The sequence below is a fragment of the Mercurialis annua genome, linkage group LG6, assembly GCF_937616625.2.
Source record: "Mercurialis annua linkage group LG6, ddMerAnnu1.2, whole genome shotgun sequence".
NCBI lineage: Eukaryota > Viridiplantae > Streptophyta > Magnoliopsida > Malpighiales > Euphorbiaceae > Mercurialis > Mercurialis annua.
The window spans coordinates 8,707,019-8,778,792 of NC_065575.1; the positions used below are offsets into that span (position 1 = coordinate 8,707,019).

A 71,774-nucleotide genomic window follows, 5' to 3' on the forward strand; every position below is an offset into this window, starting at 1 on the left:
CAAATGAACAAGAGGGGTCATGTTAATTGATCTACACTGTCATTACAGAAGGAATAGTGTAAATTAATTTAACTAAAATATCACTTTTTTGATCTACAAAATGAAAAATGAATGGTGTAAATTCAATGAACATGAGGAGTTTTAAGATGATTTGAGTTGAAATGAGTTTCAATGAAGAAAATCATAAATGCCAATAGAAATATAAACCAGAAGTGCAAAATAATCAAAAGAATAGGATCACCGGAGCAGTGAAAGCATTCATTCTTTCACAAGACAAGACAACATTCCCAACCTTATCTTAATCACATTCTCGAGTCTATATTGCAACCACAATTCAAAAAAAAAAAAAATACAATATTGAAGTAAATAATCGGTAGAAAAGAAAAGAAACAAACAAATATCTTAAATTTTCTACTCAACAAGTAACTATCTTAGCTGCATAACTTATATTTTAGTATGTTGCAATAGTTATTCCATACAATGGTTGTGTTATGTCATATTTACAACAAGCCGATGAGTATTTGTAATAACTTTACTATTATTATTATTATTATTATTATTATTATCATTAATTTTTCTAAATGCCTAATATTGGATTGTCGCACGAATGACATGGCCGCAACAGTTATATTCTATAATTTTTCTGCATGATAACACTACACCAAATTCTCTCTCAGAAGTCAGCTCTGTAACAGCCATTATCTCCAACTAGGGTGGGATCAAGACATAAAAGGGAACCACTATCACTTTCAATTATTAAATCAAGTCCTAAACTCAGAATGTTAGATTGTTGAATGGAGACAAACCTAATTTGGTGCCGTAGCAACGTGAAAAACTAAGAAAAATATACCTATAAAATTATTACACATTCATTCATGAATGTAAACTGTGGACCTAATACAAGTGCAAATCAGTTTAACACTTGCATATACACCAAACATATACCAGTTGACAAATCTATCCGGTAATTGATCATGAACTATCATTTTCTTTCTTGTAACTGAAACGTTATTCGGTGCGAATTGATGTGGCATACATAATCATTTTTAAGAGTGCATCAGCAGCAACATGTTAATTTGGCAAGCTATTTAACCAAATTGACCAACAGCCAAAAAATCCCAGCTCAGGAAAAAAAAGCCATGCTGTATACAGACAAATTACTTGTGTTTGATATGTTCAATTTCAAAGTTCCTTTGGCTTCACTATTACATGAACTACAAGATTACATTAGCAGGCATATTGGATCTTCACTTCACAAATGGAACCCCAGAAGGAATCTGCTGCGCATATTCCACGTACTGCGAACCAAAAAACTGTCTCAAGAGATACTCTTCATATGGGATCCTATCTGCAAAGAAGCGCCAGACAACAGCTGCAAAAGCAATTGTCGATATGGGATTGCATAGCATTATTTGTGTGCCTACTGACCAGATAAAGAAACCCCAATATCCCGGATGACGAACATATCTGTAGACTCCATGTGTGATCAACTTGTGATGCTCCTCATGATGAATCTTGATAAGATGTGTGAAGGCTCGCCCAGCTGTTATAATTGCCATCTTGCGAATAAGTTCACCAGTTACCACCATTGCAACGCCTAAGTTACTAATCCACCAATGTTCCTTTAAGCCAGGAAATAAATAAAATTCAACAAAGTATTCAAGCAATGAGAAGACCATTGCTAGAAGATAATTCTTGCTGACAAGAAGTGACTTGAGCGTAACATTTGTTTTGCTAGAACGTATTCGGAACTATGAAAGAAGATAATTGCCAAAAACATCTGAGATAGCTGTGTCAAAGCAGTAGTGCAACCAAAGATCTCTGACATATCTGTCAAATTAAGTTAGTCAGTTTCCGTCTCTTATCTATTAACTACAGCTTACCAAATGTGGGAGGAGGATGAAGACACTTTGTAAATAACTTTGAACCAGAAAAAGAATCAGATGCGTACACCATCAAAATTGAAACTTCAGTTTTGATATCAGTAAAGAGGAGCTCCAAAATTGACATCTTCTGCAAAAGAGGAAAAAAATATCGTCGTCGTCATGTATTTTATTCGTCTCATTTATTTATTTATTTCCATGTTATTTACAATATTTTGATAAAAAAAATCCTTCATTAACTTGATTGATACGATATATGGACTTTAATTTATAGAGTTCTAACAAGTAACATCTATGTTAGTTTTACATTTTAATCACCACAACATTGATACAAGAAACAATTATCTTCAATTTACTTATAAGTGCTCATAATTTTCTTGTTTCCTCGTTTAATAACAGACTTTTATAATGAATGAATATTCTGAAAATTAAAAATGAGCAAGTTGAAAGAAATTAAAACATAGTAATTATCTCACTATTTTTAGGTAATTACATTTTTTAGTTTTGTATTAAATTACTTAATTAACATTTTTCATATTTTAGCCAACATTCAATCATAATAAATTTGATAATATATAGTTTAAATTATGAATAAGAAATTAAAAATTAATTTCATTCTTATTTATTCTTACTCCCAATTCTACAGAAATAATGGCATATGTATAACAATTTCGTTAAGTTTTCCTAAAATTAGATACAAATCTCTACTTATTCAAAGAATGTTATGCATTGAAAAGGCCATAAATATAATCAATCAGATCCAATCCACCGTTAAAAAACCAAAACCAGCAAACTGTAAACCGTAAAATGAAACTATATAAAATCAGACAACGAGTGAACAGAAATAGTAACAAGTAAAATGAAAACTGATCGGACCTGAGCGGAGAGCGGAGAGAGGAGCCGCGTGCTTTTTGGAAGCGAGAAGACGAAGTGAAACTAGGGTTTTAAAATGAATACTAATCGGAGGTTTTTGGTGTAAGGGGTAATAATTAAATTCATGGCCGGGCAGACAGGGGTGTCAAAATTAGTTATGAGATTTCCGATTCATCGTAAAATGTGTCAACTACTACTCCCTAGGGTGAGCACCGTTCACAGGAATCTTTCCAGAACCAAATTAAAAATTGGTGATATTAAAAATTAGATTTCCAAAACCATATCAATAATCGGTTCGGTTTAGTTCGGAAATTTTATTTTTTGGTAACAAAAACCAGCAATAGGTTGATGAATCATTACCTTGATGATATAAGAAAAAAAATGAAAGATCAGTGCGGGATTTGATTCTGATTCAGTACGGATATCACTAAAACTACGGATATTATTTTATTTATAATATGGCTTTTTGACTCTCCAAATGAATTAGCTACTAATTTATTGTAGTGCTTTTATATTTTCGACGATAACAAATAAATAACCGTCAATAGAATAAAAAAGCAAAATATACTCTCTCTGTCCCATTTAAGAAGAGACATAGCCCTTATGCACATAGATTAGGAAAATAATAATTACTCTTGGCTTTTCTTATTTTACCCTTATTAATTATTGTCTTATAATTTGTGTGTATTAGCTTTAATTATAGAAAGAGAAAATGAGGCTATAAGAGAGAATTCCTTATAAAATGGCACAAAAATCATGAATTGGCCTTCTTAAGTGGGACAAAAAAAATTGAGATATGTCCATTCTTAAACGGGACGGAGGGAGTATATGTTATCGTTCGATTTAGTATTAAATTTTTGGTTATTTGATTGGATTACTTTTATCTATTCTCAAAGTTAAAATTATACTATTTTTGTTAAAACTATGTAATTTTAGCCAATAATAAAAAAAATTATGAATATATAAATTGTTGATACTAATTTTTTTAAAAAAAAATTAATAATTATTAAATTTTTGATAAATTCAAGTAATTTTTATTGAAATAAATAAATAATTATAATTTTTGTATAAATTTATAATTTATATATATTTAGACTACTACTTTTGATAAGTACTATTTAATTTTATAAAACTATTTTAAAGTTTAATAATTCAAAGATAATACGAATATAATTATCAAATTAAAAATAGAATAATATATATATATATAATTTTGATACTTCGGTTCGGCACGGTTAGGTATGGTTCTCGGTACGGTTATTTACTTAAAATTCAGAACCGTATCAATAAATTTTTTGGTACGGTTCGCTTCGAGAAAAGTCGATGGTTAATGGGTATTTTCCGATCCTGGGTATTTTCGATTTGATTTTTCGTTCGGTTTTGAAAATATTTAGGATCGGTGTACACCCCTACTCCCTCCGTCCCTAGGAAGTCTCTTTTTCATTTTTTTTGTGCCCCAGTTAAGAAGTACTACTTTTGATACATAACATTTATCGCATTTGTCTTTAACACAAGAACTAAGAAAATAATCAATATGTCTTAATTTTTAAACACTTTTATTAAGTTAATCCTATTTTAAAACTTGTTTACATTTGTAACTACTATTTTTATTTGGTTATTTCTATTCATAAATTAATGAAGGGCAAATATAAAAAAATAGCAATCATAATGCCCTCTTAATATTGTAAAGTGACAAATATTATAAATAAAAAAAAAATTCAAATGCGACAAATATTATGAACCAGAGCGAATACTATCATATCTTTTTAGCATAATTTCTCTTTTTATTCTTATTTTATCTTAATAGTAGAGCACATATACAAAACAATTAATGATATTTATAATTCCAAAAACAATTAATAAGGATGAAATAAGAAAGACAAGTATATTTTATTCTCTTAATATGTGTGAAAAACGACAAAAAGACTTATTAAATGAAACAAAGAAAGTAGATTATTTTACGAATAGACTCGTGAATCCGTCTAATCTATTTATGAAATATACTAATATTAATAAAAAAATAAAAAAATTATAATGTAGTAAAATTTTAAAAAAGATTATATAAATATATAAAATAATTTAATTATATTAAAATTATATAATTTAAGTATGTATAATATTTTATCTGTTTTAAATATTTTAACAGGTTAAATGGATCATATTATTATGCCGTGTTAATCGTGCTATTCGTTTATTTTAATGTGTTAATTATGCCGTGATGTGTTGTCCATTTCAAATTGTGGCATGTCAGGGGTGAGAATTTCGATGCAATTAGTTATATGAATCGTTTTTATGTTGACCTTATAGAAAATTATTCAATACAACCGTTGTGCTATGTCATTCGCGCAACAAACCAATTATGTGTTAGCCACGTGTAATTTTTAATAATTAAAAAAATAAGTTATAATTAAAAAATTCCTGGTAAATGCTTATTAACTTTTTGTAAACATGACATGACACAATCATTGTATGAGTAAACACTCTTGCCCCTAATAGTATAAACAAAGTGGATCGACTCGACACGAATACGATCTGTCAATCAATTTTAACACCCATAATTTTAAGGTTACAATTTTTTGTAATTAAGTTAAATGATAGTTAAAATTAGGATAAGTTCATTTAAGTACTTTATTGTTTGGACTTTTCTTATATAAAGTTATCATATCTACTTTTAACACTAAATGTTGTGAAATTTATTACATTATAAAGGATTTTGTTGAATGAATTTTTCGCAAAGAATATCTGATTTTGTTAGTAAAATCAGTTGAGAGACTTAATTGACATAAATAAAGTACAATCTAACTGGTCTAAATATAAATAAGTATATTATTAAATTAGATTATTTTTAATGATACAAAAACTAATATTTCATTAAAATAAATTTGTTCATGTATTTTTTTTATAGTTTTCTTTATACTTAGACTAATTTAGACTACAATAAATTAATTGATTGACATTAACTTTAATTGAATTCCAACATTAACTTTATATGTATCAATTAATTGTATTTTATTAAAAGATATATTTTTTATTATTAAAATTAGACATTTTTTGCCAAAATTTCATTACATTGGACCTTTTTCTGATGTAAAAGATTTTACAGAATTGTTTGTGTTAAAAGTCGATATCACAGAATTGAAAAATGAATTTAACTAAAAAAAGTTGCCGCTATATAGCGACAGAATTAGCAGCAGATTTTCAATCGTCGCTACATTTATCGCTGATCAGTCCTAAAATCGTCACTAATTACAAATATATTTTTAATTCTTTTCATATAAATTCCTCCTTAATTCGTTTCTAATATCGTCCCTAATATTACAAACTAAAGACGGATTATAGTCTGTCATTAAAATTTGTCACTGATTTTACTAATCTCTAGTAGCGTCAGATAAAAGGGTGGAGCTCATCATCCTAATAGATTGTTTAATGGCTTTAGATTTGTTGTTGAAGAGTGTGAATTTAACATATTCAGAGCTGCATGACTATCCATTTACGTGGAGTCGAAGTTAGGGTACTGAATGCGTTGTTGACCAGGAGAGGCTTGATGAAGCTCTCATTGCACATAAATGGCTTACCTGTTATCATGATGTTCATCATGTTTAAAGGCCTCGATGACGAGAAATTCTTGTGTGAACCAAGTTCGCCATGTAGGATTATGAACGACTCATATGTGTTTTAAGGCGTGGATGAACATGTAATACATTTTGACTTTAGATAGATTTCTTCACAAAAACAAGATGGTTTTGCCTACTAAAATCAAATATGCTCATATTAATATATATCAAATAATAACAAAAAGAGAAACCATAATGTACATTTAGTTTTTCTCTATATTCCATTTGTAGAAAATAACTTAAAGATTTGAAAAATTCAGTAATTTTGGTGCAATCTGCAACAAAGGTCCCAAAGTATTCCATAAAAACTTCCTAGCAAACAGAAAGCAAACTGAGCTAGAATTTTCATTATTATAGCTACAAGTATTATTACCAAACCTGATTCCATCCAGAAACTCAACAGAAATAGTTTCCTTCCCAAATCTTCCGGGATGCGGACCGTTCTTCGACCAATCAACCCAAGTAATGGTTCTATTTGAATTCTCTTCAGGACAAATTATATTAACAAGCGTAGGAATGTAATGCTCATCCATATAACAGGGAGGGCTACAATATTCTTTAAAGACAGGGTAATACTTTGTGTCGGACACAATATCAAAGGCGACATTTCGAGTAATTGCAAACCACTGTGATCCTTTTCGCCAATCGGATATGGTGATTGTAGGCGACATTTTGGGATTATATCGGCCACGGCCTATTTTTCTTGGATCATCAACTGAATCTATAAAGCTTTGATTTGTGTTCAGTAGGTATGTATAGATTTTTGTGAAGTTGAATAGGGGAATGCAACTTTCTGAAAGTAGTATAAATCTTTCGTTGGAGTTGTCGAGAAGACCATTGGCTAAAAGTCGCCTCTCCGCGTCGATCATTGACGGTTTTCCCCATTCTACAGGCTGTGTTTAATAAGGCAAAAAAAAAAAATTAAGTTATGCAAAAAAAAATAGTTTCTTTACCTAGACCAAATCTTCATACCCTATACTCATATAAGAAATTAATTAAAATTACATTTTACTCAATAAATACTCAAATGGTCAATCTCAGGAGATTATAAATAAATTAAAATTACATGAAAAAATTAAGGGATTAGAAAAATTATCTTAAAATGAGAGTATTTTTAAAAGATTAACATTTTTTTTGTTACTCTTTACCCCTAAGACTGACCTTGCTTGGAATTCTTCTACCAAAGAAAACAGAATCCTGAGGCACTGAATCATTGAATAAAGGGTGAGTATGAACATATATAGTATACAGCCCTTCATGTCCTTCAAAGAATTTCTCCCATAGATCAGCCAAAGGTAATGACCCCTTTGTCAAGAACATGAAAGCAACTTTCTTTACATTATTATTTGCAGACTTTTCAACCTTCAATGCTCGCTTAAACATCTCATCGTCCTCCATGCTAAGTGGTGGCATATATGTATGTGTTGCAGGCGGCGGCGGTAGTTGTGGTGGTGGCGTATATGTATGTATAGCAGGCAGCGGTGATAGTTGTGGTGGTGGCGTATATGTATGTATAGCAGGTGGCGGTGGTATTTGTGGTAGCGGTGGTGGTGGCGAATATTCCCTAAAAGTACGTATAGTAGGAGGAGGTGGTAGTCGCGGTGGCAATGGTTTGCGTTGTTCTATCACAATAGGAGGCGGTGGAGGCGAGGGCTGTAGTAGCAACCTTGACGAGACTTCCGGAGAAGAAAAGATAGTTTCAAAAGTGAACGAGAAGCTTTTCGAATATATGTTAACAGTGATTCCGAGAGAAAAGCCAACAACAAAGAAAAGGAAAAAAGAGATGCATCTAAAAGAAGTTGTAAGCTTGGAATTTGATGATGAATGTTGTTTTACATTTCCCATTTCCTCTACTAACAAAGAGAGGGAAAGAGAAATTTAGAGAGAGAGAGAATTAGGCACAAAAATGGAGAAGTTTAGGCTGAAGCTCAACTTAAGATAGGGATGCATGTACCTTTTTGAAAGTTCTACTCAAAGACACTTCAATACGCAAAATAGTGCATTTGACAATTATTAGTTACATAAACAATAAAGAAAATTCAGATTGCTGAATTCTATAGTCAACTTCCAACAAGTAAAACTCAAGCCAAATCACTAAAGATCCATCCATCTTGGGCAGAAAAGTATAAGTTGATCCTTAAAATGTACATTTCCTGTGATTCCTCTAATCACCCCTTTTAATGATGATTTAAGCAATTACTTTGATTACTTAGAGAAATTTGGTTAGAGATCAATTCTATAATGATTTCATTAGAACTAAAAAAAAAAAATATGCAAAGAATGTTTTTATGCTATGCTACCGATATAATAACTATCTTCTGATTGACCGGGCATTCTTGAGAAGGTACTTTCCTTTTTTCTGTTTTCTATTAATTTGGAAGACTTGAAATCATAAAACATGAACACAGCCTTGGAATCTTTTCTTGTTCCTCAAGAAAGGGGTAGAAATATTAAATTTCTTTTGTTTTCTTCCTCTTCCTTCCTCAGTTTTTCCCTCTTAATTATTGCTTTAATTGCAAGATTAGTCAACTCCTGCACATGCTTCTAAAAACTAGTAAACAACAACTTGAAATTAGAAAGAAAAGAATCACACTTCTTAATGAAGGGAAGGAACAGTGTAGAAACTATGTTATAAAATTGACGTGGTGCAACGGTTGTGTTGTAGAATTATCCTATAGAATTAGCCTAGTTATAAAAACATTATATTAAAACTGCAACACATTGCAAGCTTTAATAGGCACCTTCTTCGACAGAGAATCGGAGAATGTTTAATTTGTTTAAAAGGGATTAATTTATGAATCAAATAAAGAAAATTGTATTTCACAAAGATATGCAATGACATGAATTCTAGTTTTATCAACACTCAGCAAGCATCACTATTTCCTATTTGATTTTTTTTCTCTTCACAAATGTCCTAAATCTATTTCACAATGTGTAACACTATAAACAAACCGCTGAGTTAAAATTTTAACACAAGGAAGCAAAAAAATGAGACCCAAAATTAATGTACCCAATAAAGGAAAATGGGCTAACCTCGGTAATCAAGGTGGTAGAATACATGAATGAAATCAATCAAGTTCTCAGCAGCAGCCATAAATAGAAGCATTGCTCCGGATTTTAATGCTATAATAGGAAATCAGGAATAACTGGTGTTTGTGCAACCAGATTCGAGGATACTTCAGCTCTTTGTCGAGTTTTATGTCTACCATGACGATGCTTACTCTTCTGCTTTCCTTTCTTCTCATGGTCGTCTCTTTCATCAACATTCTCGTCCTCTGCCTTTTTCTTGCCTCTCTCTTTACCATGGCTCCTGTGTTTGCTTCTTGAACTTGGATTACCAAGGTTAGCCTTCTCTCCACCTATAATTTCTCCCGATTCAGGAAGATCCGCATTCTGTTTCTCTTTCCCTTTACTCTTACTAGATAATTTAGATGGACTGCTTTGTGATGAAGCAGGTATACCTGCATTACCTAAAAGAATATCTCGAACTGCATCAGAAAGCTGAGCATCTTTCATTTCTGGTTTCCTGAGAGTTATTGGGGCAACATCACCATCCAACTTAACCACCACAGGCCTAGCCTTTGCATTGTTTGGTTTTCGTTTTGAGCCAAGTGATTGGTCGGCAAGCTTGGCCAGATCTTTAGCATCATCATTGGTGTTTATGCCGGAAATGGGGTCATTTGCAGGTGGATAGTCATTTGCTATAGTTTCATTCTTCTCTGAAGAGAGATAATACAAGTCGTAGCGCTTACGGTGTTCTACAAGTAATGAAGTGGACTCACTCGATTGTTCCAACTCTTCATTGAATTGAGGGATAGAGCCAGAAGCACCAAAACTCTCTCCATAAGAACTTCCCAAGGAAAACAAACTAGATGATGATAATTGTATGTCACCACAAATTTCATCCAAATCAGCAAGATTTTCCTTAAGCACTAAACCATCCGGTATTGGAACTCTCTCTTGAGCATTTACTGCGACTGGACCAAGCTCCTCAGAAAAAGCATCATGCACCAAGTGAACAACTATGGATGCTTTCATATCTCCATTTTTTGTTTCTTTTGATGAGAATATTTCTTTCTTTACCAACTCCAGAAATCCAAGTACATTCCTTGCCCGTTCCTGTACTTCAACATCACTACTTCCGCTTAGCGGGCCAAAGGCCAATTCAATTAAGCTTAAAAGCTTAACAATAGAATCATACGTAAAACCTTTTTTCTCCAACAAAGTATATGTATGATCATCCCCTACATCCATGACAGAAAGATCTTCATATGAATTATTTGAATCTCTAGGATTGAAACCTTCGTCTTGTTCATAACTACTAGCACGTGCTTTGTGTGTGGCCAAACTGGAACTTCCTGCACATTCCCCATTGGATGGCAGTTCTGTAATTTCTGATGTCACATCGTCAGAACAATTTTCCTTATGTAAGAAGTATGAGTGTAAACAAAATACTAAAATCTTAAAAGCAGACTGCATGTAAATAGTTCTGACTGATGGGGGCAAGAGACTAGTACGAGGCTGTAGCAACGCCTCCACGAGTTCAATCGTATTCCTTGAAAATTCTACATACTCTCCACAGACCCAAGCAGCAGCAGACAATATACCGTGCAAGAAAAAATTCCCAAGTAATGCAGGATCAATCAGCAAATCTCGACCAACCCGAACAAGCTCTGGTCTAACATCCTTGACCCTCATACCTATATCAATGAGCTGCTTCTCAATTTCTTCTGCCTTTTGACAATGTGGAATCCTTGACATTTCCCCAAGAAGTGACACATACCAATCAAAGTCGACTACAATCTCATAGACATTCTGGCAACACTTTGACAAAATTGAACCAAGAATCTCATTGCAGAAATCAGGATCAGATTTGAGTGCATAGTTGAGCAAAACCCTACATATTTCCACCACATTGCTCTCAGAAACCATGGCCATCACTAGACGCAAAGACTCATGCTTTACATTAGGATCGGAATCGCTGAGAGATTGAATCACGACCTCCTTATTCTCTAACGCTGCCCACAAATGCTTTGGTGCTACAATTGCCAACGCATGCAATCCAAGGTACTTAAGATTCTGATCATCATCCACCAAAAACTCATGAATTTTCTCAACCGCGAGCTTCACCGCAGATTCATAGTCACTAAAACTAGTCACCACAGTCCTAACACACTCAAACATCAACGATTTAGCCCCAGTTCTCCTCATATGATCACAAATCGGTTCAATAACCCTTTTAGCTAACCTAGGCTCCAAAGGAGCCAACTTTGCAAAAATCTTCAACACTTTAATCAAAACCCAATTATTCCTCGAATCAGTCAAAATCTTATAAAACTCGGGTGCTAAAGGAAGATAAGATTTCGGGTCTTTCTTCGCAAGCTCACAGAAAACCCCGACAACAGCCGACACAATCTGCGAATCATTCCCATCTAAACATTCAACAAGCCGCTTAAAACAAACCCTAACAGCATCTGGGTACTTCTCAAAAACCCTCAAAACAACACCAACAGCTTTCTTCCTAACAAAAAGCTTAGAACTTGACATCAAAACAAAAACTTCACTGGTAAGATCTCTACACAAATCAAGAGTACCAATCTTAGACAAACATTCAAGAGCTAAACTAACTTCAAACTCATTAGCACTCTTGAGATCTTTCCTCAACTGGTTAGTGATCAGTAACATAACAGAGGTGGATTCATTAAAAGACTGTGAAATTGCAAGGTAGCCCAGTTTTTTATGGGAGAAAACCGGTGAAGAAATGCATTCAACAGCATGAAAAGCAGCCCATGACATGTCTATAAAATGAAGTGAATTTAAATATGTGAGTTTTTGTAAAGCTACCGATTTGGTGTGCAAGTCTGTTGATTTGATCTCTCTGCGGATTTCTTCAATAACTTTTGAGATAAACGATGACTCGGACTCTCCGGTTTGCTGGTGGCGAAGACCCTTTATGATGTCCTCGGATGTGCGTTGGAAAAGAGTTTCCATCAGTGAAGCTGATGATGATGATGCCATTCTGAAATAAATGGGTACTTTCAAGAAATTAATTAGTTAAAGACTCCATAGATGATTGAGAGAGGATTTTTGGGTGATTTTATGAGAGGAATAGGATGTTGTTTGGTTTTGATTGTTTATTTGTGTCTCTGGTAATTATTTTGGGTTTGGAGTTTTTAGTTTGCTGGGTGAGACTTGAGATCATCTCCCGATCGATAACATTTTAGAGTTAATTAAACAAACAATGTGATTTACCCAATATATTTCCATTAATGATTGAAGTTTTTCTTTTTTTTCGAAGAATACAATTTCTATTTTTTATTTTGATTTTTAGGTTTTTTATTTTTAATATTTGCATTTTTTTTATTATTGTTATATTCCTCAATCAATCAATTTCTAACTCTAATCTCCTATCTCAATTTTTTTATCTTCAATCAAAATTTCAGCCACTTCAAACATAGAGATCTCCTCTTCTCTATTCAATTGTCACCAAAATCATAAAAGTTTCCAATCCCCGAGTCATCGGTGCCATTATAAGTCTGCCGCCATCGCTCGCCATCGCCACTACCTATTCATAACATCATCTCCTTCTCCAGTCTTTCTTTCGGTCTCTGTCAAACGTCGTTGCCGCTTTCCGTTCTGTTTTTGCTTCCGCTGCATTAATTCCACCGCTCTGCCGCTTCTACCGCGTTATGTTGTAGAAGCTGTCGCCGTCCGTGAAGAGATTGCCTCCGTTTTCAAAAATAAAATCGGAGAACACCACAACCGCGGTCCTCATTTTTTTTTGAGTGGATCAAGAAGCAACATTAATTTTTAATTTTCCCTGCACTTTAAGTGTTTGGAGAAATACGTATGAGAATAGTAATATTTTTGGTGTTGGGTAACCAATGGTTAACATCGGGTAAACCGCTGGGTAATTTTGTAATAAATTTTATTTTGAATATATTATTAATAAAATCGTTAGTTAACTGTTGTTGAATTTATTTTGTTGTATTTAATGGTACACCAACGACAAATGGTTAACTAATGGTTAATCAATAACTTTAGATTTTAAAAAGGACGATTTAGGTTTTATTTCACGGTTGCTCTTGCGGTGATGAAGGCGGATGAGTTTGTGATAGAATTTTCAACTAGTTTAATAGAAATAGAGGTTTAAATTTGTAATAGTTTTGTTGTTAGTTAACCAATGGTGTTAGAATACCGCTGGGTAACCAAAATAGTATTTATGATATTAAAAAAATATTTTTGAGAATAATAAAAAATATTTTTGCAAAAAAAAACAAATTGCATTTTTTAAAATCAAACTTTAAAAATACTTTATCTTTTTTGGTATTTATCTAAATAGGTTAACATTTTATATATATATTAGTAATTTGTTGTTTAGGTGTGCTGCACGTGATTTATATTTTATTTATTTATTATGGTTTATATATAAAATTATCGAATTAATTTGATCTGATAATTATATATGTAACATAATTTATATTTAAAATTGTTATCTGTAATTTTTTTTATATTTTTTAATATTTATATTTAATTTTAGTTAAATATAAAATAGAAAAGTTAAAAATTAAACTTTAATAAAAATAAGCTAATGCGTATGACTATGCAAAAAAAAAATATAAATGCTTAATTGCATGTGATTTTTTTAAATTTACTTCTTACAATTGTTAAAAATTAAATTATACATATTTCTGAATCTATTTATTAGACATGGTTAATTAATATAGCGATTGATATTGTAATCCATTAATGTATAATTTATTATAATAAATATAAAGAAATTTAAATACATATTTTATATAATAAATCATATATAAAAACAATTTCATTAATATTTATCATGGTTTATATTTGAAATATTCTTTATTATTTATCATGGTTTATATTTAATATTAAATAAATATTAAAATAAAAATAAAAATTAAATTAATAGGCTTTCGAACATTCCCATTTATTGGTTTCAGTTACGGATTGACTAGTTCTATTTAGATTTAGCCTAGCACTCCAACATTATTGACTTCTATAAATACCCTAATGCATATAGAAAAACTCTATATATTGAGAGATTACAACATTAGGGTATTTGATTCTGTAGGTCACTCAACTTTCATTTTGTAACAAAATGATCACTGAACTTAAAAACGATCACCGAACTTTGTTTTTTATAACACAGGAAAGTCACCCACTGTATTCAGGCTTATTTTTTCTTAGGTGGACAACTGAATTTTCAAACCCCTTCTCTCTCCTCCATCATGCTCCCATCCATTAGCCATGTCATGCGCTTAGTCATTTTTTCCATTTAAAATCAAAACTCATCGTTTTGATCAAACTTCCCATTTTAATTAAACTTCCATATATCCTAATATATATTTTAAAACCACCATCCAACATGACCATTACTATCACTAATCAACCTGCTTCACATTCCAAATTCAAAAAAAATAAACATTAATATTTTATATTTTAAAATAATTAATTTAAATATTAAAAAGTTACAATTCATAAAATAAACTAGGGGTGTAACTGAGTCAACCTCGCTCGCGAGCTACTCGAAACCCGACTCGATAAAGCTTACTCGAACTCGAATTTTTAAGGCTCGTTTAATAAACGAGTCAATCTCAATCTCAGTGATACTCGACTCGAAAGCTCGCGAGTAAGCTTGTTTATATATTTTTATGCTAATTTGACATGATGTTATTTTAATTTTGAATCTTAAATAACTAATTCATATATCTTTCGTTAAGAAATATGCATAAAATAGGCAATATAAATTTATTTATATATTTAAATTTTTATTAAATTTTTATTTTTTATTGAAATTTATTAAATTTTTATTGAAATTTATTAAATAATAATAAGACTCGATTAAACTCATTAAGCTCGCGAGCTTTCGATAAACTCGATAAATACTCGATAAATTAACTCGAAATTAAACGAGTTAATCTCAATCTTCTCAGTACTCGACTCAGCTCGACTCGGTTACACCCTTAAAATAAACTATATTTTACAAGCCTCCTACTACTATCCACATTACCAGTCACCGTCGTCCGCCGCAACAAACTCTACAATTTATATATCTCACAGATCTATGATATAACAACAAATCTAACACTGAAAGTAGCCTTAATTTAAAGCAAATTTAACCTAAAAATAAATCTTGCATTATCACATATTTAAATATCTTAATTAAATTTTAACTTATGAGGTTGGTGGTTTAAGGCGAGGATGGCGGCTTGGACAAAATCTTGCGACGGTCGAAAGAGCAAAATTGGCGGCGGTAGATGGCTGAAGGAGTGAAGAAGACTAGCGGCAGTGACATATTAAAAGGGTGGAGGAGACTCTGGCGCGAAGGGTCTCATCGGAGTTAGGGAGCTCGCGGCGGTGCGGAGAATAAGTGGTGGTATGCGTTGTGAAGACTGCTAACGCGAAAGATCTCGTCGGAGTTCAGGAGCTCGCGGCGGTGCGGAGAATGAATGGTGGTTGGTTGGCTAACAGTGAGAAAAAAAGTGGTGAAGATAAATTATGAAAGATAAGAGAGAGGATGAATTAGGGTTTTGAAGGGAAAGAGAAGAAAAAAAGGAGAGAGAAAATTACATTTTATTTGTTACATTTTATTTTTGATCATATGTGATTTTAAAGGCAAAACCCATGTGGAAACTCTTGTACTATACCACTTTTGTTTGAGAAGCCCCTATCCCAAAATTTGTCACGTCTGGATCCATGTACTTGTCATAATCCTTATTTTAAGGCCCTTTTATCGACAAAATTTGACAAGTGTATTAAACTCTCCCTTTCCGTTAATTAACGGCGTTAAGTTACTGTTTTAATAATCCACGTCATTAAAATAATCCTTTTTCTTATTTGACATGTTAAATAAGTGGACCCATTTACTTTTGATTCCAAACCATCTTCTTCTTTGACAACAACTATAGTACCATCGATTGGTAAAACGTAAAACTAATGAAATTTCTTACAGTACCATCACTTCGCCAAAACCTCCACTTCCAAAAATTTCATCTTCACAAAAAGCTTGAAACAAAAACAAACTAAAACCATAACCATAATCTTAATCTCTTAACAACAAAACAACTGTCACCGTCGGCCATAGTCATCATCTCGGTCGCTGTCGTCGTTACTGCCGAGTCTTAAATCGCAACTTAAGGAGGAGCTTTTACAGAGATAAAACAAACAGTAGAAAAAGAAGCGAAAATGGAAAACTTACAAATCTGATTGGAACGCGTTCTTTCTTTTTCTCGCCGGAGGTTGAATCGTCATTTGTAACTTTGTTTACTTGGAGGGAGTTTGTGTTCGTGTATTTAATTAGTGGTTAGGTATGGGAAGTTCTGGATCATGTGCGGTTGATTATTGTATAGGACCGATCGTGTGGGTAAAGAGAATCAACAGTTCATGGTGGCCGGGAAAAATAATTTGTCGGAGTGTAATGACTTCTCTCAGAACAGGGACTCCGGTCAACTCCTTGGTAGAGAAGATGCTAGTGTGAAGAGTTCAATCAGAGAGAACGGTGGTGTGGGTGGTGGAGATAAGCGGCGGCTGAGGATTTTTCAAGTTTGAATTTGTCGGGAGTGGATGGTGGGGTGGTGTCCAGTAGTGAGTATATAATGGATACTGGAACAATTGCAGAAACCCACCACCTTTGATCTGGGTTTTGATGTTCTTGTGGCTCCGGTGGCCGTAGGTGGTGGAGGTTTGAATTGAGGATTTAGTAAGACTGTAAGAGAGTAATGAAAGAAGAAGATGCCTACCCATCTTGTAAAATTGTCATGTCATTATTTCTATGAAAAAATTAATTACCATGTCACTATTTATTAAAAAAATTACTTTGTCATTTTTATTTTTTTCATTCTCACTAACAGAGAGTGTGACACACTTGCCAAATTCCGTCCACTAAAGGGCTTTAAAATAATAATTATGACAAGTATAAGGATCAAGACGTGACAAACTTTGCAATAAGGACCTTTCGAACAAAAATGGTATAATACAAGGGCTTCCGCATGGGTTTTGCCGATTTTAAATGAAAAGGATGACTAGGCGCATGATATACCATAGATGGGAGTGAGGTGGAGGAGAGAGGGGGGGTTTAAGAATTCAGGTGTCCACCTAAGCAAAAATAAGTCGGAATCTAGTGAGTGACTTTCCTGTGTTATAAAAAACAAAGTTCGGTTATCATTTTGTAGCGTTTTTAAGTTTAGTGATCATTTTGTTACAAAATGAAAGTTGAGTGACCTACATAATCAAATATCCTACAATATTATATACTTAATTATATTAGAAAAGATTTCAAAGTGTTTGATCATGACTAAAAATTATATATGAATTGGTTACAATATATATCAATTATGTATTTGAGATCTATTTCAAATGCAGTGAGATATTGTTATCGAGTCTGACATGTCTAACCAATGACGCGTCTGTACGTGGCAATTTTGGTTGGAAGGGTATAAAATATAGGGGTAAATGAACCGAGCCGTTCGCGAGCAGCTCGGTGTTCGACTCGATAAGAGCTCGATTCATGTTCGTTCGTATTCTAAACGAACCAAACTCGAACTTAATTTTATGATCGTTTAGATAAATGAGCCGAACATGAACATAGTGGTGGTCGGCTCGTTTATGTTCGCGAACAGCTCGAATAAGGGTTCATGAACAAGTTCGTGAATGAGCTCGATTAAAAGTTCGTAAACAAGTTCGTGAACGAGCTCGTATCTAGTTCATGAACAAGCTCGTTTAGAAACTCGAGTAGGTGTTCGCGAACTAATTCATATTTAGATTAATTTGTATAATTATGTTTCTAATTTATTCAACTCATATCGTGAACGAGTTCGATTAGATAGTTTTTAATTTATTCAGCTCATATTCGTGTTTGTTCGTCTAAAAGTTCGTATTCGTTCATTTATCCACTAAACGAGCGGGCTCACGAACGAGCTCGTTTAGTACTTATCGAGTTCGTTCGCGAGCTTGTTTGGGAACGAGCTCGTTTAGTACTTATCGAGCTCGTTCGCGAACTTGTTTGTTTAGCGGCTAAACGAACGAACACGAGCTGAACACGAACCAAACATGAACATTATAAAAATTAAACGAGCCGAACATGAACACTCTGTTCAAAGCTCGACTGAACATGAATCGAACATGAACACCTTGTTTGCTAAACGAGCCGAACATGATCACTCCAAAATTCGGCTCGGCTCGGTTCATTTACACCCCTAATAAAATTTAAAATGAGAAAGTAGTGAGTGATAAGAATTAGGGGTGGGTAAAAAAATGGGTCAAACCGATTAATCAAACCAAAACTGTAAAATTAAACCGGAAAATATGGTTAATCGGTTGAAGAGTTTAGGTTTAGCTTTCGATTTTTAATTTTTATGGTTAATGGTTTAAGTTAGGATTCATAATTTTAAAAACCGCGGTTAATCAGTTGACTAGTTTAATAAATTATATATATATATATAGACATACATACGTTTTTAATGATTCAACTAAAATACACATAAAAAATTTAAACACAAATATATTTAAAAAATATTTTATTTAGGAATATATTTAATTATAATATTAAAGAATTCTATTTTTCTTAATAAAATATTTACTTAATTAATGTAGGAATATATAAAATTTATATTTTAATAATTAAATAGAATGAAAATTAAAATTTAATTATTAGACTATATTTAAAATTTTATCAAAAACTTTTATATCTTTTTGTATCTAAGTTTTTTAATGGTTACATGGTTAAAAACCGCAAATCGAAAAATCAAACCGTTTTAAATGGTTAACCGTTTAAAATTTTAGGTTTAGATTTTTAATTTTAAAGACTGTACCACTATGGACCGATTTACAAATTATATTCATGGACATGTTAACCGGTCCATGCCCATCCCTAATAAGAATTCAAAACTTATGTAATTTTTTTAAAAGATTACCTTATTTTAAATTTTGTGTAAATTTCTCAAATAAATAAGCCACCTCATCAGTCATCACCGGGCACTGGATATGGGTGATTGGGCTGGGCTGGAATTAAAGGTCCAGTCATACACGTGCAATATCAAATGAAATAATAAAAAAAAGTTTCCAAAACGGCGGCGTCGTTTGTTGACTTTTGTTTTTAGTTTATGAGCTACGATTTCACTGGCCTGAGAATCAACCGAATTATCAGCCATTTCAAAAAAAAAAAACTGCATTATTAGCAAAATACAACAATCAATTCAAGTTCTTGAGCTGAAAGATTCACTGTTTGAATTGCATTAAGGTAAATCTAAGTGCATAAATCCAAAGTTTAACTTGCTTTTCATATATGAGTTTGCAACTCTTTACTGTATTTCAGTTAAGTAATTTTGTTTTGATTGAGCTGTAATCAGTGGGGTTTTAAGGATATGTGTGCTGCTTACTTGGAGTTGGTGATGAAATTAATAATTAAGTAATGGGTTGTGAAAAGGGACTGAGAATTTTGAAATTGGATCCAAGAAATAGATTTACATTTGGGGTTAATTTTGGGTTCAGTTTAGTTTACAATTGATAATACTATATGTGGCTTTTCGAGATATGTGCTTAGAACTGTAATTAGTTAAGGCATTAGGTAGAATGGGCACTTCATTCCATCTATGTATCCCGTTTCGGACATGAAATTTCATTTCTTACATAGAAATCCTTAATGTAATGTGTCCCTATCCAAATGTCACGGATCCCTGTGCCTGTGCATTTTCTCTAATTTTGATTTATTATTTGTTGTCCTTGTATTAAATTAGCCTTTGGTGTTAAATTCATCATGCTATGAAAGAAATTTAATAACTTAGTGTGTTTTTGAAGTGAATTTTCTTTTTTTTTAGGCTAACCCATTTGGCATTCATGACAGAGTAAAACTGCTGATGAACAACAAGAAGCTCTAGTGAACTCCATGTCTTCTATAATATTTTCTCCCCTGGTTCACACATCAACTACAGTAGCATCAAGAATCAAACCCAAACCAAAACAAAAATTCATAACTAGTGTTTCACTCGCTGCAGCTCCGATACAAGCCGGTTTTTCGGACCCCTTTGTTCTCCAACTTGCAGAATCCCTCGAAGATTCAGCCCCTCCTTGTTCCTCCCCGTCTCTCCAGAAGCTTAGAGATTCTTGCTCTGAGTCTCTTCTTTCCATCCCTTGGCCCTCTCGTAAAGATGAGCTCTTTCGCTTCACCGACACTTCACTCATCAAGAAATCAGAAATCCAGCCAATCTCTAAGCCACAGCTTGATCCCCTAACCAACTTTTCAGAAGATATCCAATCGCCCAATGTTGTTTTTGTTGATGGGTATATTGTAAATTCTATGTCAAATACATCAAATTTGCCTGATGGAGTTTATGTAGGTAGCTTGTCAAGTGACTCTGAAGATAACATTGCCAAAACGTTATCCAACTCTTTTGATGAGTTCCAGTTGGGTGATTTGTTTTGGTCGATAAATGGATTAGGGGCGCCGGATGTTGCTGTGATTTATGTTCCTGAAGGGGTTAGAGTAGAAACTCCAATCCATTTGAGGTATGTTTCAGTTGTGGGAGGAGATGAGGGATCTAACCAGCTTCCAGTTTCAAATCCAAGGGTGTTAGTGGTGGTCGAGAAGAGAGGAGAGGTTGGCATAATTGAGGAGTTCGTTAGCACAGGGAGAGAAAATAAATCTTACTGGACAAATGCAGTTTTGGAAGTTATGATTCAAGAAGGAGCAAAAGTTGAGCATTCTTATATTCAAAATCAGTCCTTGAATTCTGCTCATACCAAGTGGACATCAGTTCAACAGGTGAGTTCCTTCTGTCTTGTTTTTCTTATCTTATTTTCATGCTGTTATTTTTTTAACTTGCTAAATTTTAGTTTATAAAGACCATTTGATGTTCCTTTAGAGCCAATTTGACTGCAATTCATGTGTTTATGATTTGCCTTGCAATATTAAAATGCATGTATTTCAGTGCATCTAATGCCTTCATAAATAGCTAAGTGATATGAAAAATTAGATTACTGCGAGATACCAATAGATTCGTAATTTGATTTAAGTATGCTCGCAAAACGTGTATGTGTGAATTGTGATAAGCATTCTACTGTATTTGTTTTGTCACTAGCTATTTAAACTATTTCTTTAAGGATGTGAGAACTTTATTGGTGCATCTTGGTCTTAGTTTTTGACATTTTGGCTGAGTGAAGTGCTGTAACTTTAATGACGGTGCTATTTAAGCATTAGAAGCTATGTTTTTATTTTCTCTTTTGTTGTACTAATGGTAGTATGGTTGCTAGTTTTTTGGCCATTTGTTCTCTCTTTTATTCCTCTTGAGTACCCTTCTGCTCGGGTAAATTCTTCACCCCTCCCTTGCTCGGGAAACCATGTAAGTCAAAGTTATTTAGCCAAGATTCTTTCTCATTTAGATAAGAAGTTTAAATAAATTACATGCTAATATGAACGTTATTGAGAAAATTATGCCGGTAAATCTCTTTGTTATGCTATAAAGAGATGCAGTTGATACTTGAAATGAAAATCAATTGAAATGTTTTTGTCCGCTTGTTTCTTCACCCTGAGCTATCATTTGCATAACAATCCTCCTAAGCTACATTAATATGAGCTAGGCTACATTTATGATCAACTATGTTCGTGTCTTCGTATTAATATTAGTGCTCAACTATTGTTCTCCTAGGTAGAAGTTACGTAATTTTCCAGGAACACGTTTTTTTTTACTGATATATTTTATAAGGTTTATTTGCTTAAGGACCAATTAAATCTACTCCATCATGTGATCATTTTATGTAATTGAATATCCATTTGATAAATGGGTAAAGTTATATGCTCCATGCTTATCTAAGATAGGGATGGTGTTTTGAGGTAGAAGAACATCTCATCTAAATGTTAGGGAGATCATTTAAAGCAAGGAGTGACACAAAATATGACCAAAATTTGAACTCAACTTGCAGAAATCAGCTAGTACTTATGCACTTGCTGAAGTAAGCACTGGTGGAAAATTGAGCCGGCACAATCTCCATGTGCAGCAACTGGGTCCAGATACAGCTACAGAAGTATCAACATTTCATTTATGTGTCGGTGCTCAAACACAAGATCTACATAGCAGACTAGTATTCGATCATCCAAGGGCTTACTCTCGACAGCTTCACAAGTGCATTGTTGCCGATTCACAAGGCCAAGCTGTCTTCGATGGGAATGTAAAGGTCAACAGGTATGGTGGCTGTCTGATTCTTTATAACCTTCTTTTCTTTTGTTAAGTTCCCTTGTGTACTTGACACATCATTCTATTGCATTAGGGTAATAAGATTCTTGAACATCTGTATTAATTTGATTTTATAGATCATCGAATCCATTTTCATTTGTATGTTGGGTCAAACAGTTGGATTTAAAACCTCGAGTCGTCTTTACATTTATTAGCTTCAAACTCATTTTGTGGCTTTTCTTTCCCCAAAGCTCATGCTATAAGCATGACAAGCTCCTTACATTTCCAATATTTAATCCAACACAGATAACTAAAATTAAATGTAATATGAAGGAAACAGAGGACAATAATCTGTATTTATAAGGGAATAGGAATAGGGACAATCTATGATGCAATGAAACACCCCGAAACTAATACGAACTTTTTGGGGGGCCTTCTGGAAAATTAAAAAAATAAGAAACTGATTTCCCACGTTGGAAATGCATTTTATTAAAAGAAAAAAATTACTAATTTCTACTTATTTGTGTCTTATAAGCCTTCTTCTGTACCTTACCGAGAAGACAGAAGTTTATTTTCTCTAAAGAAGAAGCCTTGCTGCATTCTTCCCTTGATAAAACATGAAAAAAATTTCCTGTTCATGCTTCTACTTCATATCTTAGGTCTTAATTTGTTATTTTATTTTTAAATCTTAATGATTTACAAATTGTGATTGCCTGTATAAATAATAATATGCAATCAGTGGAATTGTATCTGTAGCATGCATTCATGTTATTGTTTAAGTATACTTGTTGTAATTGTACAGTATTCATTTGCATGTAAATTTATATTTTTTGTTTGAACATCTGTATTTTTTTTTTATATTTATAAATATACTCCTATCTTTTTTATACTTACACATTTCTCCATATTTCCATTTCTTATATTTTGGAAGAATGGCATTTTGTGGTGTGGTTTCTGTTTCAATACAACCTAGGGGACAACCATTTGATCTAGCATTATTTCATTATGGAATGCATCTATTTGTTTATAGTTAAAGTCGCTCAAAAGATGTTTATAGTCCATTCTATGTGTTGGTATCTTTCTCAGACTTGTAATTCTTTTCTCCAGATTAGCGCAGCAGACTGATGCCGGACAATTAACAAGGTGTCTTCTGCTGGAACCACGTGCAACCGTGAATGTCAAACCCAATCTGCAAATTATAGCAGATGATGTAAAGTGCTCCCATGGAGCTGCTATAAGTGATCTAGAAGAAAGTCAGCTTTTTTACCTTCAGGCCCGTGGTATCGATTTAGAGACGGCTAGAAAAGCTCTTGTATTTTCCTTTGGAGCTGAAGTGATCGAAAAATGTCCTTACTCTTTCGTCAGAAAGCAAGCTGAGACTCTAGTCAAGGAGTCGCTGAGTTCTACCGGTAAACTATCCTTATAGGTTATATTGAACCGTCAGATGGATGTTCTCGAGATACTCGTATTTGGTCGAAAGATTTTGCAAGAAAAATCTTTATTAGCCATTGAGCTGTTGTAAATTTTGTCTCCATTAAAAGTGTACCATGCTTATGAACTCGTTGAATTTATGAACAAAACAAGAAATAAAATCAAGAAATTTCAGAATCTCTGCGTTCTGTAGTCTTGTGAGTTGGTAATAGTAACTACGAGTGACTGACAAAGCATTAATTAACAAATAATACTTCCCTACCATTATGTTATTGATTTTGATTTCTTGACCTTCATTTAACTTTCAAGTGTTTTACATAATATTTAACAACATTTGCCGCATCTCCAATAAGAGTCATCTTTTTTTAATTAGGTGGCTCCTCATTTAAAAAAAAAACAATTTTATTAGGTGATTCCATGACGCTCTCTTTCATCAAATTAGCTGGCTATTTTTGAGTCATCTAATTACTATTCACATATTATATTATTATAATTTGTTTTTTTATTTAATTAAACACTTTTGTAATCACATATTTGACTATAAATAGATATCATTTATTTTTAATATTATAGAACAATTTTACACATGATAATATTTATTTGTTTTTCTACTAACATCAACATAAAAACATTATATGAATAATTTTACGAAACGATAATATAAAATATTACATTAATAATTTTATGAGATGATAACATAAAAATATTATATAAATAATTCAACGAGACGGTAGTTTAAAAACATTACATTACATTACATAAATTAATAAAATGTTTATTTTTTGTAATTTTAATATAAATCAAATTTTAAATAATGTAAGTTTTTATATTAAAAAATATATAATAATATTTATTTTATAAAATACAATCTATACATATTAATTGGACTAAGTGTAATTGATAAAAGTATATAAAATGTTAAAGTTTAAAAATAATAAAAATGGCAAAAAATATATTTTTTTTGGTGTAAAATTAAGTGACTTCTATCGGAATGAATTTAATGACGAATCACTTAATTAATATTTGGTGATAAAAATTAGGCGATCCTTCTATTTAAACGGGATCATGTTATAAACAAACTAATTCATTTATGATTAAAATCTGTTTACAACAAATTAGAAATATTGTATATTTAAGAATGCATGTCCAAAGTTATGATATCTAGTTTGGTGTAATGAAGAAGTTCAAACTTCAAAGGGCTGGGCAAGTGGGCATCCATATATATATAGACTACATGATTAAGTATCCCACATCGATTCTTTGCAAGAGAAATAGGCACATTATATTAGGGATGTGAAAGAATAGAAACTGTGTTCGTAGAAAGGAGAGACGGTTGGCATCTCCCCTGACAGGGACGGGAACAGCTTTCGGGCTTTCTTGTTACACATCCGGTTAAGGCTCTCCACCATTCGTGGTGGATCTATAACCCAATTTTTTTTTTAATTTTCCCAAGCCATTTATTTTCTGGTGCAATAATTAGTTGATAAATATGTTATTATCTTTCAGTGACTAACATTTGATATTTTAGACATATGAAATTAATTTAAAAAATAATTAACCCATTTTAAGGTCCCTCAACTTTACGGATTTTGTTTATCTGGTTTTTAAATTTTCATTTGAGCTTATATGATCTTTTAATTTTATATATTTTTGTTTATCTGGTCCCTAAATTTTACGTTTTTTATTTATTTGGAATGAAATAGAACATTATACGAACTACGTAACACAACAATTATGTTGAAGAATAATTTAAAACAAAATAGATAAAAGAGTATCTTATCTAAAATCAAAGATAATCTACCCTTTGCACATAAAGGCATTTGAAAACAATTACAAGAGCCAAAAAGAAAAAGAAAAAGAACAGATGGTATTCACCCAAAAAGTGGGATGTTATAATTGTTTCACATCAGCCACATATGCCCATGAAAACATCAAAATGTTAAGTTTTTGAGCAGAATGATCCACCTGACTAGGACTGCATTGTCCTCTAATGCCTATGCCATCTATAGGAAGAGCAACTCACCAGACAGCTTATTCAGATTGATTGCTTAGTCACATGCATTTTAATTTTGTTTTGGAAAATTCTAAATTAGATCATTTTATACATTATTTATGAATTCAAATCAATCGCATGTTAAATAATAATAATAAAAAGTGCATAAAATTTTATATGAACAAAGTAGGAACGGAATTTAAATAAATGATATTAGTTTTGAATATACAACGGAATGAAAAAAATGAAAATTTTGCTCAATTCTATTACCTAAAACAGTGTTATCATGCATAGTTGACCATTTTTTTCTAAAAACATTACAGTAATATATTATATTAATTAATCCAAATCACATACGAGGTACTATGTTATATTAATTAAATTTAAATCACATATGTTAAACTCAATTTAATATAAATTGATCATTTTTTTATTTTCTGAGCTATAAGTTTTGTCCTTTTCTGTAATAGTTTCTGACTTTTACCTAGTACATTTATCATGTCAACAAGAAAAAAAGTGGCATTTCACACTCCCATTTTCATAGATTAAAGTATTAGCGTTACCCTAATAATTTTGGTAAATCATATAACATTCGGTGTATTTTTATATAATTTCATTTAGGTCTGAAAAAGTCTCTTCAAAGACATCCGATAAAATTTAGATCTAAAAATCTGCATAAAACAGATAATTAATATTTTTTGAACCAATAGTTATGTTCTATAGAGGAAATTTTATATATCTTGAATCAATGAAATTTAGTTAATTTAGTTTTTTTTTTATTTGGTGTTTTTGAATTTTTTAAATCTTCTAATGCTCGAATGTCTTGGGACAAACTTAACTATTTCATTATATCTTTGAAATCAGAGACCTCTTTCCCATTATTTCTGTTTGCAGATAACTGAAAATGAATGCAAAAATTTGAATGATTTGTCTGCTTTATTTAATTTATGCAAATGCCAAAATGTTTACTTAAATAGCTCTAATTTCAACAAATGCCAAACTATTCCAAACTGACTATGAAACCAAATTTATTTGATATTATACAGTTTTAATTTATATAAGTTCTTATTTGTAGGCGAATATATCATGTCCTTTATTGCATGCACCTTTCAAAGACCTAACCGGATAACCCAACTTAGATACTTAATTGAGGTAATATTTATTTGGATTACTTGCTAAAAAATCCCTGAAAATTAAGTCAAAATTACTATAAATCTTCATAAATTTTGAAAAAACTCTCCTAACATTTGATTAAATTTAGGCTTAATTTCTTAAAAAACCCCCAACTTGCACTTTTTCTTCGTTTATACCCTGACCTTGTAAAAACACCATTTGTACCCAATTTTGGGTTTTTATGTTTCATCTCTACCCAAAAGCATTAAATTGTACTTTTTTTATTTGGAAAAGAGGTTAAAACATACTTTTTTCTATTTTAAAATATACAAATAAATCCTTAAACTTAAAAAATAATCAAATACATCCAAATAATTAATTAATTTTTTTAATTTGATAAAATAATAAAAAATTAAAAAAATTATTATTATTTTTAATTTTTTTTGTCGGAAATATTTTTAAAAAAGTTGAAAAAATTAACAAAAATTCGAAATATTTTTTAAAAAAACTAAAAAAAAATATTATTATTTTTAATTTTTTTTTGTCGGAAATATTTTTAAAAAAGTTGAAAAAATTAAAAAAAAATCAAAATATTTTTTAAAAAAACTAAAAAAAATTATTATTATTTTTAATTTTTTGAAAAAGATGGTATTTTTGTACTATTAATAACATTAATATCTAATTCGTATATAAGTTAAAAATGAAGGATTGTTTTAAACTTTTTTTCAAATGAAAAGAGTACAATTTAATGCTTTTGGGTAGAGATGAAACATAAAAACTCAAAATTGGGTACAAATGGTGTTTTTACAAGGTCAGGGTATAAACGAAAAAAAATGCAAGGTGGGATTTTTTTAAGAAATTAAGCCTTAAATTTACTAAATTCTTCTTCATAAAAGAAACACTTTGTTAAGCGACTTAGTTAAAAGAACTAATTATTATAATTAAAATTCAACTCAGCTAAAAATCCGAGAAGTGCCGCTTTCTCTGTAGAGTCGATAAGATATTCATTCTTGAAAAGAAACTAAACCGCCTTTATAAAAGACTTGTAAATCGACTGGTTTTAACCATTCTTTTTAAATTTCTGATATAAGTCTTCTGTGAGATTCACGTTTATTCCATTTGAAAAGTGTGAAGATAATTTCGTATCGACTGTGGTAAGTTAGAATAAGGGATTTGAACCTTTCATTATCAGCCTGTACTATTTCTCACTTTCATCTTAGCAAAACGGAAATCAATCATAAGCGATGACTCCCTACACTTATTCATAAAATCCATAAAACTATAAAAAAAATTAGATAATATTTAGAATATGCTATAATTATTTATAAAAAATATTTTATTTATGATTATTGTTATTTTTATTGTAAATTAGTGTATTCGTTAATAGTAATAATAATAATAATGATGATGATCATTACTATTATTATAATTTCAAAAAGTATTACTACTAAAAAGTGTAGTAACGTTATTTTTAAAACTTATAATAACAGTTATATATAATGTACAGTTACTAATTTAATAAATGTTTATGAACTATCTTTTCATTTTTTTATAGTCTTACGAATTTATATGAAGAAAATAACTCTCTGAATTAAAATAAATTCACGTTTAGCAATAAGATAACAACCAAATTATTTCAAAAATTAGGTGAGAATCAGTTGGTTTGATCTAAATTTAAGTTCTTTTAACAATTCTCCTGTATAGTGAGTGATTCATAAAAATAAACAATAAAGACAAAAATGTAAAATTTTCTTTTATGTTATGTTTGACTAGGCAAACCCCATCAAATCCTACTCACAAACCCACAAGACTTGAGATGATCTGCCACATGATTGATATTTTCAACCACTTTCAGTACAACTGCTAATCTCAATAATTCTCCCAATAGAAATAAAGCCATCAACTCTATATCTTATCTGTTATAAATTTAAAGATAATATAGATAATGCTTGTAGACTAAACTAATGAATATTTAGTAAACACTTAATAATGCAATAAAAGAGCAAATATTTGGGAGGATTTTACTACTTTTGTAAGTATATTTTCACTTGTAAATTTTATATGGAATGGAACCTATTTATAGGCAATTTCACCCACCATGTAATTAATGCATTTACATGCATGTTAAATATGGAGGGTTGAAATATTTTCACCTAATTAAATAGGTAACTTTGAATTTGTCATCCATAATATTTCACATACTATTCATAACACTCCCCCTTGGATGACAAAATGTTTATTCTAAATTACGCTATGTCGTACTGCCTCATTAAAAATCTCACTAAAGAAAAACCCAATGGGATAAAAACTTTAGTTAGGAAAAAAGAGTGCAGTGCGTAATTTCTCCCCTCATTGCAACAGAGATAATCCTTCATGTATTTCGCAGATGGCGCATTCCAATATTATGAACATGTTTTCTAAATATTGTTGTAGGAAGTGCCTTCGTGAAGAGATCAGATGAATTATTATTTGATTGAACATACTGGATGTCAATTTCTTGATTCTTTATAAGTTCTTGAGTGTATGAAAAGAATCTTGGAGGTATATGTTTGGTTCTGTCACTCTTGACGTATCCTTCCTTGATTTGTGCTATACATGCAGCATTATCTTCATATAGAACAGTTGGACTCTTATGGACTGGAAGACCACAAGATTCTTGAATGTGTTGTGTTATTGATCTGAGCCACACACATTCCCTACTTGCTTCATGTAATGCAATAAGTTCAGCATGATTTGAGGAAGTGGCTACAATTGTTTGTTTCTGTGACCGCCAAGAAATTGCAGTACCTCCACTTGTAAATACATATCCAGTTTGAGACTTAACCTTATGAGGATCAGACAAATAACCTGCATCTGCATAACCAATCAATTCTAGATTTGAATCGTTAGAATAAAATAAACCAAGATCAGTGCTTCCACGAAGATAACGTAATATATGTTTGATTCCATTCCAATGTCTCTTCGTGGGAGGTGAACTGAATCTTGCTAATAAATTGACAGAAAAGGACATGTCAGGACGAGTGCAATTAGCGAGATACATAAGTGCTCCGATTGCACTGAGATATGGTACTTCAGGACCAAGAATATCCTCATTTTCTCCACAAGGACGAAATGGATCAGTTTCAACATTCAGTGATCGATTAACCATAGGAGTACTTAAAGGATTTGCTTTATCCATACCAAAACGTTTTAAGATCTTTTCTATATAATTTGACTGATGCACTAATACGCCATTGTGCATATGTTCAATTTGTAAACCAAGACAATATTTGGTTTTTCCAAGATCTTTCATTTCAAATTCTTCCTTTAAGTACACACTTGCTTCATTGATCTCACTGTCTGTTCCAATAATATTTAAATCGTCAACATAGACGGCTATAATCACAAATCCCGATGTTGATTTCTTGATAAAAACACATGGGCAAATAAGGTTATTCACATAGCCTTTATTTATCAAATAATCGCTTAAACGATTATACCACATGCGCCCTGATTGTTTTAACCCATACAAAGATCTTTGCAATTTGATTGAATACATTTCTTTGGGTTTTCTATTTAATGCTTCAGGCATTTTAAATCCTTCAGGGACCTTAATATAAATATCGCTATCTAGCGAACCATACAAGTATGCTGTTACAACATCCATGAGACGCATTTCTAATTTCTTAGAAACTGCAAAACTGATCAAATATCGAAATATAATTGCATCCATGACAGGAGAATATGTTTCATCATAATCAATTCCAGGTCTTTGAGAAAAGTCTTGAGCAACAAGTCTAACTTTATATCTTGTGATTTCATTTTTCTCATTTCGTTTTCGTACAAAGACCCATTTGTAACCTACCGGGTTCGCATCTTTAGGTGTGAGGACAACAGGTCCAAACACACTTCTCTTGTTAAGAGATTCTAATTCAACTTGCATAGCGTCTTTCCATTTATCCCAATCATGTCTATTTTGACATTCAATAACCGATCTCGGTTCGGGATCCTCATTTCCATTTATGATATCACATGCAACAGCATAAGAGAAAATTTCGTCAATATTTTCCATTGTGTCTCGATTCCACACAATCTTTGTATTATTGTAATTAATTGAGATTTCTTCTTTATTCTCATTTGTGTCCTCTTCTGGGGTACTGTCTTGATTAATTACATTCATATCCTCTTCTGGGGCATTGCCTTGGTTAACCTCATTTATTTCCTCTTCTGGAGTATTTTCTTTATCTTGTGTTTCTTCAGGAACACCTTTCTCTTTGCTAGCATGATCGAGATTTTCTGCTCCTTTTCTTTTCCGAGGATTTTTATTTTTTGAACCGATCGGTCTTCCACGCTTCTGGCGTGTCTTTGATTCATGAGCGACTTTATTTTCAGAATTCTCTTTTGGAATCTCAACTCTAGCAGGGGCATTAACTGCTGGTATATATGATTTAGTCACTATTTTTGTATTTGTAAATGCATCAGGTAATTGATTTGCAACAGCTTGCAAATGCACAATCTTTTGAACTTCTGTTTCACATTGTTTTGTGCAAGGATCAAGATGCAATAATGAAGGTTCACACCATGAAATATTTTTATCAGATTGTTTATTTTCTCCCCCTAATGGTGGGAACTCTTCTTCATTAAAATGACAATCGGCGAAACGTGCTGTAAAAACATCACCTGTTAAAGGTTCAAGATACCTAATTATGGATGCGGACACATAACCAACGTATATTCCCAATCTTCTTTGAGGACCCATTTTTGTGCGTTGTGGTGGTGCAATTGGCACGTATACAGCACAACCAAAAACCCTAAGATGGGCAATATCTGGTTCTTGACCAAATGCTAATTGTAATGGGGAGTATTTATGATATGCACTAGGTCTAACACGAATTAATGATGCAACATGTAATATAGCATGTCCCCATATAGAGATAGGTAGCTTAGTTCTCATCATTAATGGTCTAGCAATGAGCTGAAGGCGTTTAATTAGAGATTCAGCTAAACCATTCTGTGTATGTATGTGTGCAACAGGATGCTCAACTGTGATTCCAACAGACATGCAATAATCATTGAATGTTTGAGATGTGAATTCACCAGCATTATCAAGTCTTACCCTTTTAATTGTGTAATCAGGGAATTGAACACGCAATTTAATAATTTGAGCAAGAAATCTTGCAAATGCAACATTGCGAGTTGATAATAAACAAACATGTGACCATCTGCTGGATGCGTCAATCAATACCATAAAGTATCTGAATGGTCCACATGGTGGATGAATTGGCCCACATATATCACCTTGAATTCTTTCAAGAAATAAAGGTGATTCATTTTTAATTTTAGCCGGAGAAGGTCTCACAATTAATTTTCCAATAGAACAAGCTGTACATGACATATGACTTACTTGGGGAATTTTCTCACCTTTTAGTGGATGTCCTCGTGCACTGTCAATTATTCTCCGCATCATTATTGATTCTGGATGACCCAATCTTTCATGCCATAATTTTAGTATTGAAGCATCACAATATTTTTTCTTTTCAGCCATATGTGATTCGACCACATTTATATATGTATAATATAAACCAGAAGAAAATGTGGGTAATTTTTCAATTACATGTTTCTTACCTGAAACATTTGTTGTAATATGAAGATATTCCATATTATCATCATTTTCTGTCTCAATATGGAATTTATTCAGACGAATATCTTTAAAACTTAACAAGTTTCTTTGAGACTTGGGGGAAAATAATGCTTCATTAATGGTAAGTATAGTTCCCCCTTGTAATAGAACAGTAGCTCTTCCGGAGCCTTCAATTAATTTTATCTTACCAGATATTGTACTGACATTTGTCTGACATCTTTCAAGATTTGAAAAATATTTTTGGTGTTTGAATATAGTGTGGGTTGTCGCACTATCCACAAGACATATGTCTTCATTACTGAACTTGGACGAAACAACATGCTGAGAATTATCCATATGCTTCTTAATTCAAACAAAGAAAAATTTATCATAAGAAATTATAGAATAACACAACAATACATAAGTAAATAATTAAAACATTACAATACATGCTGGATTAGTTTTCATTATTATTGTTCTCAAGAAAATCGGAAACATCTAAATATGTCATGTCTATAGAGTCATTATGCATTAGACTGTGGTCAAAATCATCATTAGAAACAAAATTTGTTTCTATATTCTTTCCATTTTCCTTGAGGGAAGCTTGGTAAAGCTCAACAAGATGTTTGGGCGTACGACAGGTACGCGACCAATGCCCAGTCATGCCACATCGATAACATTTACTATCGACATTTTTCACTTGATGTTTGTATTGTCCACTGTTCCTGTTTTCTTGTTTCTCCTCCTTCTTATCCCACTTCTGGTGGTGATTAATCTTATGCTTAAAGGAGTTATTATAACCGACATGGTTGTAATTATTTCCACCTCGACCGTAACCATGACCACGACCACGACCACGACCACGACCACGAGGAGATCTATATGCGCTCGCATTTACTTCAGGAAATGGAGCAGAACCAGTGGGTCGTGCCGCATGATTTTTCATTAACAGCTCGTTATTCTGCTCAGCCACTAGAAGGCAAGAAATCAGCTCTGAATATTTCTTAAACCCTTTCTCACGATACTGCTGCTGGAGTACCACATTAGATGCATGAAAAGTGGAGAATGTTTTTTCTAATAAATCTTCATCAGTAATTGTTTCTCCACACAATTTTAGCTTTGAGCTAATTCGGAATATTGCAGAATTGTATTCACTAACACTTTTAAAATCCTGCAATCTTAAATGCATCCAGTCATAACGAGCTTTTGGAAGAATTACAGTCTTCTGATGGTCGAAGCGTTCTTTTAAACTATTCCAGAGAACAAGTGGATTATCTTCATTGAGATATTCATTTTTTAATCCTTCATCAAGATGATGGCGAAGGAAGATCATTGCTTTTGCACGATCTTGAGTAGAGGCATTATTTTCCTCTTTAATAGTGTCATCATGACCAGAGGCTTGCAGATGTATTTTTGCATCTAATATCCATGACAGATAATTTTTTCCAGATACATCAAGTGCCGTAAATTCAAGCTTTGTAAGGTTTGACATGATTAAACTATCACATGAAAAATAAATATAATTAGAACTAATATTTATTTATGCGATAAAAACATAGAAATAATAATCATTTATTTTTAAGAGTAAACAAATAAGTACAACCATCATATTTTTGGCTTATAAATAGCATAATCAACAATTATTGCAGCAACTAGTAAAGGTAGAACAATAAATACAAAAATATAAATAAAATTCTTTTCACGGAAGATTGAATATACCAATGAGTATTAAATTAAGTAACATAATAATAATAATCCAAAATAGCTTCATTTTTGAATTTTTGAAGATTAAGAGATGAAAAATTGTGTAGTGAAAATAAATAGTAAAGTGAGGATATATAGAGAAAAATGTAGCCGTTTTATTACCGTTATATAGCCGTTTGTTACCGTTATGTAGCCGTTAGGTTATTTTATATTTTTTTTTGAATAAAATTATTTAGATGAAGACAACAATGAATTAAATTAATTATGATATAAAAATGTTTATATTTATACTAATAGTGTCAACTAAATAAAATCGTTTATAGTAAGGGGATTACCACTCAAGCATCAACGATTAAAATTAAATTATCAAAGGATTATTTATAGGAGGCTTAGCCTTCCATATAAAAATTAATAACATAGATATAAACATAATAAATTAAATATTAAGTAAATAAAATTTTTAGGAGGTATAACCTTCTATTAATTAAATAATTAGACAAGTATTAAAGTTAGAGATTTACCTTTGAAATATTTTACTGAATTTTCTTGAATTAGGGATTAGTAAACTAATAGAACGATCGTGCTGATAACGTGTTATAAATTTAAAGATAATATAGATAATGCTTGTAGACTAAACTAATGAATATTTAGTAAACACTTAATAATGCAATAAAAGAGCAAATATTTGGGAGGATTTTACTACTTTTGTAAGTATATTTTCACTTGTAAATTTTACATGGAATGGAACCTATTTATAGGCAATTTCACCCACCATGTAATTAATGCATTTACATGCATGTCAAATATGGAGGGTTGAAATATTTTCACCTAATTAGATAGGTAACTTTGAATTTGTCATCCATAATATTTCACACACTATTCATAACATTATCTTCAATTTTTTTCTTTTATTTTTCTTATTAATCATCCGGTTTCTAGGACTTCACCCTGACTAATCTAAATCCAACCCCTGTTGCGCATTTAACATGGTGGGTAAATCTGCATGTAAGAATTTTCTGTATTCATAAAGTTCGAACCCAAAAACTTATTTAAGTTATATCAAACCGCTTACCACTTGGACCAACCCCTATTAATATATCTTATCTTCAATTTGAGAATGTTTAGAAATTTTATTCTAAGGACTAAATTTTGCTTGATCAAGTGATCTGTCAAGCCGCTTACCACATATTGTCTTTTTCCATCTCGTCATTGCGCGTTTTCCGGTGGATTTTTCATCGTAGTTTTCTTGTTGTCGCGTTTTTTCCAGTGAATTTTTCATCGTCGCAGTTCTTCCATTGATTTTCTCTTTACCGCGTTTCTTCCAATGGATTTCTTGATATTAGTTTTAGTTTTTTTTTTGTAATTTTTTAGGATTTTGTGATAATGTAGATTTATTATAAAGAGATTATTGTATATTTATTATTTTTATAAAATTATTCTATTATTCATATAATTATGTTGTCTTTCTCCTGTTTATAAATTTATTAATTTTGATGATACTGATTTTTGTGAAATGAATTTATTTATGATGTATTTGCAGTGTTTTTATGGTGTATTTATGTTATGTATTTCTGGTGTATCTATAGTATATTTCTGGTGTATCTATATTTTTTGGTGTATTTGCAGTGTTTATGGTGTATTTGCAGAGTTTTTATGGTATACACGATAAAGACACTACAAAAAAATTTATAGATACACTATATATACACCATAGATATATTATAAAAATAATATAGTTACACTAAAAAATACACTAAAAAAATTTCCAAAAAAAAAAATCTATAAAAAACAGCATACCTCAGTAAAAAAAGCGTATTTTAGAAATTAAAAAAATATATTTTTGGTAAAAGAAAAACTACAGTTTATAAATATATTTATAAATAATATAAAATTAAAAATAAAATTAAAAATAATGTACTGTTTTTTTTTTTGGAAAAGGAGGCCATTCTAACAATGATAATACTAAAATATTTTAATCATTATTTTTTTATAATAAAAAAATAAAATTAACATAGAATTATTATATAAATAATTTTACGAGACATATCAACATGCTATAATTTGTTTTTGATAATTGGCACGGGGGGAGTGAGACTCGAACACAAGACCTCTTACCAAGGTGTCTGTGACTATTACTATTATGCTACAAGAGCACTGACACATACTATAATATTATATAATCAAGAAACAAAATAATTTAAACAACATTTTATTTTTATAAATTTTGGTGCCGAGAAAAATTAGCTAAATATGGATAAAATTGTTGTAATTATTATCAAAAAATGAGATATTTAATAAATAATCCCAGTTAGATGAGGTTGAAGAAATAAAATATAAAAAACGTAAGCGCGTTAAGAGAGATTCTATCTCAAATTTATTATTATTTGAAATTCATTTGTGCATGTGAATATCTATTTTAGAATGTGTATAAGCCGCGATTCATAGAAATTTGAGTAATTAAGAATCAAATTTTAGATAGTTTTGCTTATCCGTCAACACGTATAATTTTAAAAAATCCACTTGGCCGATTAATTCATGGTTCATATGATTTTTAAGACTGTAAATATAAAAAAAATAATGAATTGAATTTTTCAATAATAAATATTCTAACATAATTTTAAATAGCTAATTTTATTTTCGAGAAGGGGAGATAATCCAATAATAGTTTAATGTCTAGTACTTATAACATTTGAATTATAGCTCGTGGTTATTTTAAATAACTAATTATTTGAAGGAGTTTAAAAAAAATAATTATTTGAAGAATTTAAACGGGCAGAAGAGAATTACAAAACATTAAAACACTTTATCTATTAGATTAATATCTGATACACAATGGTCCTTTTTTAAAAAATAAAAATAAATAAATTATAGAAGATGATTAAGATAAAAGATTGAAAAGAATAAAGGCAAGTAAAGTGGAAGAGGAAAATGAAAAATGACTCGATAGTGATCAAATTTTGGAACATTAGGGCTTGCCGATAGACAAGGGAATCTCCAAGCAAAGTGGAGACATACGTGCGTAAAATGTTTGTACAATTGCAAGTGCACCTTAGACGTGGATAATCAAACCCGAGTTGAATATAAATATCATTAAATTAAAATTTGGCTCGAGATTAAAATATAAAATTAGTTTAAATTCCATTAAATTTTATTTGGATGAAATAACATTTTTACAGACAAAAAAAAAATTAGACAAAAATGATTTTATAATCTATAATCATGATTAAATTAATAAAAATATTTTTAAAAATTAATACCGACAATTAGTCTGTTAATTTCATAAATTTTAATTATTATATCTAAGCATTAAAATATGAAGGATATATGGATTGTGAAAATATCAACCATAATTATTCTAATTTTTTTTCTTAATTATAGAAATTAGAAGATTAATGAAGAAATGTAAAGTTCATGATACTAAAGAACTACTTGTAGTATTTCTTTTTAAACTTTTTCATTTTAAAATCCTTTATTTCTTTGAATTGTTAATTTCTTAAGATAAATTATATAAATATTCTTACAATTTACTTTCTCACAAAATAAATATTTTTAGTTTATGTTTTTTATTTTTATTTTCATTACAAAATTTTATTATTTATTCTACTTATCATAAATAGTTTTGATATTAAATAGTAGTTTTTTTGTTAATGATTCATGAACATGCTTACTGTTTGATTGTTTATATTTAGTATATTTAATTTCATTTTTGTGTCTGTTTTATATAAGTGTATTTTTGAATTATATAAATGGATGAATAGTTGATAAATTGATGTATTTTATATATGGCTAAATCATCAAAAAAATATCTCACCTTTTCGATTTTTTTTCGTTTATGGCCTAAATTTTTAAAATCTTTAGTTTTAGCCTATTTTTTTCTTCAATTTCAATTATAGTCAATTGCTCAAATCAAAAAGATTTAAATATGTCGTTCATATTGCTTCATATTATTCTAATTTATCATTTTACCATTAAAAATTTCAAACATGAAGCAATATGAAGCGTAAATTGAATTTTTTCCCTCTCAAATTTGAGCAATTGGCTATAATTGAAACCAAAAAATGAAAATGTGCTAAAATTGAAAATTTAGAAAGTTTGGGCGATAAACGAAAAAAATTTAAAAAATTGGATATTTTTGGACTATTCGGCCTTTTTTTTCAATTTTAAAAGGTCAAGTGACTTTTTATAAAAAATTCAAAAGATTAAACTTTTTTATTTGTCCAAATGACATAAATTTTCGCTCCCTAAGTTAATTTTTATAATTCCGGCATTGCAAATAATGAATATAATGGATTATTACTCGATAAACCAATGTTTTGCAATAGTTTTTAAATTGTACTATCTCTTCTATTATAAGACAAACAAGTAACTATTAGTTTGGACTTGTATGATTTTTTTCTTATTTATTCTTACGTAAGAATTTATCTATCTAAATAAAGTTAAGTAGTACTATTATATAGTTTGGAATTAAAATATATATGAAATGACGAAAATGTAGTATAACGTTGTTGTCATGAGTTTACTTTCTATGTTGATAAAAAAACAGTTTACTTTGTTATGAATTTTATATATTCCTATAACAAAAACGAATGATACAAATTTTAATAATTTAGCTTCATTACGTAACTCTCAGTGGGCCAAAAAACAATAAATTCAATAAAAATTGACCTTAATAATTTATGAATAAAATTAAACTCAACTAATGTTGATGTAAAATAAATAAAATATTTTGGTCTAAGCTTTCTTGTAATTAATAGAATTAAATTGTGTGTGGCCTAGCAAAGAAATGTGATTGCTAAAGGTTTGCTTGTGAAAGGCGTGAGCTGGTCGGATGGCAGCCAATTTGTGGCACGCTCCTCGCACATCAAAACTAATGATGTCTTAAGCTGACAATTACTACTTTTAATTTTAATCTAATTGGAAAATCTATTTTTTAATTTTTCAACTAATTTGTTTAGTTTTGCAAAGATAAAATTCAATAGCATTTGAACACTTAATCCAATTGGTAAGGCTCTATGTGCGTGTGAGGTCGGGGTTCGACCCCGACTCTCAACAGTCTATTGTTAGCTGCTTTAAAAATGATTTAAAATTAGTATTAACTACTTTCCGCTAACCCGTTAACACCTAACATATAGTGTATAGGCAAAATTAGTATTAACTACTTTCCGCTAACCCGTTAACACCTAACATATAGTGTATAGACATAGTTAGTGAGCCGTGTAGTAGTCGACCATTTTGCGCGGTTTGAGAGGTACTTGAGTCAGCCGCCGACGTCCACCTTTGATAAAAAAAATTCTATGAAATTTGTATCAACACTTGAAATCTCATGCCATTCCAACATTTGAAATTATTGAATGTCATTTACACTTCCGATATTTTTTTTTATTTTTCCATTTCAAATGTACTTTAATAGTATAATCACAATCTCAGTTCACTAATAACTTTATAGATGAAAATCTGACAAATATTAGACACTCCTAAAACGTAGTAAGAACCGACTAAACCATACAAAAATACACTAAACAACACAAGTCAATCTGATAGTCTTCATACTAGAAAATTAGCAATCAATAAATATTATAAATATAACTAAATATACGTATATATAAAGAGATAGATCGTTTTCTCTTTACTTCAAAAATCAAATTGTTGAAAGGTTATGTTAAGAGAGAAAGTACAATCATTATTATGCGATAGAAAAAGAAAATATAAATAAATTAGACCAGATAATTAAAAAAGACCAAATTTTTCATGAAAATTTCGCAAAAATTCAAACTTTTCAATACTATCAAATTTTTTCTGGAACGCATGATTTCGTTTCAATTATGTCAAACTATACAATTTTACTTAGGTGTTGCTGATGTGTATGCAACATCAGCGCCACATGAGCAAAATCACGTTTTTAAACCGGAAAATTTAAACCCAAGAACTAGCAGTTTGTTGTCCAATTTTTTTTTTTTTAATGAATAAAAAACACAATTTTCTTTTTTTTGTTTGATAGATATGCTATTTTTGGAGTATTTGTTTTTAGTACAAGTGTGAGAAAAGTCCCTTGATCCTCCAATAGACCTATCATCACTTTTCACTTGTCCACCAAACCACAGCCACACCACCTCTTTGCTTACATCACATTTTATCCAGTCAGCATGCCAAGTGGCATCTAATCCACTCATATATAAATCTCCCTCCTGCCTTCCTTATCAGCTCCCCTGTCTCTCCCTGTTTCCTCCAATCCAACTTCCCCTTCTCTCCTCTTTATTAAGTAGAAATAAAAAATTTGACCGTACGGATAACTCGCCGCCAAAGCATTTTCGTTCGTCACAGAAATGGCGACGCCGTTACCGGAGTTGCAGATAGGAGAAGGAATTACGACATTTCCGAAATCAACTAATAATAAATTTAACGACGACGACGACGAAGAAATAAAATCTCCAATTTTAATATTTCTGTACTTCCATAAAGCTATACGTAATGAGCTTGATTCGCTTCATCGATTAGCTTTAGCTTTTGCGACCGGTCAATCCGTCGTCGATGTTAACTCTCTCTTTGAACGCTACCGTTTTATCAGACTCATTTATAACCACCATTCCAATGCCGAAGATGAGGTACTTCGTTTTCATTTTTATATTCAAATTTTCAGCTCAACTATCAGATATTTGATCGATTGACTCTCTAGTGTTTGTTTTAAGCTGTTAGAGAAGACAAAGCTATAGTAGTTGAAGATTAGTTTGCTATGCCTTAGGACTGGATTATGGAAATTTATATCAGTTTTTTTTATTAGAAGTGAGAAATTGAAAGAGAATTTGCATAAACTAGATGTTATTTTCGATAAATTCGAATATAAAAATGCTGTAAAGAAGTTATGGATAGTTTCTTACCAATTGAGATTCTAGCATTCTATATCTAAAGAGTAGATTCCTTTTCGATTTCGGAATTTAAAGTGTGCTAGGTGTGACTTTTATTGTATTATTCATTAAATACAGCAATTTTGAAGAGGAAAGAATTGGTAGTTATGACACGACGAATGATAGAAGTTGTTTTAGAGTGATTAAATGGAAAATGCAGGTTATATTTCCAGCTCTGGACATACGAGTCAAGAATGTCGCACGGACATATTCTCTTGAACATAAGGGTGAATGTTGCCTGTTTGATCAGCTATTCCGGCTGCTTGATTCTTATTGTAAGCAAAATGATGAAAGTTTCTCAAAGGAATTAGCGTCTTGTACAGGAGCACTCCAGACTTCGCTTAGTCAACACTTGGCTAAGGAAGAAGAACAGGTTACACCTCATTTAGAACTTCTATTACCTTATAATCAAACAGTATATGTCCTCTCCTTGTGCTGTGCTCGTAATGATTTTTGCGAAGTTATATGTACTTGTTATGGTTTTTTGTGAATCCTTATGATTTCATTTGAAGGAAAATAGGTAAAAGAATTGTTAAAGTTGACAAAATAGGTAAAAGACCAGCATCATTTTAATCAAAATCCTAGAATTTTGCTTACCAGGAGGAGTTCACTGTTCTCTAAAATAGAAAACCAAATTCACTAGCCATGAGCCTGGCCATTTCATAAGCAATGATCAACATCTAAGGTACTGCAGCTAAGATTTAGGTTTCGAGTGCAAAGGGGAAGGGAGAGAGAATTGGAAAGGCTTAAAATTGAATAATTGTCTATAAGAGAACTTGTACGCTTGTTATTTCTAAAAGACTCTCACTCTTGCATTTTCCTGAGAAGAGGAAAAAGGATTTTTTTTTTTGTTTCAGGGATGGGGGGGAAAGGGAGGGAAAGGAGAATAAGGGCCTTTTTCTTCACTTGTTGATCCATGTAACATTTTGATGACTTTATACTTGGAATAATTTGAACCTTCAGTTCTTGATATTATGAAGTTTATACAACTCCTGCATTTTATTTTATTTTGAACTTATTTCATGGTTCCTGCATCAAAGTGGCATCAGAGGACCTGTGATTGTGAGCAGATTTTGGCTAAGACTGATAATGTTGATCAAAATAATATTGACTCAAAATAACAGAAACTTTCTTTCCTCAATCATGTCAGGTCTTTCCTTTGCTTATTGAGAAGTTTTCCCATGAAGAGCAGGCATCTCTAATGTGGCAGTTTGTATGCAGCATTCCTGTGAACATGCTGGCGGAGTTCCTACCATGGTTAGCATCTTCTATTTCACCTTTTGAATGCCAAGATATGGTTAGATGCCTAAGCAAGATAATCCCAGAAGAGAAGCTTCTTCAGCAGGTAGGTTTCCTCTGTCATTCAGCAATTTTTGTTACTCTTTTTCTTTATGGATTTTGCTTAAGTCAGATAATTTATTAGAATTTTTTTTGCTCAAGGTAATTTTCACCTGGATAGAAAGGAGGAATAGTGTGATGAAAGTTGGAAATTGTCTGGATAATCCTCAGGATCCATACTGTGTAGATTCTAGTGCAATGACTCACGAATTGGATAATGTGATATGTCCTTGTGAGAAATACAAGATCGGGAAAAGGAAATACCTGGAATCAAGTGATGTTGCTTCAGACATTGTGGGAATCCACCCAATAAATGAAATATTGCTTTGGCATAATGCTATTAAAAAAGAACTAAATGAGATAGCTGAGGAAGCTAGAAAGATACAATCTTCTGGAGATTTTACAAACTTATCAGCCTTTGATGATCGGTTGCAATTTATTGCTGAAGTTTGCATTTTCCACAGGTACTTCTTTCCTACTCGGAGTTCTGCCAACATATCAGTTTCTTCGGTTTTTTATATAGAAGTACAACAGTCAATTGGATGCTTCACCTGGCAGCTAATGTGATATTTGTGTTTTTTTTGTTAGTTTTAGTTTCATCACAACTTCTTAACATTTAGCCTGTTTTCATTTCAAACAGCAGGCCTTTGTGTCTTTCTTCATATGTGAGATATAGCTTGTCGTATACTCGGAAAAGAAAGGATTTCTTTGTTTTTAAATTGTATAGTGTCAATATGAAAATGTTAGTGGAAAAGAGCTTTTGTCATATGATGACACCATATTGTTAGATTTCCAAAATTTTCCACCATTATTGGTGTGTTTTTCATATTTTGTTTTCTCCATTGGCAAGCTTGATTATTATGGAAAAGGATCACAAAGTTGGGCCATACTGTAATAGCTAATTTGAGCAAAGATGTTAAGAATTTTCTTTTCTTCCCTCGACATTTTGGATGCAAGGCTGTGTTCCCAAGTTCCAACATGGCCAATATAAATGCACATGAAGTGTCCTGTAAATTGTGTAATGTGAATCATTTGCCCAATTATCTTTCTTCCATGGCAGCATTGCTGAGGACACGGTCATATTTCCTGCAGTAGATGGGAAATTATCTTTCTTCCAAGAGCACGCTGAAGAAGAGAGTCAATTTAATGAGTTTAGAGGCTTAATTGAAAGTGTTCAACGTTCAGGTGCAAACTCTAGTTCATCTGCTGAGTTTTATGCAAAGCTGTGCTCACATGCTAATCAAATAATAGAAACTATAGAAAAGCATTTCTATAATGAGGAAGTTCAGGTGAGTGTTTTTTGTTGAGGTGAAGTTTCTTTTGGGGGATGTTTGGTACTCTGTGAACTGTGAAGTTTTGTTTCTTTTATTACCGAGCTAAGTCAAATAAACTACTATAGGAGTCAATAAGATGCTCCAGTTAGCTATACTTCGGTTTGTCTTCTTTTTTCCAATTTAAAGCTGATAAATTCAGTTTGGAGTCTAATAGATGATTGGCCACTAGAAAATTATAGCACCAAACATCCCCTATGATTCTTGGAGACCATTTTCTAAGTTTCTGGCATGTCTAGGTTCTTCCTCTTGCCCAAAAGCACTTCAGCTTCAAAAGGCAGCAGGAGCTATTATACCAAAGCTTATGCGTGATGCCATTGAAATTGATTGAACGTGTGTTGCCATGGCTGGTTGGGACCCTAAATGAAGACGAAGCCAAAAAAATTCTCAAGAACATGCAGTCTGCAGGTTCTGTGTCCATTGCCTTTATATTTTCAGTAGTTTTTTTATTGATAAATCTCATCTATATTTTTTCTCAAACTCAATATTTGTTTGATTCAGCACCTGCAATAGATACTGCCCTGATAACACTTTTCACTGGCTGGGCATGCAAGGGGCGTAACCAGGGTGCATGCTTGTCAAGTGCAATTGGTTGTTGTCCTGCTAAAGAATTTTCCGATATTGAAGAAGATGCTGGATCATGCTCTGCCTGTTCTTCTGTATTTTGTTCTAAAAACAAACCTGGATTAGTCCATGGGGATGACAGCGAAAGGCCAGTCAAACGAAACATCTCAATGTTATGCAAAAATTGCAATGCCCTTAAACCCTCAGAGAGTCCAAGTTCTAATAAACCATCCAGTACAGATAGGTCTTGTTGCGTCCCAGCTTTAGGAGTTAATAGCAGTAATCTGGAATTTAGTTCTCTTTGTTCTGCCAAATCGTTGCGGTCCTTGTCGTTTAGCTCCTGTGCTCCAGCTCTTAACTCCAGTCTTTTTGTCTGGGAAGTAGATAATAGTTCCTCTGAAACTGGATGCATAGAGCGACCAATAGATACAATATTTAAGTTTCATAAAGCTATAAGAAAAGATTTGGAGTATCTGGATGTTGAATCTGGGAAGCTAAGTGATTGTGATGAGGCACTTCTTCAGCAGTTCATTGGAAGGTTCCGTTTGCTATGGGGATTATATCGAGCTCATAGTAATGCTGAGGATGATGTTGTTTTTCCTGCATTAGAATCCAAAGAAGCACTTCATAATGTCAGTCACTCATACATGCTGGACCATAAGCAAGAGGAAAGACTATTTGAAGATATTTCATGTGTCCTTTCTGAGCTTGAATTGCTTCATAAAAATTTGCTGATGTCCCAATTGTCGGAGGATTCATCAGCAGGTAACATGAATAAATCTGTTGCACGCGATGATAATTGTATGGTAAGGTATAGTGAGCTTGCCACTAAGCTGCAAGGAATGTGCAAATCTGTAAGAGTTACTCTTGATGACCATATTTTCAGAGAAGAACTTGAATTGTGGCCATTGTTTGGAAAGTATTTTTCTGTTCAGGAACAAGACAAAATAGTTGGCCGTATAATTGGTACTACCGGTGCTGAAGTACTGCAATCTATGTTACCTTGGGTAACTTCTGCTCTTACTCAGGATGAGCAGAATAAAATGATAGATGCATGGAAACAGGCAGCAAAAAACACGATGTTTAATGACTGGTTGAATGAATGCTGGAATGTAGCTACAGAATCATCTTTGCAGAGTGAAATGTCAGAGGCTAGCATTTCTAGAGAAGGTTTGTATGCTCAAGTTATTGTGCCATCTTGTGCTTACTCAAATTGCTTTTTACTTTTACCAAAAAAATGCTATCCCAAGATTTTGATCCATTTTAGCTTTATTCTCTCCAGGCAAAGAGATTGAAGAGAACTTGGACCCAAGTGATCAGATGTTCAAGCCAGGGTGGAAAGATATTTTCCGTATGAATCAAAATGAGCTTGAATCTGAGATTAGAAAGGTGTATAGGGACTCAACTCTTGATCCAAGAAGAAAATCATATCTTGTTCAAAATCTTCTGACTAGGTGAGCTCTGATGGTCATAACTTTGCTTTGTTTACCTCTATTTTCTAAAACTAACAAATGATTGGTTATCTATTGTCATTAGTAATATTTGCATTTTTTCTCCACCTGCTCCTGCTTTTTCATATTGCTATATCTTGTGTAGAATAGGAGAAAGTAATGTATTGATTTCTTTTTCTTATTTGGAACTAATCCACAAGTAAATGGTATCTTTTAGTCGCTGGATAGCTGCTCAGCAGAAGTTACCTCAAGCAACACCGGGTGAATCTTCTAATGCTGATGACGGAACAGAATGCCAACCATCGTATCGAGATCAAAAAGAAAAAGTATTTGGATGTGAACACTACAAGAGAAATTGTAAACTTCGTGCTGCTTGCTGCGGCAAGTTTTTCCCATGTAGATTTTGCCATGACAAAGTGAGTGATCACTCAATGGAAAGGTAATGTTTGCAATTATTAATTAAGCTTTTTATTTAAACTGAATTATCTGAATGCATGATGCTTTCTGATTTGCTGCAGAAAAGCGACATCAGAAATGATGTGCATGGGCTGTCTGAAGATTCAGGCAGTTGGGCCAATCTGCAGCACACCTGCATGTAATGGACTTTCTATGGCAAAGTATTATTGTAGTATATGCAAGTTTTTCGATGATGAAAGGTGCAAATTCTGAAACTTCTGTACTTATTTCCTTGAATGAACAAATGCTTCAGTAGAATCATTTGTGCCTTCTTTATATTGCCATAGTAGGAAAATGAATGAAACATCTAAAACAGAACTATCTAAACATTTGGAGTGGTTATCTATGAACTGAATTAATCCCCTAAAACAGAACTATCTAAAGAGAAGTTATTATCCATGTTTGCACTTGTTTATGGCTTTTCATCTTTTAATGTATTTGTGCTCTATTTCACATTTGTATCTTTAAAAATTTGTTGTGTATTACGAAGTGCTTTGTATGATATCCATGTATTGTAGGTTCCATTTCCTCTTAACATCCTTCCAACATGAGATAGCTTATGGGAACATGCTGTTACCTGTTTTAACAATTCCAATCATTACACGATCTCTCCTCATGCACGACGTCTGATGTTTGCTAGCATTTCCTTGCAAGCTTGACATGCTAAAAATGGACCGAAAAGTGAAAATCAAACTATTTTTTAGTGGAAGCTACCATTAGCCGTTTATTGAAACAATAGAAGTGAAATTTTCATTAGTGGACGGTCAAAAAACTAAAATCCATACAGGCTGATGAAATATGGACCATGACATTGCCTTACTAGTTAAATCTATGGAATAAATATGTACAGAGTGGGCTATGAAGCTTAACACCATATGCTTTATTTATAGAAACTTCATCGTGAAACTTCATAATTTTTTTTATTGCCTGATGAAGTTTTGATAACTCTATATCATGGGACGTAGTCTGTTATTCTTTGGAAGGTTTCAAGTTTATATTAATGGTTGAAAACAATGCTAGCAAGTCCGCTTGCTCATTGTCATTTATAGAAAGCCCAAAACTAAATTGGTTATTTTCCTTTCAAACATCAGTTGCATAGCTTGTCAAGAGATTCTTCTATTATGAATGACAGTTGACATTCTGCTTTCTGAAATTTCAGGACTGTATATCATTGCCCTTTTTGCAATTTATGTCGTGTGGGCAAGGGTCTCGGCATTGACTTCTTTCATTGCATGACTTGCAACTGTTGCTTGGGGATTAAGTTAGTAAATCATAAGTGTTTGGAGAAAGGTCTAGAGACAAACTGCCCCATCTGCTGTGATTTTATGTTCACATCAAGTGCAACTGTCAGAGCTTTGCCTTGCGGTCATTACATGCACTCAGCTTGCTTTCAGGTCTCTTTTTATCAACCACTCTTGCTTCTATTCCGTAATGTCTTCCGTTTTCCTTCATTATTTTGCGTTAGATATTACCCCGGAATGATTGAATTTAATCTGTTATGTGCATTTTGTTCACTTGTATAGGCGTACACTTGCAGTCACTACACCTGCCCAATTTGCAGCAAATCCTTGGGAGATATGACGGTGAGCAACCTTCTCTTATCATTTTCTTAAGAGATTACATTACCCATGCTTTATGCAATGAAAGTTTGGATGCCTGTAATATATATAGATAGAGAATATCAATATAGGAGATCCAAATTAAATCACGGACTTTTAGTCTTTTACAACACGAATTTTAAATCTTGGCAATAAGAGGCGCGAACTATCAAGATTTACAATTCGGAACACCGAGCTATTTATTGATGAAAAATGCCGATGTGGTTAATTTTTTATTGGAAAATTGCTCGTTGTTTTGAATTATAAAAAAATGATAGTTTGTGTCTTACATTATCAAGTTTTAAAGTATAGATTATAATTGCAAAATACGCTAAAGTTTATAATTTTTTTGCAATTAACCCAAAAATAAAAAGAAATTGGTTGGTCTGTTTTATTATTGATTTCAGCTGTGTTGATTTACTTACCTTCACAAGACATAAAGTTAAACTATTATTCTTCCTTGTACTTAAACCAACATAGGTTTACTTTGGCATGCTTGATGCGCTGTTGGATGCTGAGGTGCTTCCAGAGGAATACAGAGATCACTATCAGGTATATAGGCCCTTATTTATGCCTCCGCACGGTATAATTACTGAAATGTCTCGTTATCCTAGTACTGTTGCGGTACTTGCCCGATTGATGATATTTGTATTTTTGATGCAGGAAATACTATGCAATGACTGTGATCAAAAGGGCACAGCACGATTTCATTGGTTATATCACAAGTGTGTGTGCGGATCCTACAATACCCGGGTGATCAAGAGTGAGACGGCGAAACCAAACTCTTCTCCTACTGTTGGATAAAGAGGTATAGGCAATTAGGCATTAACCTGTATATATTATCTGTTCAATCAATTCTCTTCCTCACCACGTTCTATGTTAATATGTATAAATTCTTCTGAAAATTGATTTTTGTTGTTTGAGTTCAACGGTTAGCATAGGTGGCGAAAGTTTTCCAGACAACATTGTCTTCAATTTTTATGTCGAGTAGGAGGAGCATTACTGCATCTGAAAGCCGCAATGTGTAGGATTTTCGCATCAATATATTTAGTCGGTTACTGCATTTTTTTCTCCTTGATTTAACCAATCTTCTGTGTCTGCCTCATTATAGAAGAGATTAGAAATCATATAGTAGTATAAACTGACGTCAAATAATGGATATAATCATTAGAGGTGAACATACAAAATTCAAAGCTCAAATATTTTCGCAATGGTTGTGATACCCTAACGCCTATATGAAGCAATTTTATGTAGCATTGTACTCCAATCCTATTTCTTTCTATTTTAGAAGGAAATATTTTGTGAAATATCTCATTTGTATCTTTAATGATACTTTAAGTTACTTTTTTATTTAACTTTTTATGATATTTTTTAAACAAATTACTAATATTTTAAATATAATTACAAGACATCAAAAACAATAATTATGAATTTGTATTTACATTGAAAATGCATGTATTTAAAAAATTGGATTAGAATTGCATATGTGAATATAAGTGGATATGTGAAATGGGTGAATTGCTTCTATTATTAGCGGAATCATTAAGGTTATATTAGGTTTATGAAATGAGTAATACATAGAATAGATATTTCATATAGAATTGTTATTCACTGTTTTAGTTCATTTTAAGTTTGTTTTTCAATTAAATTCTGTATGCCAAAAATCAAGAAATACATCAGAACGTCTCGATCACATTTTTAATGCTAGGATTTTTTTCCTGCCACTGATAATCATAAAAATAAAAATATTATAAAACTTAGTTACAATCCTTACAGAACATGACAACATTTGCTCAAAATAATTTATACATGCGAAAACGATTTATACACAATATATTCTGAAGAAAAAACCTGATGAAAATCAAATCCTTGTTCAACTGAACTGCTGTTGAAGCTCGAGCATAGACAGGTCGACGTGCTTGACGAACTTCAAGATGTCCCAACAACAATGCAGCTTGAACAAGTTGTGAATCCTTACATGATGATGCCGTATGCTTGAGATGCCTTGAAACTAAGCCCTTGCCATTAAAAATGACTGTTTCAAAATCAATATTTTTTTAGATTTCTTTTCAGTAATAGGGAGTCCACATTTTGCTTATTCTTTTGGCAAATTTGTTCAACTTTGAAAGACAAATGTTTCGAATTCTAATTTCTGACCCAGCCCACGTTTGGAGCATTGAGAGTTTCGTTCTCTTATAAACAAAAACTTCTGGCCTTTTTATTTATGTATTTGAATATTTTTAAACAATTTATTTTATTTATTTATTTAGTTATGCCACAGGCATGATATTTTCAATCTTCATACACACATATGTGATAAAATCGAGCTATATAACTAGTTCATTGAATAACCGGTATAAGGAAGCTATTCACTTCTAAATATAATTCTGTTTCAATGGGTTCTGCCCTTAAATAATGTGAATGATCCAAACTGTCTTAAAAAGGACAACGGCCTGCTAAGTGGATTTCTCAAAATAACCTACTGGTTGAAAAAGATTTGACCATAAAAATCTTTACAAGGAGTAGAGGCGAACGTTCACACAGACCATCCCACCCAAATAGGAGCCAAAGAGAGAAAGTTTTCCACCGGCTGCAAGAGTCACCACCCAACAAATATCTATCCCGGAGTGGGATGATCTAAGTAGTGAGAGAAGTTCACTAAAGCTCTTCTTAGGATTATCGATAACGTCGTGTAAAGCACTCACAGAAATAGTCAATTATGAAAATTTGAAAGGACTAATTAACAACAGGGGTATAGTCGCTTGAAACTGAAAGTATCTCAATTGTACCGGTTATTAAATGAGCCAATTATATAGATTTTTTCATGCATGCATGTTTCGATTATTGACCAACACATATACCTAAAAAGTAGGGCCGCCTTAGACGAAATGAGGCCTGAGACGAATTTTTAGTATTTTCGTCTAATTGTTGGCAAATATATGCTCGCTTTATTTTTTTCACAAACATACGCTTTTATTTTGCTTTGTTTTACAAAGGTACGTTCTAGGTAGATTATTAGTAGGTTTTGAAGTACATCATTGATAGATTTTTGCTAGATTTTCATAACATTTCTTTGTAAAATAAAACATACTTTTATAAAAAAAAAAGTAACAAAATGCATATAACATAATTTACTTTTTGTTATTAGATAGATAAATAAACAGAGATTAGGTCCCAAACGATTGAAAATATATAAATTATACTTTTTATTATTATTAGTTATTATTAAAGAGGCCAATTAATTTTTAAATATAAATTAAAATACCTATCACTAAAAAATGGGCCTTTTTGAAATTTACTAAAAAATAAATAATTTTTATAATTATATCATAACATCCATTATTAATAAATTTAGTAATATATTTAAAAAAATTAATAGTATAGTATTTATTTTTTAAAGGACCCCATATAAATATGGACTCCTTTAACATTTGTGGCCCTGGACATAAGCCTTAGTGGTCTATGCCTAAGGCCCGACATGCTAGAAAGATAAATAATCATATATTTTAAAAGCATATTCGATAAGACAATGGAATATATTATTATTTTTCAATAAATCAAAAATTTCAAAAATCTTCTTATGCACTCTCCCAATCGCGCTATGTAAATGTTGAAACGTGCACAAACTGTTTAGAAACAATCATATGGGTCCCACCAATATCAAACAACAGTATCCAAAATAGGCCAGGCAAGACAGAAAAACTCTTCATTGAATCATCCAGTTCCCATCCAGAATACTGAATGCTTCAATGAGGGGGCAAAACAAATTCCAAAAGCAAGTAGCATGATCAATTTCATAAGAAATGAAAAATGTGATCAATTTTTGCAAATTCACAACTTAGACAAGAACATGCAACTTGCCTCTACTTCAAGAATCTTCAGAATCAAGAATAGGCATCAGGATTCTACCTCAAGAATCTCTAGATTTAAGAATTAGCGTCAGGCCTCCACTAATAGAAATAGACGTCAGACCTCCACTACTAGAAACAGGCGTCATGCCTCCACCAGAAGCATCCAGAAATAGGCGACACGTTGTTGGTCTTCCTTCGCAAGTGTACGGTGTCGCCACTAGTAATAATCGGTAAGACCGAGGTAGAATCTTTTAGTGAGAGTGATTTTCATTCTAATCTAAATTCGTTTAGCAAGCAAGATTTTGAGAATGATTATGAACTAGAATGAGCAAACAAGCAAAAGAGACACAATTAAACTAAACACGCAATTAATTCTAAAGTAGCAATTAACAAAGAACGAACAATCAAATGAAACTATAAACTATGGGTAAAACACTTGAGAGTTGATACTAGTGCCTAGACATGAAAATCATGGGATATGGATTATGGAAAATAAAATGAGAACTGAATTGTTCCTAAGGCATGATTCTCGCTCTCTCCAGCCTCAAAGAACCACAAAATCACACACACATAAATCAATCAAGCGTAACTCACTCTCGTGGCACCAAACATAATAAATTAATAAGCTAGCAATCAATAAATCATTTCAAAGGTTGACCCTCAGCGGATGACCCTCAGGACAGCTGAGAAGTATTACTCTCGGACAGGCGCAAAGTAAACCAAATTAGGGGGCACGGAATCATGATCATGCACCAGAATCGGTAATGCTCAGGCTAGGGCATTATCAAAACATCGGCGAGCGAGTACCTCCAATAGTTGGCGGTATCCTTGTTGCTTGTCGAACGACGAGCTTCTTTTTTGACATGAATTGGCATACTTTTTCAATTCCCGTCAAAGAGGGGGGAAATGGTAGACAATCTTTTTTCAGACAGGTAAAAGTGATAAGGGATTGAAGCGTCTGTTGAGGATAAACCCAACTTGTAATAGAGTGGACCTAAGTCCGGATTGTCGATCCCACAAGGAGTGAATTCAAGAGTGATTATCGATGAGAGTGAATTTAGTTGCTATTCAATTCGTTTAGCAAACATGAATATGGTTTTCAAAGTATCCAAAGTCTAAAGGTAAACAACTACTAAACTTGCAATTAAATTAAATTAAACAAGATTGAACAATAAGGATTCAACTAAGGGTAAAAACGCTTGGAGGTTGCTAGTCATGCCAAAGTCATATCTAGGTAGTTTGGGTCAAGGTGATGGGAACTTAGGTCGGGTCAAGCTATTCTACGGAACCAATTCCGCTCTCTCGAGCCGGAAGTGAAAGAGTCAAAACTTGATTAACAATTCCGAAATCTAATCCACTCTCGTGCTCATAGATTTCGATAGAGTTAATCGAGCCAACTAATCAAGCAAACTCCACAACCAAGATAGCCCTAGATCATGCTAATGCATCTAGGTCTAAAGCATGTACTCCCCTAGGTATAGTCTAATTAGTTAACTCTCGTCCTCCTAATTAAACCACATAGCAAAGAATAAGAGGCCAACCTATTCTAAGCATTAAGCTCAAGAAGCACAACAACCAACATCACCCATAAAACCTAACCCTAATCACCTATTTAATCAAACATGGCAATCATAACAACCCCTAAACAAGGGGTTTAGCTACTAATCATCATCATGGCAAAACTAATTAAGCAATAATGAAGATTAGGCATAGAGTAAAGTTTAAGTACCTTGGAGTAATAAATGAACCTTAAACACATGAACAAGATAATGAAGCTTCAATTACAAGACTAATACTTGTATTTAATAAGTTTCCCAATATAGCAAAATCTGGAAATTAGTTTGAAGAACACCAAGAACTATGAAGATCCTTTACTACTTTTAGTAAGAACAATAAGAACAATGATTTAAAGATAGAGAGAAAGTGTTGCTACAATAATGAGATGTCTAACAATTCTCTACAAAATCATGACATAACCTAAAATAGAGATAAAAGGGTTTTTATATGGTTACAAAAGAGGAAAGAAAAACATTCACTCAAGGAGTGTTTGGCCCAAAGAAGCAAAGAGAATCAAGCCTTTTGTGTGTTTGAAATCAGAAATTCCCCTTTTTCCAAGCCTAAGCTCGAACCAAGACACTTAGAATGGAGGAGTGTCTCGGTTCGAGACACTATAATCTGCCTCCAGGCACATTTGTCTCGAATCGAGACACATATCACACTTTGGTGTCTTGGTTCGAGACACCCTTTGCTCTGCAGAACCGCGATCTTCGTAACTTCATAACTTGGTGTAGAAATGTCCGATTGAGTCGATTCTTGAACCGTTGGAAAGGTTAGGATGTCTACTTTAACTTTCATGAAGAACACAAATTCATTTGAGGCTTCTAGCTGGTTCCAATTTCCAATTAGTGCAGCGGGGTCGGATTTTCAGACTTGCAAATGAGCTTTCGCCTCTTTTCCGTCGACTTTTCCATCTTTTGTACCAAAATGCTTCCGCAATGCTCCCAAGTACCTGAAATACTAAAACATATAATAAGGCACTCGGAATACCATAAAACCATGATAAATCGTAATAAAAGCATGCGGAAACGGCACTCTAAATAGGAGTAAAATACTCCTATCAGCGTCCAATGGTCATTTTTAGAGAAATTCGTCTGGATGACGAGCTAGCAATCTGCATGTATGAATTCAAGCGGGTTAGATTAGTGCGCAGTTATAAAAATAGAGGATTAAAACGTAATTATCCGCGAATACCCTATAGAAATCCAAAGAGATTGTTATCTAAGTCTAATAAATTGGGCTAATTACACTATTTTATAAGTTTATGAGTCAATTTACAAGTTTGACGGGGTAAATTGACCATACCCAAACCCCTAAAATCCCAAAAGCCTTTTTTGACATTTATAGGCACCTAAAAGATCTTTAGCCACCTTTTTTATGGCATAGCTTAATCAATACAAAATTAATGTTGTAATTATCCTAATTAGACTTCTAAGATAATCACTTCACACACTTTCACATTCCTAGTTCACCTCTAACACTCACTTGTAGACTCCTAATACAATTTAGACTCTGGTTGGCCCTAGGTCTAACCTAACCTTTATAAATAGACACCTTAATTCACCTAGCCAGAGAAGGAACCAGTACGCATCAAAGACTAAAATATAAACCCTAAAATTATATAGTGTGGGCCGAACCACACCACCACCACTTTCAATTCAAATCTAGCAAATAAGCTTTTCTGCTTCAATCAATCAAGAAAGCCCTATTGCACATCGATCCTAAGCTGGATTCTACATCCAGATTGGTAGAAAACGAGCCAAGAATCATGAAGGTACTTTTGAGGATCCAAATAACCTTTTCATCACTTTTTCCATGTCTATTCTAGAAATGTTAAAATTCATGTTTAGGATGTATTTTTAGTTTGATTTTTAATATCTTGCCATAAACTGTATTTTTGCCATGATTGCCATGCCACGATCTTAGAAACATGTCTAGGGTTTTTTTTCACTATATTCACACACATATTTTCGATTATATGTTGTTCCAAATCTTTACCATGCTTAACTGTCGATTTTTTATGCTTAGAATGCATGATTATGACTCGAACTGCCATTGTTTGCCATAATTGTGCTCTTTTCATGATCGCTATGATTTTGAGTTTTAAAACATGTTTAGGATGTGCATTTCTATTTTTTGGATGTATTTTTAAAGTATATTCATGTCCAAACCTTTCCCTATGTGTTTTCATATGTCGTTTTTACATGAAAATCAAAGAAATGACGATCTGCCACAAACCAGTTGCGACGGCGCACCGTCACCATATCATGGCGTTGCCGCCATCCCATAATGGTACCGACTCCACTCATAGTGGATCCATCGCCACTCTCTAGATGTCGTCACTGTTCTTCACCACCAGACTCTCCCAAGTCTCTTAAATGCGTTCTAGAGCTTGTTTTTGTGTTCCCAAGATCGTTTGAGCTCAAAATTGGATCCTGTTTGAGCCTACGATTTTGTAAATAGTTGTAGGATATTATTCTATATTGTAATGATCTAAATCCAAATGTATTTCAGGCTCAAATTCCATTTTTGTTATATGCCATGCCAACCGAGTCCTGAAGCCCAAGCCCACTGGAGACCAGAAAGTTCCAAAAGCAATTCCAGGTTCTTTTGAACTCGAAATTGACATCAGTTCAAATTAGTGGATCCGTATCAACGAGACAAAGAACTTCCGTATTTCAACTGATTCTAGATTCTGATCGAATAGACTACTGGACGACAGACGAGTGTCGGACACTCCGAGTCTACAAGGTTAAAAAACAATTTTTACCTTATATGTATATCAATTGTTTTTGTGTATGTTTGTAATGTTTATACACTTTCTAAAGCATTTAGAGATTCAAATATTAACAATCTAATAACTTAACCTCATTAACTTAGCACTAAATCCAGCAAATATAGCAAATCACTTAGAAATCACAGGATTGTCATGAAAACGTAATAGTGGTTTTATAAGTATTAAAAATGTCTTAAAATAAAATAAATCTCACTTACACATCTGGTTTAGGGTTTATGCATGTAAAATGACTTAGACCCACCTCTGTTTGCTGCTTGATAGACATCCCAACATTAGATGTATGCTTAGGATATTTGCTACATGCCTCACATGTCAGTCCGAGATCGAGTCATATGCGCGTCTGAGGTGCTTTATCACTTTTCTTTATTAGCTTTACAGACTTGTTTACATTTTCGGCTCATTATCCTATGACATGCATGTATGATAAAGATTAGATAATCGGATATGTCATGTAAATACGATGTGGTCGATAGCCTAAGTATAAGAGTTTTGATAGTGTCCATCGAACCCGGTTTATTGGTCTGGTGCACGATGATCTCACCCATAAATGTGTGAGGTTGTCTAGTCAGTTGAAAAAACATTTTTCCAAACCTTTCCAGATCCGAACTCTGCCATAAATTTGGGCGAGCAACCCCTGAATCCCGCCCCGCTCACAAACATATAAATTATTTTCAATAACTTATAATCATCTAAGACCATTTTTTTTAATTCAAAATATTACTCTTTTATCCTCTTTTTTATATTTACATACTATAATAGAATTTTATAAAAAAATATATTAAAAACATCAACTAAAAGAATAAAAATACTAGTATTGTTTTATAAAAGTAAACTCACAACAATGTCATATTAGTTATTTTTATACAAAAATGTTAATTAAAAAAAATAAAAATAAAAATATTACTATTATCTCATAAAATAAAAATTACAAAACAAAAAAACAGATTGTGGAAATAGCAAAAATACCCTTGGAAAGACGAAACCCACCTAAAGTTTACCCGAACGTTAAAACCGCTTGTCTCTGAGTTAACACATATAAATATAAAATTTCCCGGCGATCATCACACCCCAAACAAAAACAACTCATTCTCTTCCATTTCTTCTTCTTCTTCTTCTTCTTCTTCACATATGGTTGATGAATCAACAAAATGACACCCCAAGATCCATCCAATCCCAAGCCACCACTCCACAACTTCTCATTACCTTACAATTTGAAATGGGGACATCAAAGAACTCTCAAATGCATCAAACTCACCACTCCCAACCACCACCACCACCAATCCACCACCGCCGCCGCCACCACCAATGCTCTTCATAATGGCAATACCCATGATCACCAAATTCATCAAAAGGTCTCTTCTTTTGTTGAAGAAAATGTGAATGTGAATGTGAATTTGAATTTGAATTTGAATTCCAATGCTAATCCCAATGGTACTAATGGCAATGGAACTAATGATGAATCTTGTTCCAAGCCTTGGAATTTGAGGACAAGAAGAGCAGCTTGTAAAGCGCCACTGAAGATTGAGGATAAAAGAAACGTTTTTTATAGTAATAATAATAATGATGGTGGTGTTATTAATTCTCCAAGGAGGAGAAGTTTGGAGATTGATTCTCCTAGGAGGAATAGCTGTGTTGTTAATGTTAATGAGAAACTCAAATTTTCTGTTTCTTTGTCTAAGAATGAGATTGAGCAGGATTTTTTCCAGATTGCTCGGATTCGGCCTCCGAGGAGACCTAAGAAGAGGCCTCGAATTGTTCAGAAGTATTTGGATGTGAGCTTTTTTTCTTTCTGGGTTCTTTGTGTTTTTGTTGGTTTTGTGAAAATCTGTCAAAAAGTTTGGATTTTGATTCTTGAAAATGTTGTTTCTTTAGCTACTGATTAGTTCATTTTACGGGTTTTTCGAGCTGTGGGTGTGAAATCGTAATCCATTCATGTTATTTTAGCTACTAAATTGGAGATTATGGATTTCATCGAGTTTATGTTGATCCTAATTTTTGATTCATGCATGTTTATGTGATTTTGAATCTCTCGGTTTATGTGAAAATCTGGCAAGGAGTTGAGGTCTTTTTGGATTTGGATTTTTGAAAATGTTGCCTTTTTAGCTACTGATTAGTTCAATTTATGGGGTTTTCGAGCTGTAGATATGAAATCTTAATCCATTCTTGTTATTTTAGCTACTAAATTGGAGATTGTGGATTTCTGTTTATCACAGTTTTTGATTTATACATGTTTATGTGAATTTGAATCTCTTGGTTTATGTTCTGTGTTTGGTTATTTGCAGTCAGTTTTCCCGGGATTGTGGCTATCGGAAATTACTCCAGATTCATATAAGGTTCCTGATGTACCTGAGTCATGAGAGGTGCTAATCTCTATTCTCATTTAGTTGTTTTCTCATGGCGGGTGTGTGATTCATTGTATTTGTTTTCGTGCTTTTCTTCCCTCCTATTTCATTGGTTATGTGGGTTTTTAGGATTCGTAGATATGGCATTGCAAATTGGTTTTGCAGAAACTGAAATAATGGTGTAGTTGTTGTCTAAGGAATTTCATAAGTTCTGATCCCTAACACCGGTGCATGAGCCTCAATAATCGCAACATTGCACCATCTTTGTAAATTACAAATTTAGTGAAATAAAGTGTGAGATTCCTACTGTTTTCGCTATTTTTTTGTTCTTTGAGATTTAATTTTCCGTGCTTGATCCCATTAATATATTCCCAGTTTTAACTTTGAAACAATAGTACCCGTCGATTCTTTGTATGGATAAAGTTCATAGCTGTAGCTCACTTGTTAATGTTTTTTAAGTGAACTACATCTATATATAAAGTAGAATCTTTAATATTGTAAGTACTCAACTCCTCCTTTCTATGATTTAAGCTGGCCCAGGTTGTCTACTTAGTTGATCAAATGCAGTTAATCTTAGGTACTTCATATATGTCATTCTCATTTTAAAGTAAGTTAGTACATTACATTAAAAGAGCTTGCTTATGGTCTTTAAATGTTTCTACCTTAAGATTTGAGTTAAGCTGCAAATTCACTTCTTGTACATGTCAAAAAGGTTTCAACAGTGATACATCAAATTTCTTTAACAAATTCCTATGTTGAATCTACAATTGCTTATCATATGTTATAGCATCTGAGCTAAAAAAAATATCGCTGAGCTAGAAAGGGAAATTGTAAGCTTCACATTGGATGATTTTTTCAGGCCTTTGTGATACTGATAACTTTCATGTCTTTTAATGTTGAGGTGATGACTTATTATGGTGAGGATTTTGTGCAAATGATTTGAAAACCAAGTATGCAAAAGTTGGTTATCGATGGAAGAAGTTTTTGCTGTGACGATGGTTCTAGGTGAGCGAAACTTTTTAATGATTATAGCTTTTTCTAATTGAGCATAGGAAGTTTGTTGAGGAAAATTTGCCTATTTCTTGGTGTCTTCCTAAGGAATTAGTGGACATCGTGCGTAACTTTCTCTCTACTGTTGGTAGATATGTGGCATACAATGAGGCTGTAACACGGGGCCAATTTAGTATCATATCTAGTTGCCCCTTGTAGATTGAAAATAATTTAACCTTGTTCTAGTGTTACCGGTTTAATGTCTGCGCTCAATGCTGGCTGGAAAATCCCATTTGAGAGCTCCAGCTCATTTTGCAATACATGCATATTTGTCTGTCACCATCTACCTATAAAATCTCTCTAGATGCAAAAGTCTAATTTCCTATTGAAGAACCATAGGCGACTCATCATTAACTTGACGAAGTCATATCTAATGGTATCAGGTAGCCTTTTGAAAGTGTCCTTCAATCAACATCGCTTATAGATATGAGGGGATAGGAATGTTGTTTATCGTATAAGAGAGAGAAATAGAAAACATATTTTGAGGTGTGTTTCTTTGTTAGATATCTGCAACTGTAATGCCATCAATCACATTCTCTTCCGATCTTGAGGCAGGACTGATGCTGTTGTCATTCCGTGAATTTCAATCTCTCTTATCTTCTTTATCATGATTTTCTTTAGTCCATGTTATTGCGAGATATGCCGCACAAGTCCTGCTAATATTGCTTGCTGACAGCTATCCAAAGCTCAAAAATTTCATTGCAATTTACAAGTCGAGACCTCTTTGCTTAAGATTTCTGCTGTACCATAATAGCCGATCATTAATTCTTCTTCTAGCTAATTTAATCATAAATTTAGTTATTTTTGATAACTTTCCTATTCACACCATTTGTTTTATTTTATTTTTCCGCGTAGTCTCATTGTCAATCACCATTTTGTCATACTTCTTTGAACTTGACATTCTTTTGAACAAGGGTACTGCTTACTATATGTTATAACTGCTGCTAGCTTTATACAGTATAGCAATTTTTTTCTCTAGTTGCTTATGTCATAATCGCGATTACGGTTGCATGCAGTGAGTTTTTCTGCTAATTCTTTTATCTCTTGTGGGAAGTTATTCTGATTTTAAAAAAATCTTTTTAACTTCTTAGGGTATTTATGCCGATTATTGACTTGCTTATGATTCAAAACTTAGCTGAAAGAGCTTATGCCCATTTTTGGACTGTTGTCACCAAATGCTGATGGTTATATAGAATGAACATTAAACTGTTTGTGCCAAGTCCTGTCATCTTGCAGATGGAGATGGTTATTAATTTATTATCACTGGAACCTATCTTAAAATGCCTATCGCTTCTTATGTTCCACATCAACATGTATTGATCGATTGAATAGGTGATTCAAATTGCAAAAGTATACAAATTCGTGTTTCGAAATGTAAAATTAAAAGTTTATGTTGAAACCGTAAGATACGCTATGATTTTATTTACATTTAACCCTTTTTTATAGTCTTTTCTTGTTCTTCTGTGTTTGTCTGTTTTTCTTTTCGGTTGAAGAGAAGGAACAGAGGAGGCTATCAAAACCAGCTACATGCATTATATTATTTTTGTCGAGTTACAATTTTACTCGCTTTGTCCATGGACGACGTAACGAGAGCTTTAATCTTATTCGATAGGTGGTAAGATCAGAGAATATATATATATAAGTATTTTTTGAAAAATAGAAAAAATAGGATAGTATTGATTGCACAATGATACTGATTCTGGTAATTGTTGATGTTCCTTGTATAGTGTTGTTTATAGTTCCTGAATTAGTTAAGTTGTTTTCTAACTGCCATAATGATATTGCTAATTAATGTACTTGCATTAAGCATTCTGGTTTGAATTAGTGATGAATATTTATGTACTAGTTAGAATCTTATGCATTACAAAAATGAATAAACAGCAGATTTTTTTTTAATACACAACATTTTTTATATGTTAATTATTTGGATTGGCTATAAATAGAAATTGGATGATTAAAGTATGGAATAATTTGAAAAATTGATATTAGTGGCAGCAAAGCAAAAGAAATGTGGTGTTGCTTATCCTCATAGATTGTTGGTTCTAATACATAGTCCCCACTTCTTGTACAGTCTCCATCCATGTTTATATAAGCCCTAAACTGTTATCAAAATCGTATGATTTGTGATTCGAATTTTACAATTCAATTCGATTCATCCTCAAGTCGATATAGATCTGAATGTTAATAAGTATCTTTCAATTGAAATAATGTTAAGTTTGGTCATAAATAAAAAAAATCAAAAAGTTTGCTATTTTTGTATTTATATGTCTAGTTGGCTACAATTGAAATATATTTATCGAGAATAAAATTGATATTTTTGAAAGATTGGATCATAAATAAAAAAAATATAAAAAAGTTAGATATTATTGATTGATTATGCATTTATATAAAGTTACTTCCCTGTTTGAGTCTCACTGCTTAAAAAGATTTGAAGCTTATTCATGGGTAGAATTAAATATCAGGGGCAAACGAATGCTCTTTAGCCGCAAGTAAATAGTTGTACATTTTTTTGTATTTTATTTTAAAATCTTATTTTATTTCCTTTTTCCGAATATCAACTGTCTTTTTCTCCTTAATTTTTAGTTCCGCTACTGATTTTATTGCTAGTTGCAGCTCCATGTTAAATTACAGGGTTCATGAGATTCAAGTTTTACCATTTAATTGTCCAATAAAAGTTTATCATTTCCCTTCAACTTGACAGGTTAAGGGTGTTTTTATTCAAAATCACAAATTTATTTTTTTTTCAGTTTTTTTGCGCCAAGTTGAAGGGTCAAACTAAATGCTTATTGTTTAATTATCTTTATGTAAAATAACAAAAAGAAATCTGATATGTTCTGCAAGTTTTTATTTATTATTAAGTGAAGTGATACTTCACAAAGATATCTGAATATTTAAAAGCCATTTTAAATTTTAATTGATGTAAGGTTGTGCAAGACGAATCCGTCACAATTAATTTATTATACAGCAACTAAAAACAATATTTTTTGTATGTTAGCTAGTAAGTGATTTTTTTTTTATATGTTTCATGAGATTTTCCGAACGGTCTCAACTATTAGATGGCATCTTTAAGTCTTTCACATTTAAAGTAATTTCACTCGAATAGTATAGGTTTCTTACAGGAGGCAAATTCTGGTTCCAAATTTTAAACGGCTGCATATATGATTACGGTTTGAACTCGCGACTTCACTTAAATCAGGAAAGTGCCTTACTAATTCACCTGCGTCTTAGGGTTAGCTAGTAAATGATTCTAATACAACCTTGATGATTAACAAAGTGACAGAATCTTAAGAACTTTCAATTAGCTGACATTTATGATTTTTTTAACTCTTTCGAACTTTGAAATGTTCAAATCAATAAAGCAAACAGTGACCATTGAATATACATGGCAACATGGGAGAGAGATGCCAAAAAGAATTCATATAACTAAAAAATATTCAGTTTTTTTTCTTTATATAATAAAAAAATTTCTTTTAAAATATCATACTGGATAATATTTATTTATACTATATAACTTGATTTTTTTTTTTGTTTTAGCCCTCTTCTATCGAAGGTGGAATTGGAAATTTTTTTCAATCCATGTTAAATTTTATCTGATTATTTAGTTTTTTTTTCAGACAGCTCAAATTTAACTTTTATCTAATTTTAATTTCACTATAAATTAGCTTTACTATTTTTTTTAATTTTTTTAAAAAACTTCCGACAACATCTCAAACTAAAACCTATCATATATTTAAGGTGGTTATGCATCTATCTTCGATGATTAACTATTGAAAAAGACTGTTTTTATGAGAAAAGTTAATTATCTATGAAAAAAAAAAGCGCGGTTTAGAATATAAACATGAATTTTTACTTTGACAATTTACACAATGATCTATTATTGTTTTACACTTCAATACATTGAAAATTTATCGTTAAAATATACTGATGTAGACATCAAAAAATACATTATTCCGAGGTCCATATCAATTTGGTTTGACAACAAATTTATTTGTGTTTATATTACAAAATTCAAAAAACAAATAGTGTCAGACATTGCAAAAAATTAAAAATGTATATTAAACTATCAAAGACGCTAAAATTTGTAATTTTTACAACAATTGATTCAAAAAATATTACGATACAAATATGTAAATGTTATTTATTAATGTTGTTTAAAAATATATAATGAAAACCTTGTCAAATAAAATAAAACAGGAAATATCATATATGTCGACATGTGCCAATACAAAAAACCAAATTAGCAAAAGCCTAACACAATATCATGAAACATTTCTTGTCATAATGTCAAAAATAAGAAAACAAAACGTAAAGCAAAGAGACATTTTATCTTTCACTCTTTCTATTCTATGCTTACATCAATCAATTACAAGAAAAAGCCAAAAAATAATTGTTGCCATTGAATAAAGATAAAGATAAAGAAAAGTGGCCCAATTACACCCCTATGGAATAGAAATTGAAAAGATAAAATAGAAGTGTGATAAGCCATGAAAGAAGGATACCTATTGAAATGTCTCCTATAATTGTGACATTTTGATTTTCCATCACCATTAATTCCAAGTACCCATTCCTTTCATTTCTCCCATTCCTCACATATAAATCATACAAAACCACATGAGTAATTAACTTTCTCTAATCTTAGTTAAATCCAAAATCAATTGTACTTTCCTTCTCAAATCACATGATTCATGTCTATAAACTATCATAATAACAAGAACTCACATTATCTTTTCCATCATAATCATCAAATAATTATATCCACAAATTGACTCTGCTCGCATAGTCTAATCGTAGAGAGAGTTAAATATTTTTACAGTTGTCTAATTATAATATTTTTACATAACGATTTTCGATATTCAATTTATTACATTTCAACAACGATATATTTAGTTTTCAAATAACGGTAGGTTATTCTATCAATTTTTTATCAAATTTTACATATATGTCAATCCGTTAGCCAAACAGCACATTACAATTCATAGTCATATAAATAAAAATTGATCTGAATTGGTCGAGTAACTTTTTTTTATTCTAAAATGATTGTTCAGTTTTCAAGATATAACAAATTGAACATCGGTAATCATTATATAAAAACGATATCCGCATTAAATTTTGAATTCAAGCCTTATAGCCTACTATTTTCCAAAATTAGAAGTAATAATAGTTCCACCAAGAAAACATAAATCACTTTCTTGTACTCTTATCTTTTCCATTTCGCAAGAAAGACCCCAAACCAAAATTAAAAGGCACATTAATCACAGGACTAAACTTAACGTTACCATTATGAGACCCATTATTATAGACTTTCTTCAACGGAGGCTTGTTTGGTATCGTATACACATAGCTTGCAGAAGATCCTGCCGCCGGTGACGGCGGGGACGGTAATCCCGACGACTTCTTGGATTGTTTCTGCTTAGGATTATTTGGCAGTGATGATCCAGTTGAATTACTCCTCAAAAGAAGCGGCAATGAACATAAACTTTTCTTGATATCACAATTCACACTGCTACTTCTCTTGAATCCCCAAAACGACGTCGTATTGTTACTCGGTTGAATTTTGATTTCTTCCGATTCCGAATCCAAAACCCTGATTTCTTTCTTTGAAATAGTACCATTAGTAGCCGGAGAAGATTCGGAAGAAGAAGGAAGAGGAGGAAGTTGATTAAATCTATGGATTTGATTAATCGGACGATCGGAACTTAATTTTGTTTCAGGAACTTTGATCATGCCGTGTGCAAAAAGATCGTCAGCTAAAGAAGAGTGATGGTGAACACTGCTGCAAATGCTGAACTCGAAATCAGAATCCGATTCCAGGAGAAATTTATCTCTTCGGTCAACCGGAATTTCATCTTCTTGGCTCAGATCGTTGGAAAATGATAATCGCGGGCTTGTTTCCGAGCACATATTAGTGTTATTATCAGAATTCAGAATTCAGAAAATCTGAAACAGAGAGAAAAAAAAAAGGGCCGCTAAAAGAAGTCAAAGACGACAGAGAAAAATCTGAAATTTAAAGGATTGTCAGGACAAAAAAAATGCAGAATTTCTGCAAAAATGAGGGATTTCAGGAAGCTCTAAGGAATGAGAAGAAGAGGAATGTTGTTTATCTGAAATGAAGCAGACTACTGTAGAGAAGTTGTCAGCTACAGAAAAAATAAATAATAGAGAGAGAGGGTGTGAAGTAAGAAACCAAAACAGGCCAAAAATACTAAATTAAGTAGCAATTTGTCCCATCAACTTATATGCGAACGACAATTAAAATATAAATTAATTTTTTAGATAAATCGGTTATGGACTTGTTGATTATGGGCAATTAGCTTCATTTTGGCAATTTGTCTTCAACTTGTAAACTAATTGTCCTATAATTGACAATTTTCCTCTTCATTTTGTATGTTAATTTATCAAAATGGAACTAATTACTCATATCAGCAAGTTCATGATTGATCGCCCATAAAATTAATTTATATGTTAATTGCCATTACTTACAAGTCAAAAGGGGGCAAATTGTTGTTTAAGTTCAAAAATATTTAATAGCAAATGAAAAATAAAAAAAAAGTGAAACACATATTTGGACCTTTGCAATCTGTACCAGTATTTTAAAAACCGAATCGGTGGTCAAACTCGTGAGGTCACCGGTTCGTGATTTAATCGGTTCAACTGGGTCAATAATTTAAAAAAAAAAATAAGGAATTAGCGACGGATTTTAGGTATTAAGTGGCATACTTTTCCATCGCTGATTCTCGTTATCAGTTTAACTACCATTTTTTCCGGTTTAATTCGGTCCAACCCAATTCAACCGAAATTTCGATTTTTTATAATTTTTGGACGGAACCCCTGTCTGTTACCGGTTTAACCAGTTCGATCTGCTTGTCCAATCCAGTTTTTAAAATACTGATTTGTACTATCACATTTTTTTAATTAGATTCTTTTATTATTATTTTTCAAGATTGAGTGTCCACACTTTTGATATTGTAGATATTAGGTCCTTTCATCACAAGAATGAAGTACATGTACTCCCCGTGCTGTTACTACGACTAAGATCAATTTTTATTTATTTTTGTATATTAATAATTTTTCAATTGGGTCCTTGTATTTTTATTTTTGTTGAAAGTAAGTCTTTCGATCAAATTTTTACGGTCTAACTTGACAAAGTTACCTTTTTATGATGGAGGGTCCTAATTTATATAAAATTAAAAGTATAAGGACTCAATGTATATAAATTATAATAAAAGGGATTCAATTAAAAAATATATAATAATGTAAGAACTTAAATTTGCATCCAAAGAAAAAAGAAAAAGACTTATGAGCTAAGGGATGTATGCGTGAGAGAGAAAAATTAATGGGAAGACTTTTAGTAAACTTGGTAAGAAAAATTGAGAAAGAAAGAGAGTTAGAATTTGCTTACTTCTATCAAGGGCAAAGAAATATTGCACTCAATAATCATAAGACTTTGTTAAAATAAGGTAAAATAATTTTATCATTTTATAACTAAGTATGATTAAATTGATAAAATAATTTTTACAGTCCTATTCGCCATTTTAATAAATTTTGATTATTAAATCCTACCAATAAATTTCATTGATAAATAATCTAATTAATAAAAAATAAAAAAGAAGACAAATTTAGATATAAAATAAAAATTATCTATCTCATTTTATTAAAAATTGTATATTATTATTATTAAAAAAATATTATTACTTTTTCTTTTTTAAAAGAAGGACTAATTTATCATAAAAGTAACTTAAGATATTTAATTGGATCTTATTTTTATTAATTAATATGTTTTTTTTCTTGAATATAATTACTATGACTTGCAAAATGTATAGATCAGATTGTTGAAGTTTTTTTTTTAAAATATAACTGTTAATTTGATTATAAGTATGAAAATATAAATTTATTTTCCCTAAAATAAATTGTTATAAAGTTTTTTATGGCATCAAAGGAACGAGCATAGAGTAAAAATTATTTTTTAATTATTTTTTTGTCCAACATAATATCATTATTTTAATTTTTAAAATTATAGCATCAAATGGAATAAAATAGTTCAAATTTCAATAAAAATAATACTCCCTCCGTTTTGAAATAGTTGTCGCTTTAGAGAAATTTTTTTGTTTCAAAATAATTGTCACTTTAAAATATCAATAAAGCATTTATTACTATTTTTCTATTTAATTCATTGAAAACATACAAAAATATAAATAAAGGGTCATAATAATAAATGTCAACAAATTTTAAGAAGGGCTAATTTAGTAAAAATGCTTATAAATTTAGACATATTTATTATTTTTTTAATGTGTAAAAATGACTAGGTGACAACTATTTTCAAATGGAGGAAATAATGACTTATGGAGTATTATTTTTGGAACAGTGATTCTATTTAAGAACTTCTTTTTTGAAAATAAAATATGTTTAGATTAGTTTGATCCTAAAAATATAAAAGTAATTTATACGTTTAAATTTATTTTTTATTTTTTGATGAATTGAGTTTTTTTTAAATAGATAAAAAAGTAAATTTTAGTTTCAATTATAAAACTATTTATAATTGATAATTAAAATCAATTTTAAATATTTCAATAATTTGAGTTATTTTAAAGATCTAAGTAGTACTTTGATTGATTAAATTAAAAAATAAGAATGTGTTTATACCAAAGTATAAAATTAAAGGATAAAATGGTATTTTAATTTTAATTGACACTAGTAAATATTAATATTTTTCTACTGTAAAGACCACCATCTATATTCTATCTTATAAAGTAGAACCCAAAAACACTGTACATTGAACAGTGTTTTTGGGTTCCAACATATATTTTCTTTTTAATTTATATTACAGCACTGCCATTATACCATACTAACGTTTCAAATCCGCTTTTCTTTTTAGATTTTATTACAATTATACCATTATCTTTTTATATTCTATGGATTTGAAATCATTTTAAGTCCGAATCCACATGGCATTCATGCATGCCACTGTTGAGAAATACATTTGCCACGTTGGTACTTATTTTTCATATTTTTTTTCTTATTTTCCATATACTTCATGGAGAAGTTATCTTAAGATTGATATTAAATGGATAGGGGAAGAAAGTGAGAATGAAGTTCAGATCATCCGGAAAAAAAAATTCAGATTTGACATGTATTAGTTAGTTGGCTTCAGAGCCTTCTTCAAGGTGTGCTCTATTTTTAATTTTTATCATAATTTTTTCTATTTTATTTATATTCTTAGATTGTTCTTCTTTTTTTTATAATCGTTAGCTAATGCTAAGAGCAAGGAAATGATTTGGATTTAGAAAGGAATAAAAGCTCAATATTGAGCTATTTTTTCGCTTCAATTGTTTGTACTGGAAAAATGAGATTTTTTTAGCTTCATTATCCAATAAGCTAAACTTATGAGTTCCTTTATTTTATTGGTACTTTTAATTGTACAATTTTTTTTAAATTCTCTTTATCTGTGGAATTAAGGTTTTATCTAATCTGATAAAGCTCATTTTTTATTTAGTTAATCAAATAAAGCTTTGTTTTATTTTTTCCAGATAAGAACCAATCATATTTAAATGTCTTTTCGGAGAGCCTAAACATGAAGGTATTCCACTAAATTCCGTGGACAAACTAATTGAGGTATGTATGTTTTATTTTATCTGTTTATATTTTAATTAGTTGTTTAATATATTGGCTGATTATTATTTGTCAATTTTATATACTAATGATCCGATGTTTTTGATATTTGAATGAATAATGGTTATATATTTCTTACTCATTATAATTTGCTGTTTTTTTTTTCTTTTGTAATTGAACAGTGAGTAAAACTCTTGCAGTATTGGCTGATTATTATTACCACAAGTACGTATGTGGAGTACAAAAACTGAAGGTGCTGATGTGAAGTTGGACTGCATTAGAAGTTTTCACCCTCACCAACACCTACCTCAAAACAATTTGCAGTTTCATTTGGAATATGCATTTAACTTTTTTTATATGATTAGAATTCATAGTTTGTTTGGAGATTTAATATGTACAGTTTATTAATTAATTCTTTCTTTTAAGAATCATTCTACCTCCAAATTTTATGCACATGTCATGTTAGTTTAATAAAATTATTTTTGATTTTTTACCTTGGAATGTTTAATCTATTTTCAACTGGCAATTGTTTTTTATTGAAAATTCCATCCTGATGAGGAGACTAATTCGGATGAATATTGTACTTGAGGAGACTAATTTAGATGAATATTGTACTTTTTATTTTGAGTACCTTTTTACTATCATGAACCAAAGATGAATTATGTTTTTCTGTCTATACTTACTATCTCTAACCATGTATACTTATTGTATTCTTCTTTTTATTGATCGAATGACACTTTTGATCATTTCGATGAATATTGTTGTGCATTGTCAACTTGACACTAATTAATTGAATAGATAATGGAAAACAAGAATTATTGGGTGATGTAGTATATATAAAGGATAAAGTTGTATTTGTATTAAAAAATTAAATGAATAACATTAGTATTTGTAATAATATTTACTGTTGCATAATATTTAATTATTATACTTCCTCCATTTTAAAATTATAGTTTCATTTATTACTTTTATCTGTGTCAAAATATTGATTCTATTTAACTTTTTGTTCTATTTGTTTATAGATCAGATTTTTTTATGACTCTAATTTTTTATTTATTGAATTGATTTAAATAGAAAATGAACCCGAAGCAAAGCGAGGGTTCCGTACTAGTATATCTATAAAATTAAAACCTAATATATAATAGGGATTGAAATATGTAGTATGTCAAGAATAATTATATATAACCATAGAATTAATCCTAACACATGAAACAAAATTATTATTATTATTATTTTGAGAAGGAATGTAGGATTTTATTTCAGCACTAGAAAAAATATTCCAATTCATGCATATAATTTCTTGCAAATGTATTAAGAGAAAAATAAATAAACAAAAGCTGCAACTCTTTTGCACGAATAAATGAAATAAGAATTTTCGATAATAGCAATATGAAATTGAAAATTGCAAATTGTTATAAAGCATCACAATGTTTTCTGTTCTGAATTTTGTCAATTGGACATTAGATTCAAAGTTTCAAAAATACAATCTGCAGCTCTAATAGTTTCAACTTGAATTGTTCAACTGGATTATATCCTTGAATGAATCCGACTGAAAAACCAAAGACAAAAATTCTATCATAAACGATTCAAATCTGCATCGCAATAGAAGATTCACAAAGGGAACATCAAATCTCATAAAGGGCAATATAAAAATTTCCATGAAAGAAAATATAAACTCTATAGAAGGAGAGATAAAAATAATCATAAAATAAAAAAATAGCAAAATAGCAAAAACAACGATCAGATATAAAAGATGTAAATAAAAAAAACTAAAATAAAAGAAAACGAGACCGCCGTCGATCAATAATCAAAAATATTGATCGGCGGTTTTGAAGAAAACAAAAACTAGGGTTTTTTTTTTTAGAGATGGCGGCTGGAGTAAAACAAAAATATTATTTTGGTTAGTTTAAAGATGTCATATAGACTGAGTAGAAATTTGCTCACTCAACTTGTAAGTAATAATTAATATATAAATTAATTTTATGGACAAATCAATCATAAATTTAATAATTATAATCAATTGACTCTATTTTTGACAATTATCTTTTAATTTGTAAGTAATTGTCTTTTCGATTGACAATTTATCCTCTCAATTTGTAAATTAATTTATTAAAATAAATTAATCAATCATAATTATTAAATTCGTAATTATTTTACTCATAAAATTAATTTGTAATTTGTCTACCACTTATAGATTAGAGGAGAAAATTGATATTTATAAGTTTAAAAAAATATGTTAAGGTGAGAGGGGATTGCCTCTCCCTCCCTCAGCATATAATTAATTGGCTGCCATAGCAAGTTAGCAACCATTATGTGATCTTATTCAACATTTATCCTGTTTTTTTTTTTTAATTTTATTCCTATTTTTTGAATAACATTTGCATTTGTCCTCTTTGAACAAATTAATTTGGCTTATTCAATTAATTCAAATTCTCTTTTGAACATTACACCAAATTATTTAATTTGTCAGGTAGCCAGATGATATCATGGATTTTGATATTTATATGAGTAGTTTTCTTTTTTGGCTTTTA

The 71,774-nt window shown here is 31.6% G+C and overlaps 7 protein-coding genes, 1 long non-coding RNA gene, 1 other non-coding gene and 1 pseudogene across 14 annotated transcripts; 5 read left to right on the top strand and 5 right to left on the bottom strand.

Annotated features, from left to right (window-relative positions):
* Positions 1-1,087: 1,087 nt before the first annotated feature.
* Positions 1,088-3,066, bottom strand: LOC126685736 (protein-S-isoprenylcysteine O-methyltransferase A-like; annotated as a pseudogene).
* Positions 3,067-6,556: 3,490 nt separating this feature from the next.
* LOC126686924 (glycosyltransferase BC10-like) lies at positions 6,557-8,350 on the bottom strand. The gene is made up of 2 exons (XM_050381228.2): positions 7,532-8,350; positions 6,557-7,263 (listed from the first exon to the last, which is right to left on the bottom strand). The coding sequence occupies exons 1-2, from the start codon at positions 8,213-8,215 to the stop codon at positions 6,610-6,612; spliced, it is 1,338 nt and encodes a 445-aa protein (XP_050237185.1). The 5' UTR covers positions 8,216-8,350; the 3' UTR covers positions 6,557-6,609.
* Positions 8,351-8,445: 95 nt separating this feature from the next.
* Positions 8,446-12,601, bottom strand: LOC126686922 (AP-3 complex subunit delta). Of its 3 annotated transcripts, none has more exons than XM_050381225.2 (2): positions 9,404-12,601; positions 8,446-8,902 (listed from the first exon to the last, which is right to left on the bottom strand). In XM_050381225.2, the coding sequence occupies exon 1, from the start codon at positions 12,386-12,388 to the stop codon at positions 9,494-9,496; it is 2,895 nt and encodes a 964-aa protein (XP_050237182.1). In that variant the 5' UTR covers positions 12,389-12,601; the 3' UTR covers positions 8,446-8,902; positions 9,404-9,493. The 3 variants fall into 3 exon arrangements, with proteins under 3 accessions (XP_050237182.1, XP_050237184.1, XP_050237183.1); XM_050381227.2 differs by having other exon boundaries at positions 8,446-8,914; XM_050381226.2 differs by having other exon boundaries at positions 8,446-8,921.
* Positions 12,602-19,507: 6,906 nt separating this feature from the next.
* LOC126688021 (protein ABCI7, chloroplastic) lies at positions 19,508-24,168 on the top strand. 2 transcript variants are annotated; one of them, XM_050382582.2, is made up of 4 exons: positions 19,508-19,631; positions 20,209-21,152; positions 22,310-22,569; positions 23,668-24,168. In XM_050382582.2, the coding sequence occupies exons 2-4, from the start codon at positions 20,277-20,279 to the stop codon at positions 23,984-23,986; spliced, it is 1,455 nt and encodes a 484-aa protein (XP_050238539.1). In that variant the 5' UTR covers positions 19,508-19,631; positions 20,209-20,276; the 3' UTR covers positions 23,987-24,168. The 2 variants fall into 2 exon arrangements, with proteins under 2 accessions (XP_050238539.1, XP_050238538.1); XM_050382581.2 differs by having other exon boundaries at positions 19,509-19,631; positions 20,235-21,152.
* A 1,133-nt stretch (positions 24,169-25,301) lies between these two features.
* LOC126654213 (U6atac minor spliceosomal RNA) lies at positions 25,302-25,429 on the top strand. The gene has a single exon (XR_007632469.1). It is a non-coding gene; the product is annotated as a U6atac minor spliceosomal RNA (small nuclear RNA).
* Positions 25,430-33,153: 7,724 nt separating this feature from the next.
* On the bottom strand, positions 33,154-34,188 carry LOC126687525 (uncharacterized). The gene has a single exon (XM_050382086.1). The coding sequence runs from the start codon at positions 34,186-34,188 to the stop codon at positions 33,154-33,156; it is 1,035 nt and encodes a 344-aa protein (XP_050238043.1).
* Positions 34,189-40,594: 6,406 nt separating this feature from the next.
* On the top strand, positions 40,595-49,240 carry LOC126687193 (zinc finger protein BRUTUS). 3 transcript variants are annotated; one of them, XM_050381633.2, is made up of 15 exons: positions 40,596-41,002; positions 41,463-41,675; positions 42,453-42,647; positions 42,743-43,104; positions 43,701-43,929; positions 44,211-44,379; positions 44,473-45,705; positions 45,818-45,989; positions 46,204-46,425; positions 46,505-46,642; positions 47,602-47,836; positions 47,966-48,025; positions 48,521-48,592; positions 48,704-48,848; positions 48,982-49,240. In XM_050381633.2, exons 1-14 carry the CDS (start codon positions 40,724-40,726, stop codon positions 48,842-48,844), a joined length of 3,720 nt encoding a protein of 1,239 aa, XP_050237590.1. In that variant the 5' UTR covers positions 40,596-40,723; the 3' UTR covers positions 48,845-48,848; positions 48,982-49,240. The 3 variants fall into 3 exon arrangements, 2 of the variants coding, with proteins under 2 accessions (XP_050237590.1, XP_050237589.1); XM_050381632.2 differs by having other exon boundaries at positions 48,704-49,240; XR_007644074.2 differs by lacking the exons at positions 47,966-48,025; positions 48,521-48,592; positions 48,704-48,848; positions 48,982-49,240 and having other exon boundaries at positions 40,595-41,002; positions 46,204-46,402; positions 47,602-47,736.
* An 8,036-nt stretch (positions 49,241-57,276) lies between these two features.
* Positions 57,277-58,905, top strand: LOC126686154 (uncharacterized). The gene is made up of 2 exons (XM_050380188.2): positions 57,277-58,017; positions 58,528-58,905. The coding sequence occupies exons 1-2, from the start codon at positions 57,394-57,396 to the stop codon at positions 58,600-58,602; spliced, it is 699 nt and encodes a 232-aa protein (XP_050236145.1). The 5' UTR covers positions 57,277-57,393; the 3' UTR covers positions 58,603-58,905.
* Positions 58,906-63,818: 4,913 nt separating this feature from the next.
* On the bottom strand, positions 63,819-65,820 carry LOC126685931 (uncharacterized). Its single transcript, XM_050379938.2, has one exon. The coding sequence runs from the start codon at positions 65,536-65,538 to the stop codon at positions 64,819-64,821; it is 720 nt and encodes a 239-aa protein (XP_050235895.1). The 5' UTR covers positions 65,539-65,820; the 3' UTR covers positions 63,819-64,818.
* Positions 65,821-68,681: 2,861 nt separating this feature from the next.
* LOC126686028 (uncharacterized) lies at positions 68,682-69,674 on the top strand. The gene is made up of 3 exons (XR_007643774.1): positions 68,682-68,798; positions 69,162-69,246; positions 69,426-69,674. It is a non-coding gene; the product is annotated as an uncharacterized LOC126686028 (long non-coding RNA).
* The last annotated feature ends 2,100 nt before the right edge of the window (positions 69,675-71,774 follow it).

Excerpts from the sequence above, each read along its gene's own strand:
- LOC126688021 (XM_050382582.2), top strand. The coding sequence starts at position 20,277 with ATGTCTTCTATAATATTTTCTCCCCTGGTTCACACATCAACTACAGTA. Across the intron at positions 21,153-22,309 it reads AGTGGACATCAGTTCAACAG|AAATCAGCTAGTACTTATGC; the intron begins GTGAGTTCCTTC and ends CTCAACTTGCAG. Across the intron at positions 22,570-23,667 it reads GGGAATGTAAAGGTCAACAG|ATTAGCGCAGCAGACTGATG; the intron begins GTATGGTGGCTG and ends TCTTTTCTCCAG.
- LOC126687525 (XM_050382086.1), bottom strand. The coding sequence starts at position 34,188 with ATGTCAAACCTTACAAAGCTTGAATTTACGGCACTTGATGTATCTGGA.
- LOC126687193 (XM_050381632.2), top strand. The coding sequence starts at position 40,724 with ATGGCGACGCCGTTACCGGAGTTGCAGATAGGAGAAGGAATTACGACA. Across the intron at positions 41,003-41,462 it reads ATTCCAATGCCGAAGATGAG|GTTATATTTCCAGCTCTGGA; the intron begins GTACTTCGTTTT and ends TGGAAAATGCAG. Across the intron at positions 43,105-43,700 it reads GAAGTTTGCATTTTCCACAG|CATTGCTGAGGACACGGTCA; the intron begins GTACTTCTTTCC and ends CTTCCATGGCAG.
- LOC126686922 (XM_050381225.2), bottom strand. The coding sequence starts at position 12,388 with ATGGCATCATCATCATCAGCTTCACTGATGGAAACTCTTTTCCAACGC.
- LOC126686924 (XM_050381228.2), bottom strand. The coding sequence starts at position 8,215 with ATGGGAAATGTAAAACAACATTCATCATCAAATTCCAAGCTTACAACT. Across the intron at positions 7,264-7,531 it reads GTAGAAGAATTCCAAGCAAG|CCTGTAGAATGGGGAAAACC; the intron begins GTCAGTCTTAGG and ends TATTAAACACAG.
- LOC126685931 (XM_050379938.2), bottom strand. The coding sequence starts at position 65,538 with ATGTGCTCGGAAACAAGCCCGCGATTATCATTTTCCAACGATCTGAGC.
- LOC126686154 (XM_050380188.2), top strand. The coding sequence starts at position 57,394 with ATGACACCCCAAGATCCATCCAATCCCAAGCCACCACTCCACAACTTC. Across the intron at positions 58,018-58,527 it reads TTGTTCAGAAGTATTTGGAT|TCAGTTTTCCCGGGATTGTG; the intron begins GTGAGCTTTTTT and ends GGTTATTTGCAG.